General features: G+C 34.5%; 2 protein-coding genes, 1 long non-coding RNA gene and 1 other non-coding gene across 5 annotated transcripts; 1 reads left to right on the forward strand and 3 right to left on the reverse strand.

Annotated features, from left to right (window-relative positions):
• Positions 1-820: 820 nt before the first annotated feature.
• Positions 821-3,008, forward strand: LOC140883899 (putative glutamine amidotransferase GAT1_2.1). Its single transcript, XM_073290517.1, has 4 exons — positions 821-998; positions 1,362-2,092; positions 2,190-2,399; positions 2,489-3,008. Exons 1-4 carry the CDS (start codon positions 911-913, stop codon positions 2,744-2,746), a joined length of 1,287 nt encoding a protein of 428 aa, XP_073146618.1. The 5' UTR covers positions 821-910; the 3' UTR covers positions 2,747-3,008.
• A 20,028-nt stretch (positions 3,009-23,036) lies between these two features.
• On the reverse strand, positions 23,037-23,143 carry LOC140885691 (small nucleolar RNA R71). Its single transcript, XR_012151110.1, has one exon. It is a non-coding gene; the product is annotated as a small nucleolar RNA R71 (small nucleolar RNA).
• A 10,968-nt stretch (positions 23,144-34,111) lies between these two features.
• LOC140885163 (uncharacterized) lies at positions 34,112-37,622 on the reverse strand. 2 transcript variants are annotated; one of them, XR_012150826.1, is made up of 6 exons: positions 37,435-37,622; positions 35,877-35,964; positions 35,609-35,705; positions 35,355-35,512; positions 35,161-35,283; positions 34,112-34,260 (listed from the first exon to the last, which is right to left on the reverse strand). It is a non-coding gene; the product is annotated as an uncharacterized lncRNA (long non-coding RNA). The 2 variants fall into 2 exon arrangements; XR_012150825.1 differs by having other exon boundaries at positions 35,161-35,512.
• Positions 37,623-40,533: 2,911 nt separating this feature from the next.
• Positions 40,534-41,888, reverse strand: LOC140883421 (uncharacterized). The gene is made up of 2 exons (XM_073289868.1): positions 41,342-41,888; positions 40,534-41,081 (listed from the first exon to the last, which is right to left on the reverse strand). Exons 1-2 carry the CDS (start codon positions 41,886-41,888, stop codon positions 40,534-40,536), a joined length of 1,095 nt encoding a protein of 364 aa, XP_073145969.1.
• Between the last annotated feature and the right edge of the window lie 30,201 nt (positions 41,889-72,089).

Below are 72,089 nucleotides of genomic sequence, written 5' to 3' on the forward strand. Positions count from 1 at the left end.
AAAATATTGTATGGATACATTCATCCAAATCAGCAATCACAAAGTTTGACTTCTCAACCAACCAAAGATAATTCCTCTTTTTATTGCGTATATGCGGCTAATAGACTTTGTTTGCAATATCTTCAAAGCCCACCTATGTTGCCCATCCTCCTCCATCAATCATCATTATAATTAATGAAATGTTTTTACAAGGGAAAACTCAATTTTGATCATGCCAGTTGATCCATATCTTCTTTCATCGAAAACCATATTATATGCGTAAAAAAATTTTATTGGTATGAGTATACATAAAAAATAGTGGTCGCGGACTCGCGTATTTCCTCACAAAAATAAAAGTAATTTATTGCACTACGACGTATTCCCTCACAAAAATAAAAGTAATTTATTGCACTACGACAATATTTAATATCAACTTACATATTCACATGAGTTTATCATGTGTTTTAAGTTCTATATAATTTTAAAATTTTATAATTTTGATCCTAACATTTATTTACCGATTACTTATTAAAAAAAAAACACATCCTTTTTTTATGTTATTTTAATAATATAGAGTAAGATAATACGTGGTTTTCCACGTTCCTAACATGATAATAATATATATAAGAATGTAATTTAATATCATTGAGTTGTAATTGAAATACATTTACCTTACAACTCACATACTTCAATAGATAGATACACACAAAATAAATGCGAATATTCTTGGAAGAACACTATAATTAATTATGTTTATGACAATATCATTTACTATAAATTAATTTTTTTTTTCCAAATCTTACTATATATAGGTGGCTTTGAGATGAGCAGCTGAACAAAATTTGGATCAAAGTTTGACCTCTTCAAAATTCTTGTTATTTTCTTCATTTCTCCTCCTCGAGAAAGTTTGCATATCTAACGTACATCAATAATGGTTCCAGATCTTTCAGTGATCCTCCCTAGGGTTCTTATCGTTTCTCGACGAACGGTTCGCAAGAACAAATTCGTAGATTTCGTGGGTACGTTTATGTGTTTTGGTTTTGTTTCGTGACAAATATATTTATGTTTTTGCAACTGTAAGTATCTATAGATTTCATACTACTAAGTACATGTTATAAAAATGACATTCTTGGAGGTTTTGTAGATTTTCAGAATGTTACAATTTTGTGTCTGCACATGTACATGATGGTGACTAAGAGTGGAAACCTATATATTTTCTAGGAAATTTACGGTGAATTCAAAGAATTCATGTAGGCCTAGAGTTTGACATTGTTCTGCATTATGAAATTTCTTGAATATATAATATAATTAGTTTTTTTTTTAAAATCATAGTATAATTAAAATATAGTATTGAATCAAGAATATTGTGTGTTGATAATCAGGTGAGTACCATTTAGATCTGATAGTGAGTTACGGGGCTGCGCCGGTGATCGTTCCGCGAGTCAATGGAGTTCACATGTTGCTGGACAGCTTCGAGCCAATCCATGGTGTGCTCCTCTGTGAAGGAGAAGACATAGATCCGTCCCTCTACGACGCTGAGTTATCCGGTTTTTCCCACGAAGAACTCGAGGAGATCAAGCGACTACACGCGAGTGACACGGCCATTGATCGCGAGAAGGATTCGATCGAGCTAAGACTAGCAAAGCTCTGCCTAGAAAGAAACATACCCTACTTAGGCATATGCAGAGGTTCACAGGTTCTGAACGTGGCATGTGGAGGCACCCTTTATCAAGATATCGAAAGGGAACTGTCGAAAAAGGGCGAAAAAGATCAGGTGGTTGTTCACATGAACTACGAGGATTATGACGGGCACAGGCACGTAGTGAAAGTCGTGGAGAACACGCCGTTGCACAGATGGTTTCAGGGTTCGTTAGACGCGGAGCTAATGGAGGTGTCAGTCAATAGTTATCACCATCAAGGGGTGAAGAGATTGGCTCAGAGATTTGTGCCAATGGCTTTCTCACCAGATGGTTTGATTGAAGGGTTTTATGATCCTGATGCATATAACCCTGAGGAGGGGAAGTTCATAATGGGGCTCCAGTTTCATCCCGAACGGATGCGGAATCAAGAAACCGATGCTTTCGACTATCCAGGATGTGCTGCTGCATACCAAGTTAAAAACTTTCTAACTTCTTGATCATACATGGTTTGATCAGTTTTAGGGGAAAACTTTATATCATTTTTCATCAAGAAAATACTCTGTTTTGTAGGAGTTTGTTAGAGCTGTGGTAGCTTATCAGAAGAAACTAAGTGACTCAACTAGTGTGGCAAAGAACATGAAGCTTGCTCAAGAATTGGAGACGAAAAGGAAGAAGATCATTCGTAGTTTCTCGATCGCGAGAAACATGTACACCGCAGGAAATGGGAAGACTGATTCAAATCAAGATTCTGAACTTGAAGAAGGAGCTCAGTTTCTTGAGGTACATCTATCTATCTACCAATGAAAATTTTGATATTTCATTACTATATATGTCTAGATTTTAAGCATGGAATGTGTTGAATGTTGTAGGCTAATACTGCATTGAGTCTGCAGCAAGAAAACAGACTTAAGCAGATGGGAGCCACAGTGAGGAACTCGAGGGTCTACATAAACAGATTGAAGATGAGCGACGAAAGGGAGAAGAACACGAGGGCCATGGTTGGGAAAATGTCCATCGAGCAATTATCGGACATGGTTTCGTTTTACCGCAGGATGGGGCAGATGTGCTCTGAGGTATTGGAGTGGAAAATTAAAGAAAGGATGGTGCAAGAAGTGTCTCAGCTGTGATTTGTATATAGTTTGGTTTCTGTTGATGTTCTTCTGTGGTAAATTCCACAATAAGTGGCTTATTTAGCAGTGTTTTTGTTTCCAATTTAGGTAAATATTACAAACATGTTTGGTTTACATGATGTGGATTGTAATGTAGATGACAAAACATGTGATTCTAAGATCAAAGTAACTTTGTTTTTCCACATTCAATGCCAACTGTATCTTCAAGTTGATGAAGAAGCTGTCATGTGTAGGAAACTCGTGATTATTCAACAGGGAAATTATAGGACGAAAATTCGACATGACCATTCTACAGTCATTTATTTACTAATATTGCTGCTGATATGTATTAAAGACATCCACCAAAAATCCCTTCGACGCTAAAGTCAAAGATCGTAAGAGTACGAAACACACGAAGATTCGCATATACGAGTTAAAGAAGGAAAATAATTAGCAATGATTACAAGATTTTCACAGTTTTGCAAGGGTCGTCACTTTACACTTGATGTTCTACCTTGCCCCTCCTTCCAAATTGGATTTGACTTTAAGGGACTTGTGAGAATTTATCTTGATCTGTACTGTAATCTACTATCATCTAAATAAGCCAGTTTGAATTGTGAAATTACTTATTTATCCTTCCAACTACCTTGTGAGTTTTCCTTATTTTCTTCTTACATATTCGCGTATTCTCTTTCCACATATTTCCGCTTCTTTTCTTCTTAACAAAAACCGATTCTTTTCTTCTTCTTTTTTTCTTAATACTATCATCTAAATAAGCCAGTTTGAATTGTGAAATTACTTATTTATCCTTCCAACTACCTTGTGAGTTTTCCTTATTTTCTTCTTACATATTCGCGTATTCTCTTTCCACATATTTCCGCTTCTTTTCTTCTTAACAAAAACCGATTCTTTTCTTCTTCTTTTTTTCTTAACAATAATAGCACTTAATTTCATTATTGCCCATTAATACAAGCTCCCATTACTGCCTACCGTTTCTTACCTTCTCATTTCTTTGTGCCTTCGTGCTTAATTATTTTGCATTTGTGGTCTGCTCCTTTTATTTTCCCACTATCGTTCTACTGAATCTCATGACACCGGGTAGGAGCTCGGCTGTCGTCTCGGGCTTTCTCGCAAGGCCTGTGATGCTTTCTCCCACCTGTGTTTTTCTTCATGTTCTTCTTCATGTCATTCTTTCCAAAATTCATGTCGTTATTTTCCTTTGGCTTTGGATGGTTTATAAGGTGCTTTTTAAATATGGCAGCACCATTTCTGAGGCTTCGCACGTTGGTTCCTATGCTTCCCCCGCTTCCAATTGTTAGATACCGTTCTTTGCTCCTTGTTTTATTTGCGTACATATTATCTTTCTCTCGTCCAATGATATTTTTTAATGTTGCAGCACAAATTCGGTTTGTTCCTGTGACATGTCGTCCTAATCGTAAGTGTTAGGTGATGCTTTGTCTCGAAATTTTTCCCTTGGAACTCTGCCTCAAATGTTTGTTTTTATTCCCCAAATGCATCCCTTTTTCTTTTTAATTCCAAACTTTCAATTCAGACAATGAAGGAGACATTTTGCTGATGTGTGGCTTACCGTTGGTGCCTCCGTGTCGTTTTTGTGGCGCACATAGATTTATTTTTGAACCTCCATCTTTTTGTTGCGCTTGTGGTAAGATTAGGTTGTCATCGCATGTTACTCCAGCAGCATTGCTGGAATTATTCACCGACCAGCTGTCCCCTTCGGCTATTTTGTTCTTTCATATCCTTACTGGTTTTCCAAATTAATCCTGCGTAACTATGTTGACTGAATTTTTTAAGCTTCGCAATCCAGTGAAGAAGCAAAGTTTTTGTATTTTAAATTCCCTGAGCATTTTGTTTGGGAACAACCGATTGGAACCTGGAAACCAAGGAAACAAAGACAGGTTATCGGGCATATGTTAACTCAGCAAATCCTGCAGAAGGTGAAAGGTATTATTTGCGTCTATTACTTCTTCATGTTCGAGGCCCTAAGTCCTACTGTGATTTGTTAAATATCGGCGGAAGATTGTGCTTAACTTTCAAGGATGCTGCACAACGTAGGGGTTACTAGAAAGTGACAGGAGTAATTTTAAGTGTTTGAATGAGGCAGCGAGTTTTTAGATAATATAATCCACGCTGAAATCGCTCTTAGCCATCACACAGGAAAAAAGATTCTAATTCCTCAGATACCTTTATCTGCGATTGAGAACGAAGGTTACCCATTTCAATTCAAGCGGAAGCAGTTTCCCATCAGGTTGTATTTTGCAATGACCATTAACAAATCCAAGGTCAGACAATCCCGATAATTGGTGTGAATTTACCCGATCTTGTCTTCTCACATGGGCAGCTGTATGTTGCTATGTCCGGAGGTATTCCATGAAATTTATTAGATTTTTAATTAAACCTGATGTTGGCAACAATTATGATATTCGCTTACCAAAAATGTGGTATATAAACAAGTATTGGAAGAAGGCTTCGTTTAATCCTTTCAAGTTTGACATTTCACCTTCAATATATGATTATGCTGTTTTCATTAGAGTAGCTACGAAAGTTTCTTTCTCTTTTTACAAAAACTACTAAGTAATTTATTACCTAAAATTTCAATTCCACCATAGTTGCTTAAAATATTTAAGATATTTAAATTTTTTTCATATGTTTTTTCCAACCTTCCTATAATGAAATATTCTTTCTTTATTTATTTATTCATTCCTTTTTATTCCAAGAAATCCATTAATAAATACTTCTTGAAATTATACCTACTTTTTCAAAACAGCGATTACTCATAGAATATTTATTAGCAAGTTTCGTTGTAAAAAATAAAATCAATAAATATTTTTTGTTATTACTTTGCATAATCTTAGTTTGACCGTATTAATCTAAAAATTTTGAGATTCATAAATTTTAAAAAACATTAATATTATATAACACAATACATTTTTCCTTTTAAAAAAAAATTAATTAACTATCTATTTTTATCAAAAGTTTTGTTTTTCGTTCAACAGCAATACCTTACTGACACTTGTATAAATAATGTTAAGAAAACTCAAAAATACTTTGTTACATGACAAATTACAAATACATCTAATTTACTAAAAATAATTTAAAAAGTTTTGATATTTTCGAATTTTTTTGAAATAAAATTCTAAAAATATGATTTTCTAAATAAAACCACTTTTTCCGTCTTTTATAAGTTATTGAGCTTCCATTAGTGTATAATGAACACACTTTATTCTATTAATATTATCTTACAACTCATGACTTCGAAATGTATCATGGAATATTTATAAGCAAGTTTCGTTGTTAAAAAAAAAAACAAACAAACAAATCGATAAAAAAAATTTGTTTATTACTTTGAATAATCATAGTCTGATCATATTAATGTAAAAATTTTTAGATTCATAAGTTTAAAATTAAATATATTTTATAACACATTAAATTTTTTCTTAAAAAGAGATAATTAATTAACGATCTATTTTATCAAAAGTTATTTTTTCTTCCAACAACATTACTTTACTATCGCATGCATGAACAATGTCCAAAAAACTATTAAATAGTTTGTTACATAACAAATTATAAATACATCTAATTTACTTAAAATAATTTAAAATGTTTTAATATATTATAATATTTTTGAAATAAATTTCTGAACAAATGATTTTCTAAAGACAAAACCAATTATCTTCATTTTTTATATTTAATGAATATTCATTAAACTTGTGGTTACTTTTTCGTAAAATTTTGACCGCATTAATTTTAATATTTTAAGATTCATAAGTTTAAAATAAATAAATATTTTATAACACATTTTATTTTTTCGTAAAAAATAATCAATTAACAATATATTTTTATCAAAAGCCTGACTTTTCGTCAAATCGCATTCATTTACTGATCATATATGAACAATTAAAAAAAACTTATATGTAGTTTGTTAAACAACAAATTACGAATACGTCTAATTAACTTAAAATAATTTAATATATATTTTCTAATGTTTTAGTAATAAATTTCTAAAAATGTGATTTTTTTTAAAAAATATACCACTTCTCTTCATCTTTTATATGTATGGGTGAATACTCAGCACACTATATTCTATTAATCTAATCTTACAAGATAGTGTACGTATCATGACTTCGAAATATATTATGGAATATTTAAAAGCAAGGTTAGTCGTAAAAAAATTCAAATTGATGAAAAATCGTAGTCTGATCGTATAAATTTTAAAATGTTAAGATTCATATAAGTTTAAATAAATGAATATTTATAACACACTACATTTTTTTAAAAAATAATAATTAATTAACGAACTATTTGTTGGAAATTGTTATTGAATGAATTGTGGAAGAAATGGGCTTGAAAAGCTTGTCCCAAATGGCTTGAAAAGTTTGTCCCAAGTGTTACAAATAATTTGAATTTGGTGAAATAAATTGGAGGGAAATGGGGAATTGGTTGTCTCATGCACATTGGTAAAACTTTAATTTGTTGCTCACCTTATATAATCCAACTTTGGATTATGGAATTCGGCCCTTAGGGCACCGGATGTTTTGTAAAGGGACAAGACGCTAATCGATTCAACAAACACGCGCGCGCGGCCGACCGGCTCGGCGTGGCGAGGCGAGGTCTTATGATCAACTTGCGAGACAGTGGCCTTCAGAAAAATTGGCCGACCGATCGGTAAAAAACTACCGACCGAGCGCACCCTTATTTGAGCGAGACAGAAAGTTTGTCAAAAGTAGGGCGCTCGATCGGTCAAAAATTACCGACCGAGTGCACCTTCTACAGTCCGAAAATTTGCGTCTCTTTTTGGGCTTTTTCTGTCATGGATTGCATCCTTACGCCATAAAACGTGTTTTTTGAAGTCATAGTATATATATATGACTGTTATAATGCAGAGGTATAATCTGAAACATCTGATAACGTAATACATCAGATTTCTTTGTGAATTCTTCCCTCTCTCTCACAAAAGAAAAAGTTAATACATATTTTAGTTCGACGAAGATCGAGATATTTGTTGTGCTGCTATATCTCGATTGTATAGTCGTTGTATCTTAGAGACAATTACCGCCAGCGTTTAAGCACTGTTAATGGGCAATTTCGATTTGCGGATAGAGAGTTTCTCTCGTCTCAACTTTGTTCATCTTTGTTGTTGCTGTTGTTGCTGTTGCTGTAAAAGTTTTCAGAATTCGGAGTGCATCCTAATAACACTATTTTAATCAATAGCCTTACTTTTCGTCCAACACCATTAAAAAGCCACTTATCTTCATCTTTTATACGCTATTGAATATCCATTAATGGATAGTACTCATAAAACTCATGGTTACTTTTATTTCAAAAAAAAAAAAAAAAACTCATGGTTACTTTTATCTTCAAAATATATGATGAAAATTTAAAAATAATGTTGTCGAAAATATTTCAAAGTTATCTATTTCTTTTTTGTTTATTAATTTGACTGCTAATAGCTTGAGCATATATTGCTACTTTTTCAATAAGATAGATTATCAATTTAATTTTTTAACTTCAAAAGATACAATGACATTTCTAAAATAATAGTAGGCCTAAAGTAATTTGAATTGATATATTATCTTATTTTTTTAAATTCATTTCCAACCAAATATATGTGGACAAATATGATTTTCAAACTATGAATTGTGCGTCCTCTATATTTCTAAGCTCAAACTTTATTTTTCATTTCATCATTGCGAAAAATAATATATGGTTCACTCTATCTTATCCATATAAAAATTTATATATCATACTCCAATTTTTTTATTCAAAGACATTATTACATTTACAATCAATTTTTTTTTTTTAAAAAAAAGTTTCATAAAAAATTACGAATATAATTTTATGTCTTCAAAATATCACAAATATTTAAAAAATATTTTAGTTATAAAGCAATTCAAAATTATATATATATATATATATATATATATATATATATATATATATATAATCTTAGTGTCATATAATAATTTTTAAAATATTATTCTTAAAAAACTAATACATGTTTTTTTAAACACTATTTATTGTCTACATTTATATTTTTTGAACCTACTATTTAATATTTTCTCATTTTATTTTTTTAAAACATATATTTAATTTATTTAAAGCAAATTATATGTTATTTATCTTATCTTATAAAATACTTCATGCCTTCGAAAGATATTATGGAATATTTAGAAGCAAATTTCGTTGTAACAAAATTCAAATCGATATACCTTTTATATTTATTACTTTGAATAATCAAATTCTGACCGCATTGATTTCAAAATTTTAAAATTTATGTGTTTAAAATCAAAAAATATTTTATAACACATTCTATTTTTTCGTAAAAAATAGTAATCTATTAACGATATTCATTATATCAAAAACCTAACTTTCCGTCCAATATCATTCCTTTACTAGCACATGTATGAATAATTTTTTTTTTTAAAAAAAACTAATATGTAGTTTGTTACATAACAGATTACGAATACATCTAATTTACTTAAAATAATTAAACATATTTTAATATTTTCTAACGATTTAGAAATAAGTTTCTAAAAATATGATTTTCTAAAATATATCACTTCTCTTCGTATTTTATATATATAAGTGAATACTCAGCACTCTATATTCTATAAATCTTATCTTACATGATACTTCATGACTTTGAAATATATTATGGAATATTTATAAGCAAGGTTCATCATACAAAAATTCAAATGGATGAATAATCATGTCTGACCATATAAATTTTAAAATTTTATAATTAACAATTTATTTTTACCAAAAGTTATTTTTCGTCCAACAACATTATTTTACTGACACATGTATGAATAATGCCCAAAAAACTATTAAATAGTTGTTACATGAAAAATTTTAAATACACCTAATTTACTTTCAAATAATTTAAAACGTTTTAATATTTTATAATATTTTTGAATTTTTTTTGAACAAATGATTTTCTAAAAACAAAACCACTTATCTTCATTTTTTATATTTAATGAATATTCATTAAATTTATGGTTACTTTTTCGTAAAATTTTGACCGCATTAATTTTAAAATTTCAAAATTCACGTTTAAAATAAATAAATATTTTATAACACAATCTATTTTTCGTAAAAAAATCAATTAACAGTATATTTTTATCAAAAGCCTGATTTTTCGTCAAATAGCATTTATTTACTGACACATATATAAATAAATAAATAAAACTAATATGTATTTTGTTAAATAACAAATTAAAAATACATTAATTAACTTAAAAGGAATGGGAAATCTTTCAACTGTTACATGTATCCAATTTTCATTTCATCCGGGAAAAGCCATCTTTTTCTTAACAATGTCTCTCTGTTTTATGATACCTACAACAATTGTTGTACGACTGCTACAAAACAACTAATGGAATGTCTTGTCCAAACTGTACAGATATATCCATCGAGATAGTTCCAAGGTTTCTTATTACTTCTACTTCCAATTTTTCTTTTGCAGATCATTATACCCACAAATGATTATGTACTTATTGACTACACTCTCAGGTATAAACTTAATGTCTTGATTGAAGATGAAACTGTAGTTGCAAGAGTAACTATGTTTGGTAAAACTATCACATTATTCATTAGTATTCCGGTCGAAAAATACATACTGAATTGTGACCAGGTAAGATCAACATATATGATCATTAAGAAATTAAAAAAAATTTTCCTCATCATATTGTTTCAAACTATATGATCTAATATAATAAGTCTAACATATAATGCATAAAAACAATGACATAATTAGCTATCACAAAGAAAACCACAGGTTTTGGTCAAGTTAGATCACACTGACAAAAACTATAAAGACAAGGTTTTGATGATTGTTGAGATCATTCAAAAACCACATTCAAAAAAAAAAAATCATTGATCAAAGGAGACAAAGTGTGCCGTCAACGAAGGATCAACATATCCGCATCCACATCTGCAAAGAAAAACATTCCCGTGAAAAGTGAAGCAAGTCACACTGCAATGGACATACAAGATGACGAGTTTCTTGAAGAATATACAAAACGCATCAAGACACGTGTTGCATGTAACAAAAAAAACTTACTTCATAAAGGGGGAAAAAATAAAAACGTTAACGGATTATTCTATCAAAACTTGATTACCTGCTTTTATAAGGACTTTGTTTCGCTTTTTACCATTACTACCTCTTTTTTTAAAAAAACATAAATAGACATTAATTGACTAATTTATTTCTTATGAAATATATTAACTATAAGTTTTTTCGTTTCATTGCACTCACACAATTAGATTGTTTTGCTCAACCGATTTCATACAACATGTCTTCAATTATGTTAACATCATCACTATGTGTTTCCACGTGCAACGCACGTGCCACCTTCCTAATACACTAGAAATATATAAGTGTGTTTTAAAGTTAATAAGATGCGATCCTTGAGACATTGCTACGTAACGGTGAACAACTAAATATTTATCAATAAATATGAGGTTCACATTTTTTTAGTGTGCATATAAGGATATATATGCTATCATATTAGAATTTGTGAAGGAGTAGAAGGTTAAAACCCGTATATTGATTTTCTAGAACCAAGAAATGATGTCAATGACTAGAGGTAAATTATCGATGTATCCGCTGCGCATACACTGTGATTTTCAGAGGGCAGATCGATAATTTACCTACAGTCTTTGACACCTTTTCTTGGTCCTAGAAAATCTAGATAAGAGTTAAAAATCTTCTACTCCTCCACAATTTCAAATATGATGGTGTATATTCTTTATAAGGATACAAAATATATTCTATTTTAAAATATTATACTCCTTCATTAAGAGTGTTGACCTAAGGAAAATATTTATGGATATAGTGGTGAATTAATTGACCACTAGATGAAGTTTGTAATATTATTATTATTATTATTATTATTATTATTATTATTATTATTATTATTATTTCATGATTTTTATTATTATTATTATTATTTCATGATTTTTATTATTATTATTATAAAAAAATTGATATTTACACTCTATTTTGTGTTATCTACACTCTACTTCATGTGTAAATTTATTCACAAATGGAGTGCAAACAACAAAAATGGAGTATAAAATATCACCATAATTACCGCCGCCACCATCGTCGCTATCCTCGTCATCATCGTCCTTGTCATCGCCATCATCTTCGTCTTCGTCGTCGTCCTCCTCCTCCTCCTCATCATCATCTTCGCCATCATCATCATCACCACCACCGCCACCACCACCGGTCCACCACCACCACCATCTCCATCATCATCGTCGTCGTCGTCGTCATCATCATCATCATCATCATATTTTTCTTCTTCTTCTTCTTTTATCAAAATAATATGTTTCATTAATCACAATGACAAGTCATTAGATAAAACTTGCTTCAGAAACTAAGGTATCACATCTGATAGTACTAAGCTATTTTCGTTAACTAGCAGTGTGTACGTGCATTGCACGTAGATGACGAATGTGTGTTCATATGAATCGTCATAAATTTTGCAAATAAATATAGGCATGAAATTTATTTCACTTATTCAATATAAAATATTGTTCCATAGTCTATTTATCATTTTAAACAACAAACAATTTGTTCAATCCTTTAATTTATTGATTTATTTTCAACACATTCAATTGTTTTTAATTTTCTATACTTCTTTCTTCAATTAATTTCAACAATGCTTTCATAATCTCTAAACTCTTATGTTCATGTTTCTTTGTCATGATCTGATTTAATGTTGATTCTTCTTTTTGATACTTGAGCCTGTTTTTGTATGTGGTCTTCTTCTTCTTGAGTTGTTCAAACTTTGGGTATTATTCTTTTCTATTTCCTCTTTGTTTGAGAGTCACTCGATTTTTCACATTTTTCATGTAGCGATCTTATCCGAATCACCTACGATGATGTTCATGTTTCTTTGTCATGATCTAATTTAATGTTGATTCTTTTTTTGATACTTGATCCTGTTTTTGTATGTGGTATTCTTCTTCTTCCTCTTCTTCTTCTTTTAATTGAGTTGTTCAAACTTTGGGTATTATTCTTTTCTATTTTCTTTTTGTTTGAAAGTCACTTGGTTTTCCACATTTTTTATGTAACGATTTGATCCGAATCACCTACGCACCAAAGCACGTAAGAATGCAATTAACTTAAAATCATAAAACCATAAATATAGTGGAAACTTAACTGGAAAACTGGAAATAAATTTATACAACCCAACCGAATAAAATAAAAGATACTCAATAAACTAAAACTAAGCTACGGTAACCTTCTCTCCAGGATCTGTTCACCGACCGATCACTGATTTAACTCCCGAAAAACATGTAGCTACACGCTAAATGGGGTGTCTGAGATAAAAACAGGGACGTGAACACTAACGCTCAGTAGGTAAATATGAGTATATATGTCTATGCAATGCATGCGACATGAAACATGAATTATCTTCTAAATATGGATAGAACTCTGAAAAATCATGCTGGTGCCAACCTAACTCCGATCTTGAACTGCCACCATCTTGGGTAACCGCACATGTTGTCCTGTTGATACAGTTTGTGTCACACGTTACTCGATCGTGCAAGGAAGACTAGGGATGAGCGACCCTAGACAACTGGCTATCTCCAAAAGATAACAGGCTCAACACGGTATGCAAATACCTCATACATAATCATGATAATATAAACATGCATCATATGATAGGTAATAATACAACAAATAATAATGCAGCACACATAAACATGCATACTCAGCTAGGTATCTTAGCATGTATTTACGTACATCAACTCACTGGTTTAGAAGTATAACAGACTAAAGTTTAGGCCTACAAGTCAAGTGAAGACCACATCACTATACTTATTTGAAAGCCTTAACTAGATCACTATCTACTCCCAAAAGCTACTAGGAGTCTTGACTTATACTTGCATCCGTCGCTAACCTTTTGCTGTCGAAGGCCACAAAAGCTCCACTACAAGCCCTGTAGCACCTCGTTAGTGTCCAAACCTCAATACTATGGCTCAAAGCACTCGATATAAATAGTTGACTAAAAATCACACCTAAAACATTTACCTACTATGAGAACTCTAAGCCCTATTTATAGACCATGACCAGACGATCCGATCCAAATTCCGAATTTTCGATCTCCTGCATGAGTGGACGTGTCAACATCGTCTTGACGCCTCAGTGGACAGCTGTTTTGGGACTATCTAAACCCTCGAGATCTGATCCCCCACATGTCTATGCACTTTTGATAACTCATTAATCTGCATGGCCTAACTTATGATCGGACGTTCTGGTTCATGTTTGGATGATCCGATCTCGTTCGGTGCTTCCGAACTCAACATTGGTGGATCCAAACTCTTCGGAGGTTCCGAACTTATTTAATCACTTGATTTACTTAAATAACAATGCTTTAATATTTCTTAAGATTTTAATCACATAAAAGATATTTAGGTCACTATATTCTCTACCTCTTAAGAGATTTCGTCCTCCAAATCATAACTATGGTAAAAAACTGAAAAGATACTCAAATAAACCAAGAGTCACGATAGTTTGAACACTAACCAACTAAAATTCAAATAATGAGATCATTAAACCATGAGCATCCACTATTACCCAGATTTATTACAATCCCAAGAAACAAAACTAAATACAAATATGAGGTTAAACGTCGAATCAGTTCCAAAATCATCCATAACATCTTATTCCATCCCAGTCTTTGCATGCTCTTTCTAACGTGCACACAACTAACCCTGCACTCAAGAATGTTGGCTTCCTCCAAATTGAGAAGCTTGGTTCCTCTGTTGAACTGATGCTTCAGGCTTTTTGCCGCCCTGTCCACTCCGTTTAGGGAAATCTCTCTGAAGTATCCACACGTTCACAAATGAAACAAACTCCAGTAATTGAATAACAATTCTCAATGGGATGCTCTCTCTCATAGTGATCATAGTACAATTTCCTCTTGCCATTGAAATAAGCCTCCCCAGAACCAACAGATGAAGAAGATCTTGACTTCTTGAATTATTGACCTTTCGGTGCCAAAGCACTAGGTGTCTTACTAGCCTGCAAAGATTTCCTCCTTGCAATAATTATCTTGGCTTGCCTACACTGATTCATTAAACCCTCATAGAAATTTGGATTATCGCAAAATAACACGCGATAAAAACAATCCCATGATTCAAACCTTTTCGAAAATAGTATCCACCAGTTGCATTCACGTCCCTCCAACAAAAATTAGTAGCCTCCATATTTTTATCCTCAGAGCAATGGAAAGATCAGAAAAAACACTCCATTCTCTCCAACAAATCTTAAGCTACATCAGGAGTCTCACTACCTACCAACGACCTAGGTCCTAGCCGGATGAACATATGTAGATCAAACTTACCATCCTCTTGACGATGAATGTCCTTGATCATCACCACCCCAATGCCAATGAATTACATGACTGTTGCCATCGTCATAACCGGCCATCTAAAAAGAGATAACACACGTTAACCCAAATATGCAACAATTATGTCTCAAATATTTTTATGCATGTTCTGATACTATAAATGTAGTGACCCGATCTGGATCACCTACTAACGAAAGCACTTGAGCATGCAATAAACTTAAAATCATAAAAAAAAAATACAATGTAAACTTAACTAGAATAATAGAAATAATTTATACAATCCAATCGAATAAAATACACGATACTCAATAAAATTAAACTAAGTCACTGGTAACCTTCGGTCCCAGGCCTTGGTCACTGACCGCTCACTGATTTAACACCCAAACGACTTGCAACTGCTTCTCAAATGGGGTCTCTAATATAAAAGCAGGGATGTGAGTACTAACGAACAATATATAAATATTAGTGCACAGGTCTATGTAATGCATGCAACATGAAAAATGAATGATCTGGTAAACATGGATTAAACTCTGGAAAATCATGCTCAGAATGTGGGTACTACCAGTATGATCATGCTTTCCTCAAGGATACAGTTGTGCCAAAATATACCGACTATGATCTTGAACTATCACTATCTTGAGTAACCGCACATGTTGTCCTGTTGATATAGTTGGTGTCACACGATACCCGATAGTGCAAGTAAGACTAGGGATGAGAGACCCTAGATAAATGATTATCTCCAAAGGATAACAGTCTCAACATGATATGAAAATGTCACATATATATTCATGATAATAAAAACATACATCATATGATAGGTAATAATTAAACAGAGAATAATGCATCACATAAACATGCATACTCAGCTGGCTATCTCTGCTTGTACTTACATATCTCAAATCAATGGTCTAGAAGTACAACAACGGAAAGTCCAGGCTTACAAGTCATGTGAACACTACACCACTATACTTATTTGAAAGCCTTAACTAGATCACTAGTTACTCTCAAAAGTTACTAAGAGTCCAAAATTATACATGCATCCATCTCTAGCCCTTTGCTTTCAAAGGCCACAACAGCTCCGTTACAAGCCCCGTAGCAGCTTGTTATTGTCTGACCCTCGATAATATGCCTAGAAGCACTCAATATAAACAGTACTAGACTAAAAATCACACCTAAAACACACACATGTTATGAGAAATCGAGCCTTATTTATAGACCACTATCGAACGATCTGATCCTAGTTCAGATTCCGATCCCATGCATGCATAAACGTTGTCAATGTCGTCTTGACGCCTAAGTGGACAACTGTGTCCTGACGGTTTGAACCTTCGATCCGTAGATCTGATCCCCACCACATGTATGTGCACTTTAGACACCTCACTAATTTGCATAGCCTAACTTATGATTGGACGTCCCGATACATGTTCGGAGGATCTGATCTCGTTCGGTGCTTCCGAACTCAACATCGGTGGATCCAAACTCTTCGCAGGTTCTGTACTCCGTTCATTTGGTTCCAAACTTATTTAATCACTTGATTTACTTAAATACTAACCTTTAATCTTACTTAATATTAATCACATAAAACAATACTTGGATCACTACATTCTACCACCATTGCTCTCTATAAATAATTTTCTAATTTGAAAAGAAACTTGTGTTCCTCATTTCTTGGTCATTATCACAAATCATTAATCCAACCTTAGGCCGACCATATTCTCATTTATTTCATATATCATCTTCCACATATAAATATGTTTTTTTTTACATTATCATTCTTTCTCGCCTTAGTATTTGTTAATTAATATACCAAAACTTAATTAATCCAACAATTTTTGTATCTTTCGATCCTTCTCTCATAAACTTTTTGAAGGCCTTCTTTCTCATCGGTCTAATGGTTTTTCTCACTTCCTGCACATCATCTCCTTCCTCGGCGGTTTGTTTATCAGATGATATGGAGAAAAAATATGGAGAGGAATCACCATCAATATCCTTTAGCTTCTTCGTAGCATTTGTCGAACATCTTATGAAATTTGTTACACTATTACGAGGGAAATTTTTTTCTTAAAGTTACTATTTAATTTACAGCAGCATAGAAGAACAATTTGCAAAATTTTTGTATATTGTTGGGAAAAATGAAATTACTCGCTCAATGGTATTTATATTTTTACGATCTGAAGAAACCATCATATTTTTACAATATCTTGAAGGCAATCGTATCTCTTCAAGATCAATTTATGATCCAACCCAATGAAAATGAGGTCCCACCTAAAATCCTTCATAATCCTAGGCTCTATCCATATTTAAGGTAAAAATATATAGATAAAACTTTATTACTATTCTATTAGAAGATTTAAGTCATATCTAATTAAAAAATAATTTAATTTTGATACATACGATAAGATTGCCTCGATCCAATCGATATATATAACATATTTTTGTGTTAATTATCTAAAGAACATGTTGCAAGATATATAAGAAGAAAAAAATTTCTCACACAAAATGTGTTGGCTGCATATACTAATATATGTATATATATATATAGAGTTATTTGCACCAAACACCCCTATGAAATATTGAAAATGCACACTTCTTTCCTGTGAAATTTTAATAGGCATCTTCCACCTTGACCTTTTAAAAAATTAGCACACTCGCCCCTACAGATGAGTGATTGTTGCGCACGCGCTCCTCATGCAACTAGGCAAAGATTTTGATATTTTGTTTTGCACCAAATACCCTTGTGAAATATTAAAAATGCATATTTGACCCCTGTAAAAATAATTTTTAAATCTATTCAACCCATAATACATAATTTTTATTAAAATATAATTATAAAATATTTATCAAACACTTTTCGTTTTATTAATTTTATTTTTAATTTTAAATTTATTATGATTATATAATTATTTTCTAAAAAATATTATTATTTTCTATTATTATCATTATTTTATTAAACTTTCTTCTTGTTTCCAACATCTCAGTTAAAAATGCATTCATAAACGAGATTTAAATACCTAAAAGTACCAAAATATTAAATCAAAATGATAATTTCATGCATATTACTTTTCAATTTAGGATTATAGATTTTTGAACCAAAATCTAAAATTTTTAAAATGCATTGCAGAATTTGCATTAAATAATAATACACAATATTTATTAAGATCTAAATATAAAATATTTTTCAAAAATTTAATTTTATTTAATTTTATTTTTTATTTTAAATTTATAATTTTTAATTAATTTATTTCTAAAAAAAATTATTATTTTATCTCGTTATCATTATTTTATCAAATCACTTCGTGTTTTCAATTTCTCCATTAAACATGATTCATAAATAAGGATTTAAATATCTAAAAATACCAAATTATTGAACCAAATAATAAGTTCATGAATGTTACTTTTTCGATTTTGAATTATATAAGCATGTTATTTTTTTATTATTTATTACAAATTGTGCAATGAATATTCTCGAAAAATGTAAATTTTGGTTAAATAATATATAGTCCTAAATCAAAAAAGCAATATGTTTGAACTTATCGATTTAGTTCAATATTTTGCTACTTGAAATTATTTAAATAATTGTTTATGAATGCATGTTTAATGGAAAAGTTGGAAACAAGAAGAAAGTTTAATAAAATAATGATTACAAGATAAAATAATAATATTTTTTAGAAAATAATTATATAATCATAATAAATTTAAAATTAAAAATAAAATTAATAAAACAAAAAGTGTTTGCTAAATATTTTATAATTAGATTTTAATAAAAATTATGTATTATGGGTTGAATAGATTTAAAAATTATTTCCACATGGGTCAAATATGTATTTTTAATATTTTACATGGGTATTTGGTGCAAAAAAATATCAATATATTTTCTCAGTTGCATGAGGGGCGCGTGTGCAACAATCACTCATCTAAAGGGGCGAGTGTGCTAATTTTTTAAAAGGTTAGGTTGAAGATGCCTATTAAAATTTTGCAGGGAAAAAATGTGCATTTTCAATATTTCACAGGGGTTTTTCGTGCAAATAACTCTATATATATATATATTCCTCAATTAATTTTTTTAGGTAAATTTTATCTTGTCGATGTTGTATTTATGCAAGATGGTTTTATCGCCCGTTTTAGAGAAAGTCGATATCATCTAAAAGAATATAGTAATCATATACTAGAATCCCAAAAAAATATATTTAGGCCCCGTTTGGATTTGGTAGACATTTTTTTAAAAAAGCACTTTTTTAAGCTATAATTTTTGGCTTTTGAAAAAGCTCTAATTTTGACTTTAAAAAGTGCTTATTTAAGCACATTTTTGGTCAACCAAACACTTTATTAAATGAAAAGCACTTAAAAAAGTGCTTTTTTGGCCTAGCTTTTGAAACCAAACGGGGCCTTAGTCACAGACATGCATATTTGAGAAATGTCTAACTATAATGTAGAGACATATTCAAAAATTATATTAACACGGTGCATTTTTCATAATTTTCTCATAGGAGTGGATCCCGATGAAAGATTAATTGTTGAAGTCGATAGTGAACTTACAAAATGAAGATAGTGTGAATGAAGAAAATACAGCTTCTCGAGGAAGCTCTGAAATTATCAGGTGTAACGCCCCAGATTCGACGACTGTCTCTACTGTACCAAGACGAGTCTTTTCAGCGTGCTTATGTCCTCACTCACACACACCCTGAGAAACTTTCCAGGGGGTCACCCATTCTATAATTGCCCCAAAAAAGCACGCTTAACTTAGGATTTCTTATGTGATGAGCTCCCGAAAAGAAGATGCACCTTCGTGATATGAGTAATACCTATCAAATCTTTTAAGTCCTCATCAACTGTACAGTCCCATACCTACACAGTCTCAGAATCCCTCTCATTTCGGAATTGGATCGGTCATTCATGAGTCCCTTCGCCTAGAAGCCTGCCAGGAGTCGCTCATTGTCCGTGCAACCTCTTGGCACCGGTGATCATTCCCCGTACTATTATCAGACCCGGACATCACATGCCCACCAGCTTCCGTCTAGTTCATCCCCAAACCATACCGTACTAAGAGAGGTCGTCTCTGATACCAACTGTAATTCTATCATATAATTGACTCAAGTCAAGCACGCTTAACTTTGGAGTTCTTATGTGATGAGCTCTCGAAAAGAAGATGAGTTCCCAGATTTGACGATTGTCTCCACTGTACCAAGACTAGTATTTTCAGCGTGCTTATGTCCTCACTCACACGCACCCAAACTTCCCAGGGAGTCACCCATCCTATAATATCCCCAATTCAAGCACACTTAGCTTTGGAGTTCTTATGTGATGAGCTCCCAAAAAGAAGACGCACCTTCATGATATGAGTAGTATGTATAAAATCTTTTAAGTTCTTCTCAACTGTCCAGTCTCATACCTACGCAGTCTCAGAATCTCTCTCATTTCGGCACGGGATCGGTTCATTCATGTCTTCCTTCGCCTAGAAGCCTGCCAGTAGCCGTTCATTGTCCATGCAACCTCTTGACACCGGCGATCACTCCCCGCCTATCAACCCTGGGTGTCACATCATGCGTGGAATGATGACAAGAAATAAAATAGCAGAAGAAATGTTGGAATGCATGTGGTCCTTCTTAGAATATTTTGGATGTCATTTAGTTTAATTTAATAGTGTTAAGCTTGTTTGTTTTCCATGTAAAATTTCTTGTTTTATTTTATTATATTTTTGTGATTATTTATTCTTTATTAGTTTACATAAAAAACTAATTCACTTATCATTATATATTTTAATATTTTATTTTTTGATATGATTTGAGCTTTATAATGTTTATTACACCTTAGAAAATGGGTACTGATAGAACCCAAAAATGCATGCTAAGTTAGATTATTTTGGGTTCCATTGACCATGTGATTTGTGGTTTGTTTCGTGTTTCCGTTTAAAATTCGAGTTTTCAAGCTTTATAGTATGCACTCATGCGTTTAAGTTGTTTTGTAGGAAAAAGACGGAAGACGGAGCTCGAAAAGTGCTGTGTTAAAGCTGGAGGCAGAGATTTTCACGGTATAGCGTGCCATATCCTGCGCCATGGCGTAAACCGCGAATTATGAAAAAAAGAGAACAGAACTTTTCTCGCTATGGCGTGATGTTTCCTGCGCCATAGCGTGAAATGGGAATTATGAAAAAAAGAGGACAGAACTTTTCACGCTATGGCGTGATGTTTCCTGCGCCATAACGTGAACTGGGAAAAAGTGAAGAATGGAGACAGAACTTTTCGCGCCATAGAGTGACATTCTTAGGCCATGGCGCAGGTCGTTGAGTAAAAAAAGGAAAATTGCAAAGCAAGGACTCTTGGAGATAAATAGGGATTGATTTTTAGATTTAGGGGATCTTTTTGGCACATCTCTTGGCGGCTGAAGTATCAGAAACTGGAGAAATGGAGCGGGATGAGTGAAGAACAATCGTGAAGCAATTTTTCCTCTTCTTCTAAAATTATTTTCTGTTATTTTTGTTTGGAAAAAAACATTTTGATGTTAGTTATGAGTTTTATTTGTAGCTAAACCTCTTGTGTTGAGATTTAGGGGATCCGACCCCAGTTGTCGACTCACGAATATTGGTTTTTGACTTCTAATGAATGTTTAATTATGCTATTGATTTGTTTTGCATTGTTGGAGCGTAGCTAACTCTCTCAATATTTCTATATCATGTTTTATTTCGAAAGAAAATTTCATGATAGGAACAAATAGCATGATTCATGGATCTACAATTTACATAGACAATGAAATTGGGTACATGTTGATAGTGATAGTCCAGTAGGTCGAAAGTTAAGGGATTCCACAAGTTGTGAATGCAATCATCTATGATAAATAATTGAAGACATTTGATTATTTCATAGCATCGAATTAGTTTAGCATAACTTGAAAGAGTATGTTAATGAATTAGAGAATCTTGTCAAAAACGTGAATTGGTTGTTGGAAGCAATTTTCAGAGTCGACTAGGGGAAGGTGACCTGACAATCTCAACATTATCTCCATCATTTGAATTTAATTCACTAAGATTGATTCAATTCTAGATTTTTATTTATTTCTGAGTTTATTAATTCTCTTGTCATTAAGTAGTTAATAAAAACAATACTCATTTTTCGTAAAAGTGAAATAAGGATTAGTATTTAGGTAGAAATTATGCACTAGTTCCTGTGGACGATACTCATATTCACATATTATATTATAATTTGCATCATGCACTTGCGATTATCTTGAGCTTGTGAGATACAATTATTTTCTGAGATTCATAGTGCAAGTAAAGCTCGATCAAGTTTTTGGCGCCGTTGCCGGGGACTTTTGATTTACAATTTTCTGCTTAGATATCTTCTTTAATTTCACTTCATATTCTCACGAATTATCCATTTTACCTTTGCAGGATTTTCTAGTGGTGCATGCTACCATCCTTGCGCTCAGAACTTGTACCCTTTGATCCAGAAATTGAGAGAACCTTTTGAAAGAGACGAAGACAACAACGAGCTGAGATGGCAGAAAACGAACTACCACGCATCAATAACGGTGATGGCGAAGCTAATAATCCACCTGTGTATAGATCCATGATGGGATATGGTATACCCAATATTGAGGATGTTCGACCGAGTATCGTTAGACCAACAGTGATAGCAAATCAGTATGAGATAAAGCCGGCAATCATCCAGATGATCCAGAACACAGTCCAATTCGGTGGATCTACCATTGATGATCCTAATGCTCATATTGAAAACTTCTTGGAAATCTGTGATACTTTCAAACAACAGGGAGTTTCTGATGACGCTATTCGTCTACGTTTATTTCCTTTTTCATTAAGAGACAAAGCTAAATCGTGGTTGAATAGTTTACCTGCAGGTTCTATCATAACATGGGGAGATTTGGCTAAAGCGTTCCTTACTAAGTACTTTCCTCCCTCGAAGTCCATGAAGCTAAGAACCGACATCACTATGTTTGCTCAAGGGGAACAAGAGTCGTTGTATGAAGCATGGGAGCGCTACAAAGATATGCTAAGGCGATGCCCACATCATCAGTTGCCTGATTGGCTTGTGGTACAAACTTTCTATTATGGTTTACTATCTGCAAATCGTACTATGTTGGATGCAGCTGCAGGTAGGAATCTTTTGCGGAAATCGCCGGAAGATGGTTATGAACTATTTGAGGAAATGGCCTCTAGTAGCTATCAACCTCAATCTGAGAGGAGCATGATGCGAAAATCAGCAGGAATTCATCAAGTGGACGCATTCACTTCGATGACAGCACAACTGGAGGCTATGAATAAGAAGATTGATGGATTGAGCCTAGGAAATTCTGCGATTCGTATTCAGGAGGTGTTCTGCGATAGGTGCCAAGGTGAGCATTTCACTAAAGATTGTCAAGATGGTAATCCTTTTTATGTGCAGGATGAGGCACCAGTGAATCACGTGGGAAGCCAAAATCGGCCCAGGTTTGACCCGTATTCAAATACATATAATCCGGGGTGGAGGAAACATCCGAATTTTTCTTGGGGTGGTCACAACAATCAGTCTAGGACATATCAGAATCAAAATCCTGTGAAGCAACCTCAAGATGAGAAGTCCAGTTTAGAGAAAATGATGCAAAATTTTATATCATCCACTGAGACTCGAATGCAGAACCAAGACGCAACTATAAGAAGTTTGGAAAATCAAATAGGGCAGTTGGCAAAGAGGATGTCAAATCGAGAGCCAGGAACTTTGCCAAGTGACACTGAGACTAATCCAAAGGAGCAAGTAAAGGCCGTAGAGTTGCGAAGTGGGAAGAAACTGGAAACCAAGGAGTTGGAGCATGAAGAGAAAAAGAAGGAGGGTGAGAAAGAGCCATCTACAGGTAAGTCATCTGACTCTACACAATCACCCACATCAAAATCTAATATTGTTATTCCACCTCCGTTTCCTGCAGCACTGAAGAAAGCAAAACTTGATTCGCAATTTTCAAAATTTCTTGAGGTGTTTAAGAATTTACATATTAATATACCTTTTGCTGATGCATTGTTGCAAATTCCTAGTTATGCAAAATTTTTGAAGGAAATCTTAGCAAGCAAGAGAAAAATAGAGGAGCATGCCATGGTCAACTTAACTGAGAATTGTTCTGCATTAGTGCAAAACAAAATTCCACCGAAGTTGAAAGATCCAGGGAGTTTTTCTATCCCTTGCATGATTGGTGATGTGGTTTTTCATAAGGCTCTTTGTGATTTGGGTGCCAGCATTAACTTGATGCTATTTTCTGTGTTTAGGAAGCTTGGAATGGGAGAACCAAAGCCTACAAGAGTTTCTCTGCAACTGGCAGATAGATCCATAAAGTATCCACGAGGAATAATTGAAGATGTGCTGGTTAAAGTGGACAAATTTATTTTCCCAGTAGATTTTGTGGTGCTTGACATGGAGGAGGACCTGGATATGCCATTGATCTTGGGCAGACCTTTTTTGGCGATTGGAAAAGCCCTAATTGACGTGCAAAAAGGGAAGTTGTTATTGAGAGTAGGAGAGGAGGAAATCACTTTTGATGTTTTTAATTCACTACAGCACACACTGCACAATAATGATTGTTTTAGAATTGATGCATTAGATTCACTTGTTCATAATTTTGTGCAGGATGAGTTAAAAGACCCTTTAGAAGTTGCACTTATAAATGATGGATGTGAGGATGACTTTGATGAAGAGAGGAAAAATATCATTGCATATTTTACTGCTAATCCTCAATTGAAGAAGCAAGTGCGATTCAGACTCGAAAAATTGGGAGATAGGCAGGATTTAGTCCTTCAACAACCAAGCATAGATGCACCACCTACTCTAGAACTCAAACTTTTACCTTCACATCTAAAATATGTTTATTTGGGTGATGATAATAATTTACCTGTTATTATTTCTTCTTGTCTTACAGGTGTGATGGAGGAAAAGTTGGTACACATCTTAAAGGAGCATAAGAGAGCCTTCGCATGGAAAGTGGCTGACATTAAGGGAATCAATCCATCGATTTGCATGCACAAAATTTTGATGGAGGATAAGTACTCTTCTGTGGTTCAACCTCAGCGGAGGCTGAACCCGAAAATGCAAGAGGTAGTAAAAGCTGAAACCATTAAACTCTTGGACGCAGGTATCATCTATCCTATTTCTGACAGCGCATGGGTGAGTCCTATACAGTGTGTTCCTAAGAAAGGTGGTATAACTGTGATAAAAAATGACAAAAATGAGTTGATACCCACTAGAACGGTTATGGGTTGGCGTGTGTGCATTGATTATAGGAAGTTGAATGACGCCACCCGTAAGGACCATTTTCCCCTCCCCTTCATTGATCAAATGCTTGAGCGATTGTCGGGTCATGAATTTTATTTCTTTCTAGATGGGTATTCGGGATATAATCAAATCATGATTGCACCAGAGGACCAAGAGAAAACAACTTTCACTTGACCTTATGGTACCTTTGCGTATAGGCGGATGCCGTTTGGATTGTGTAATGCACCTGCCACTTTTCAAAGATGTATGACTGCTATTTTTCATGACATGACAGAGAATTTCCTAGAGATATTTATGGATGACTTTTCTATTTTTGGATCTTATTTTGATGATTGTCTGAAAAATTTGCATTTGGTGCTATTACGATATGAGGAAACTAACTTGGTTTTGAATTGGGAAAAGTGTCATTTTATGGTACAGGAAGGCATTGTGCTTGGGCACAAAATTTCTGAACAGGGAATGGAGGTGGATAAAGCAAAAGTGGAAGTTATAAAAAATCTACCTCCACCAACATCTATTAAGGGAGTGAGAAGTTTCTTAGGGCACGCTAGTTTCTACCGGCGTTTTATCAAGGATTTTTCTAAAATTGCTAAGCCCCTATCCTCTTTACTAATGAAAGATGTACCGTTTGACTTTAATTATAATTGTGTGCAGGCATTTGAGATCTTGAAGGAGCGACTGGTGACAGTTCCTGTGTTGGTAGCTCCTGATTGGGATCTTCCATTCGAGATAATGTGCGATGCTAGTGATACGGCGGTAGGTGCTGTTTTGGGTCAGAGGAAAAACAAGGTATTCCATACTATATATACTATGCGAGTAAGACTTTAGATGAAGCTCAATTGAATTATGCAACAACTGAAAAAGAATTACTCGCTATAGTATTCGCGTTTGATAAGTTTCACTACTACCTTGTTTTATCTAAAGTTGTTGTGTACATCGATCACTCGGCACTGAAATATTTACTTGCCAAAAAGGATGCTAAGACTAGATTGATTAGGTGGATATTACTGTTGTAAGAATTTGATCTGGAAATAAAAGATAAGAAGGGGGTAGAGAACGTAGTGGCGGATCACCTTTCTAGGCTTGAGTGTGTCAGTGAGGACACGGGGGAAAAAAATGGTGATATTGATGATTGGTTTCCGGATGAACAATTGTTTTCATTAAAAGATTGCCCATGGTATGCGAATTTTGATAATTATCTGGTGACAGGCACACTTCCACCAAATTTGACATTTCACCAACGAAAGAAATTTTTATCTGATGTGAAATATTATTTTTGGGAGGAACCATTTTTGTTTAAGATCTGTGCAGATTCCATGATACGGCGATGTGTGCCAGAAGAAGAGATGCAACCAATCTTGAGCCACTGCCACGATCGAGAGGTTGGCGGTCACTTTGGACCGACAAAAACAGCGGCAAAGCTGCAGGTGAAAAAAGACTATTAGAGTTGGCCCATGGAAGAATTCCGTGATAAAGCATATGATCTGGCGCTATCCTATAAAGAACGCACGAAAAGAAGTCATGACAAGCGCATCATGCAAAGAGAATTCAAAGAGGGAGACGCGGTGTTGCTTTTTAACTCAAGGTTGAGGTTGTTTCCAGGCAAGCTAAAATCGCGATGGTCTGGACCATTTGTCATTAAAAAAACCTACCCTTCCGGAGCAATTATGCTGACCGACTCCAAAGAGAAGAAGTTCACTGTCAATGCTCAACGCCTGAAGCACTACATGGGCGAGCACTTTGAGCCGAAAGTTGGAACAACTGTGTTCCAGTCAGAGACCGCATAAATCTAATTCTGAGAAAGTCAAGCTCTAGACTATAAATTGATAACTATCTCTTCATCCCCTGTTTGTTATTTCAGTTGAACCTTTTATTACCGTTTCATGTCGTTTTTTTTTTATTTTGAAAAAAAAAAAATTTGAAGGGCCCGGAGCACGCCTAGGCGGGATACTTCATCCGCCAGGGCGTGAATTTCACTGGTTTGAGTTTTTTTCATTCACGCTATAGCGTGATGTTTCCTGCGCTATAGCGTGAAAAGTTCGGGATTCTATTTTTTTTAAGTCACGCTATAGCGTGAACTTCGTCACGCCGCGGCGCGACAGATCTGCGGATTAAAAAACGCAGACCCCCTTTTCATTTTTCACTCACCCCTCTCTTAATTTCTCCCTTTTGTTCGAACCCTAAGCCCCTCCCCATCTTAAAAATCCGTCAATTCACGCCCAAATCTCTCAAATTCTCAGGTTTCGATCGGTGAGGAAGCTCCAAGCGTCATTCCCTAACACCTCGTCTCACTCCTAGAAGTCTAGAACGGTGCGGAAGGTCAAATTTCGAGACTCCAAGCTTCAATTTCTTCATGGGACCAAAAAGAGCTAAGGTTGGGGGTTCTTCATCATCTTCTTCATCAGTTATCGCGGGTAAGTTTGTTTCCCAAGAGGCCAAGAACCGGTATGATCATTCTAAGATTAATCGTAATCTATGGCCCGAGAGGGGCTTTCATTTGTCTACAAATTCTGGGATAGGGTGTTATATTCATGATATCATACAAGATAGAAACTGGAACTTGTTTTGTGCTCAACCAAAAGCGGGAGTTATACCATTGGTGCGGGAGTTCTATGCCAATGCTAAAGAGGGCAAGGAACGAACGGTGTTTGTGAGAGGAAAGTGGGTGAATTATGGAGAGGCAAAGATTAACGAGTTGTTTGGATTGCCCTCAGTTGATACGATTGAGTATGACGTACTTTGTGCGGAACCGGATTATATGGCGATTATGCGGGATTTAGCTCATGATGGGGTAATGTGGAGTGATCCCGTCAAATTTTTGAATTTTAAGGCCATGTATCTTAAGATTAAGCCGTCATTGTGGTATGTTTTTTTGGTTCGCCGGTTGATGCCCGTGTCCCATGTTAGCGAAGTTCATATGGACCGGGCAGTTCTGTTGTTCGCAATTATGAAGGGAATTCCAATCAATGTTGGCCGCATTATCTCAAGCCAGATTCTACAATGCGCCAACAACCCAAAATCGAAGCTATTTTTCCCGACTATCATTACAGAGTTGTGCGCTTTGGCCAATGTTGAGACGGGTGTGGATGATGAATGGATCCAACTGCTATAGGCCATCGACGAGAAGATATATGAGGGGATGAAGGACAATCGAACCAAGCTTAGAACTGGAGCGAGCTCCAGTTCCGAGCCACCTTAACCTCCGAAGAAGAAGACGAACAATGAGAAGGTGGATGATATTTGTGCATGGATTGCACGTCAGGATGCATATCAGGAATATCAGAATGAATATGATCGGGTCAATTCCCAGTATATGATATCCACTGAGTCTATGACGCGTGACATTGTCACCCACTTTGGTTTTGATGCTTCACGGTACCCGCATCCACCACCGTACCCGCCGCCATTTGCTCACCCATCTGCATTGGGAGCACCACACACTGAGGAAGAAGGCGTCCCACCACCAGAACACGAAGAAGAGGAGGAGGATTGATCCACCGCCAGGGGAGTTTTGCTTTTATTTTCTTTCTGTTTTTATTTTTTGGTTTCTCGTTCTTGTGTTTTAGTTCAGTCGCAGTGAGGACACTGCAGAATCTTAGTATGAGGGGGACTCATCGTGCATTTGTGTTAGTTGTTTGTGTTGTTTATTTTTCTGCGTTTAGTTCATTTTGTTTAGTTGTCTCTGTTGCTTAGTTTGTTTTGTGTTTAGTTGAGAAAAAAAAAGAGAAGCCAGTGATGATGTTGGGTTGATGCGAATTTATTTTGAAAGTGTTGGTAATTGACAGACTAGCATCCTTGAAATTTTGAATCATGAAACCCATGAGTAGAGAGTGCACCTCCTTTTGCACGAATTGTTGTGAATAATGAAGTGTGTGGAGTGTGATGAACTGTTAAACTGGAGAAGCTCTTGTGACATTAGATACTTGCAGAAATCAAGCATGCATTCTCGGAACTTAGCTGACTGATATTGCCAAATAAATGTGTTGAAGCCGTTTAAACTCCTGAGTCTTTCATGAAAAAAAAATATAAAAAAGAGCCATCCTTGAGTTTCTTGGTTAGCTTAGTTGAAAAATAATGGAGTGTACCCTGCATAATCATTAAACTCCATTTGATAAATGTCTTTGGCTATTTTCTCTTTTACTCCTGTCCAAAACCAAATCTATATCCGATGAAGTACAGTGATGGTTTCTTGCAAAAAGAAATAGAGGATGGAGAAAGTAAGGTGAGGGGCGGCCTAATGAAATTAATGAATTCGGAATTGAATTCGAGGCAAAAAGGTGGGAATGTAAGGTGTAGAGGATATCGGATGAAAAATCTGATTGTGTTAAATAATGGATGTTGTACCCTCTTCATTGTGCATATTCTTCCAATCTTTTATATCCCATACCCCAAGCCAAATAATCACTTGTGTTCAGTCAGTGACGGTTGAAGAGATGCGTGTGGAAACTATACTTGTGTTGACATGTCACTTTAGACATCTGGGGCAACTGGATTAGCACGAATTAGGATCAATATCACACACACACGTCTACTTCTCTCTCAAGGGTGTAATGTGAGAACTTTGTAGGGATGCATTGCTTGAGTTTAATTTGAAAAGAAAAAGAAAATGTTCGCTGTCACTCTCTGAGGCTTTTCGGAAAACAATTATGTATTTTTGAACTGCAAGTTTGTGTTTTGGCTTTAACCTATTTTGCTCGGGGCGAGCAAAAGGCTAGTATGAGGGGGTTGATAGAACCCAAAAATGCATGCTAAGTTAGATTATTTTGGGTTCCATTGACCATGTGATTTGTGGTTTGTTTCGTGTTTCCGTTTAAAATTCGAGTTTTCAAGCTTTATAGTATGCACTCATGCGTTTAAGTTGTTTTGTAGGAAAAAGACGGAAGACGGAGCTCGAAAAGTGCTGTGTTAAAGTTAGAGGCAGAGATTTTCACGCTATAGCCTGCCATATCCTGCGCCATGGCGTAAACCGTGAATTATGAAAAAAAGAGAACAGAACTTTTCACGCTATGGCGTGATGTTTCCTGCGCCATAGCGTGAACTGGGAATTATGAAAAAAAGAGGACAGAACTTTTCACGCTATGGCGTGATGTTTCCTGCGCCATAGCGTGAACTGGGAAAAAGTGAAGAATGTAGGCAGAACTTTTCGCGCCATAGCGGGACATTCTTAGGCCATGGCGCAGGTCGTTGAGTAAAAAAAGGAAAATTGCAAAGCAAGGACTCTTGGAGATAAATAGGGATTGATTTTTAGATTTAGGGGATCTTTTTGGCACATCTCTTGGCGGCTGAAGTATCAGAAACTGGAGAAACGGAGCGGGATGAGTGAAGAACAATCGTGAAGCAATTTCTCCTCTTCTTCTAAAATTCTTTTCTGTTATTTTTGTTTGGAAAAAAACATTTTGATGTTAGTTATGAGTTTTATTTGTAGCTAAACCTCTTGTGTTGAGATTTAGGGGATCCGACCCCAGTTGTCGACTCACGAATATTGGTTTTTGACTTATAATGAATGTTTAATTATGCTATTGATTTGTTTTGCATTGTTGGAGCGTAGCTAACTCTCTCAATATTTCTATATCATGTTTTATTTCGAAAAAAAATTTCATGATAGGAACAAATAGCATGATTCATGGATCTACAATTTACATAGACATATGAAATTGGGTACATGTTGATAATGATAGTCCAGTAGGTCGAAAGCTAAGGGATTCCACAAGTTGTGAATGCAATCATCTATGATAAATAATTGAAGACATTTGATTATTTCATAGCATCAAATTAGTTTAGCATAACTTGAAAGAGTATGCTAATGAATTAGGGAATCTTGTCAAAAACGTGAATTGGTTGTTGAAAGCAATTTTCAGAGTCGACTAGGGGAAGGTGACCATACAATCTCAACATTATCTCCATCATTTGAATTTAATTCACTAAGATTGATTCAATTCTAGATTTTTATTTATTTCTGAGTTTATTAATTCTCTTGTCATTAAGTAGTTAATAAAAACAATACTCATTTTTCATAAAAGTGAAATAAGGATTAGTATTTAGGTAGAAATTATGCACTAGTCCCTGTGGACGATACTCATATTTACATATTATATTATAATTTGCATCGTGCACTTGCGATTATCTCGAGCTTGCGAGATACAATTATTTTCTGAGATTCATAGTGCAAGTAAAGCTCGATCAGGTACCCATGCTCGAGTTGTTGAAGTTGTCCACTACAAAATTTGGAATTAACATATGGATGAGTTTTTGCTTGATTTTTTTACTAGATCAAAAGAATCAAGGACAAAACCATACATAATTGTTTTTCAAGATGCTTACAATGCTGCTATCAAAATTCAAATCTATTAACTCCAATTTACTATGAAATTAAATAAATATAACGTGCAAAATAGATTGAAAGCTTTGAAAAGAAATATGATTATTGCTTTGGAAGTTTTCAAACGCGGTAGTGGATTTTACTGAATGATATAACAAAACAAATTTAAGCACCAGATGAGGTTTGGGACGTATTAATCAAGGTATGTATTGTTATTTTGTTCATGTTCGATTGTTTGTATCTTTTTCAGTTGTTATCTTCTTAATAAATATAATGTAATTAGATATATCATGATGCTAAACTTGTCCGAATTCTTTATTTTTCCGTGCTTCGAGAAATATTTGAAAAGAATAGAGCTACTAGAAAAGGAGCATAAACTGGAAAGGAGAAGACACGTCGTTGGGCAAGAGAAGGAAAAGAGCCGAGCGGTGGAGAATCTTCAAGGATAGAAGACATTGATTGTTCAATTGATAGCCAATAAGCATATATATTTAGAAATTTTGGATGATTTTGAAGAGGAGAACTTTTAGCCAACCTCTATTCCTCATTCATCGTCCACAAATAATATTTCTGAAGTGGGAAATAAAAACATGTCAAAATTTGATGAAATGAATGAGAGATTTGATACTTTGAATAACACAATCTCACAAAATGGCCAAGGCGATATATGCCAACGAACAAAGCAAGCGCCGTTGTGAAGATGTATACACTGAACTAACAAAACTCAATGGAGTAGATGAAGATTTCATTTTTGGAGCAAGTGGTTTTCTTGTGTCAAATCCAACTATGACTGATTTTTTATTGGGGATTCCACATCATACTCGATGTCGTTGGTTGAATTGGAGTAAATTTTCATATTTTGAATTTGTTCGATGAATTTTTTTATTTTATGTGCATTATGATCAAGTACTTAAATACCAGTTAACTTTTGAATTTACGTACACAAATAATGGAAAGGCACTATTAATTCTACATTTCTTTGGGTTATTTGGTTTTGAAAATTATTTCTAAATGGTAGCTTAGTAAAATTTTAAAATTTCCAAACAAGAAATGGATTTCTAAATATCATTTTTAAAATTTAAAAAAACACCAAATGAAATTTCAAATCGATTTTAAAATCCAATTCTAAATTCAAATCCAAATCCAATTTTTCGAAGGATCAAATACATTATGACGAGATTTGAACCAATAAAATAAAAGAGTTTTTTTGCACCAACCTCCCGTGCAATATTAAAAACACACTTCTTACATGTGAAATTTTAATGGACATCCCAACCCTTAATCTTTTTCTAATAGTTGCACGTTTTACCTTTATCATAGCGAGTTGTTGAACACGCGCTGTTTTTACGCTTGAGTAACCATTTTTTGACAATATTATGACCATGATACGAAAATATCCTTCTATTATTACTATTATAATAATTTTCATATCTACTCAAATACATCACCTACATCAAAATACACAATTTTTCTTCACAAGTACATATATTTGAATAAATATGACAAACACTACAATAATAAAATGACATTTTCGTAACATAGACATCATATAGTCAAAACAATTGTTGTTTAGGTGTCGTAACAACGCGTACTCAATAACACAATATGACGAGAGTTAAATATGAAACTATTACAAAATGTTAAGGGTGAAGTACTTGTTAAAATTTCACAAGTAAAATATATTTTCACATAGGGGTTTGGTAGAAACAATTATATATATACTTCATCTGTCCCATTGTGTTAGGTAAGTGTGTGTTTTCACACAGATTAAGAAAGTATTTGAGAAAGTAAATTTTATAAGGTATTTCCGATTTTGCACTTATTTAATAAAGTTTTAATTAGGAAGGTGTTATATATTATTAAAAAGAGCTTATAAGTTCCGAGAGCTTAAAAGATGTTTTATGAGCTTATAAGCTATTAGGATTTATTTTAAAATAAGTTGTTTAAGTGTTTGAGTAAACTTATTTTAAATAACTTAAAGATGTTGCACTACAAGAAAAACTCCTAAAAACAACATTTTTTTTCAGTTGTCGTAGGAGTTTTAAAACTGTTGTTGAAGGCCATGTTGTTAAAAGCCACGCTCAAAGACAACAGTTAAATTGAGAAAAAAACAACAATTTTACGCTGTTGTAAAATTGTTGTCTTTTCCTTCAAAGACAACAGTTTTTAACTGTTGTCTTTGAGCGTGACTTTTTAAAACATAGTCTTCAACAACAGTTTTAATCTCTTACCACAAATGAAAAAAAATGTTGTCTTTTTTCAAATAAAAAACAAAAAAAAAGAAAATTTAATACATAAATTTTTAGTGTTATAAATCACTCAAAATTCAAAATTTTGAAAAAAAAAAATTAATTTACAATCTTGTCGTATTATAAATAATTCAAATATAAAAAACAATTGAATTCTAACGCAATGAACACCATGAAAAAAAAACTATGCATTTATCTTGATAAACTTGAAATCCTCCCTTCAGCACATGTTAACATCCCGAAATACTGTTGATTTCACAACACATTTTCTTCACTCGAGACTTTCATAAAAGCCGCAACAATCTATTTTTCTTTAATTTGCATCTCCAAACTGTAAATTATTAATAAGAAACAAAACCATAAACACAATTCAAATATGAAAAGACCAAGATGCCACTAATATGAATAAAATGTTTCTTTTTTAAACTTCATAGAACTGTGATTGCGTGATCAACAATTACATCCATAAATTACCCATTCTTCATAATTTACTCTCTATGATGCCCGAAATACATTAGAAATTATATCCAAATTACGAAAACAAAAGCAAACATAAAAAGAATCAGAAACAAGAAGAAAATTATCAGTGCCTGCAGACGGTGATAATTTAAAAAGAGATATGATACAAGATGAATATATTCCATATCAGAAAGGTGTATTGTTAGAGTGATTTCCTTCAAGAATAAAAATTACATGAGAGGCATCAATATCACACGTAGATTATAAGAAAAAACCAACCTTAAAAAATTGTAGTTAACACAATCGTGGTCCAATTTAAAAATGAATCAAACTTAAGACTAATGTATCCCACTTGTCATGAGGAAAAAGAAAATAAAAAACCAGCAAATGTAAAGGGGAGGAGAAAGAGGGCACTTTAGGAGGATTTATTCAACTCATTCAGCATTTGTGATCAACAATATATCATTCGCCATAGCTGTAGCTCGAATGCATCACAACATTTTTTCTAATTAGTTGTATTTACAATCTCGAATATAAGACATTGGTGAGAAAACAACATTTGATTTCTCAAAGGAAAAGAAGCAATTACAAGAATGTGAAAAAGACATAGAAACAAGAATTCTCACATCCAGGTTCCTCTCATCAATATCGCAAAGTGAACTAGTTAATAACGAAACAAAGTCACTTTTGTAAGAACTAAGTGAACCAGCGGAAGCATATATTATGCGACAATTACATGAAATGGAAAATGAAAATCAGAACAAGTGTGCACCTCTCAAGAGTTTCAATCAAGCCTCTCAGCTGAATCAATCAATCTACGACTACTTTGTACTTTGAGACCCCAACAGCAAGCATCTATTCTTCTTGCAACGTTGTGATACACATACCTCGTAATCTGAACAATTCAAACACATCTAAATCTACAATTCTGTACATGTAATCAAATTCAAAAATACAAAAGACAACCAGAAAACTCAAATATGGTGAAGTGCAGGCAACAAAGTGAGTAGGATTAGTCGACTTGGCCTTCTTGCTGCTCCTCTGGCTCCCAGTCGGAGTCTAGGAGCCCCGGAAGGACGACCCAGATTCATACCTGGTTCATCCCCTGACCCTTTTCTCTTCTTCTGCAAATAAAAGAGAATTAAGAAGGAAAAAATTAAATAACTAAACAAACAAAAAAACCCATGCATGCATGCAGAGATTTAGTAGCTAGTACTGACATTGGATTTAGGCAATGTTGTTGAAGAAAGTGAAGTAAAATCCATGCAAATGGGACAAAAGGGCCAAAATCCACCGAGGAACTTCCCAAGTATCCAGCTGCAAGAATTAAAATTCAAGAACCAATCAAAACAAAATTAAAAAAAAACCAAAAAAGAAAGAAAGAAAACATCAATTCTCCATACATGAAGTAAGTTGATACACAGTGCATTGAAAAATAATAAATAAATAAAAAATTAGGGAGATGGAGAGAAGAGATAGAGACCCCACCATGTTGAGTAATTTCTTCTGATTTGAAATCTGAACAGTATGTATGGTATAAATACAGAGATTGGGAAGCAAGAAAATAGAACAGCGCCTGCAAATGTAAGGGAAATGGGTAGTGGGCGTTTGTGTTACTGATGAACAAACAAATTTTCAAGAACTTGATGATAAAATTATAACATTTTGGATTGAGATGAAATGGATTTCTAAGCTGAAAATACTGTATTTCCTGATCTTAGAAACATCATGTGTCTCAAACATAAGACTGAGGATTAAATCTGATCTCCAAAATCCATTTTGCAAGTGTAATATTATTGCTTTATGGATTTCATAATTTTAATCAAATCAGATTCCATTCCTCGCACTCCCCTCAAGTTTAACCTCTGAACAATTGAAAGTGTTAAACTATGGTACAAGAATCCAAGTTTTCTTCAACTTCTTTGGTAGCCAAATTTTTCCCTCAGGGGTTCAAGAGAAGCAGAGGAAAATAGACATAAATGATGAAAACGGGTTAAACGTTTTCAATTGAAAAGAAACTTGACAGTATGAAGAAAAACATCTAATTATTGTAAGGATTATGCGGTTTATACATAACGAGAATTATGTATGAATATATAAAAAAATAAAATAAAAATATTTGACCATGCTCTATTACCTATTTAAATTACTAAATCATTTAAGAGATGAAGACTTAAATCGATAAAGGTGGGAGGTATTGAATATTGACCGCCTTTAACGAGCAGAGTTCAATGCCCTCAAAAAAAATTGTAATTTTCATCATGCGATTATCAGATAAGAATGAAGAGGACAAACCCATAATTGAATCCTAAGTTTGTTTCTCATTCACGTAGAGAAAAGATAAGGAAACAAACATGAAGTCCACTGATATATTGATCATAATTTTTTGGATTATTTAATTACTAAATCAAAATTTTAATATAACTGTCCAGACTAAACACAATTTTTTTTGACGGGAAGACTAAACACAATTACTATTACAAAAACGTCAATAGGTGAGTGCCAGATAAAGAATTGCAGTTACAGCAGTTTTAAGACCATCAAGAAGACTAAACAAGCACTCCAAGCAACAATGAACTCAAAAAAACAATGAACTTGATACATTCTCTACTAAGTTACGAACTCAGATACCAAGCCTGGTATACGTGCTGGGAAAAAAATTATTTACCAGAAAATAGCAGCACAAAAAAAAATTCAAATTTTTTTTGAAAATATTTGAGGTTGAAACCATCAAGTACCTGCGGTACTTAGTTCTTCCAATTTAGTTCTTGCCTTGTCAGCCACATGTACAAAATTTTAAAACCTAATGAAAAAATTACGGCTACTTATTTTTAATTAATCCGTAAGTCCAATATATTGACATTTTTTTAAAGGGAAAAGAAAGGTTCGATCCACTGTTTATAGTAATATTTCCTGTGAATTATTCTTGTGTCCTTAACGCATTGAGGTAACAACAACAAGCATTTCATATAAAAAGAAAAAAATTGCAGATTAATTCGAGCAATTATTAAAGAACTAGGTACACCATAAATTTTCGTAGCAAAACCTCTTAGTTTTCGTCCGTTTATCTCTGCGGCCACGCCCCTCCTCCTCCTCCACCTCTTCTCTCACCTCCTCTTATTTATTCTCGTTTCCTACCTCGATCTGGATCAGACCTAAATTCTCAGCTTCCTTGACTGAGATCTCTTTGTGAGGAAAGAGCGTGGATTGAGGGTTTGAATTTTGAGGAGGCAAGAATCAGATTTGGGGAAAGTTTTCTCTTCCTTGCCTTTTCTTCGACAAGTATATAGTAAATTGATTTAAAATAATAATAAAGAATTAAAAGAAAACAATTTTAAAAAAATTATTGTAAAATCTGTTGTCGTATCCTCGAAAATCCGCTCACAAACAACATTTTTTTTAAAACTGTTGTCTTATACCGCTAAATGACAAGTAGTTTTTAAAAAATGTTGTCTTTTAAATTATAAAAACACCAGAAGACAACAATTTTAATTAAAAATGTTGTTATAGGGTAAAAAAAAAACAGTTTTGGGATAAAACTGTTGTCGTTTTAGTGTTGTTGATGAGAGTTTTTCTTGTTGTGTTGATATGTTTAGTATTATAAGATCATTTTATTGTCAAAATTATCAAAATGAATATAATGTTATAAATACAATGTTTAGATTTATACATATACGAAAATAGTTTTATAATAAACCTATAATAAAAAAATAAAAATATTTTAGTCTAGAAAAAATTTATGTTATTTTGAATTTTTTAAAATAATATTTAATATTTAATGAGTGGAAGATATGATAGAGATTTATGAAAATATACAATGATATTTTGGAGAGATAAAATGTTAAAATAAGATCTTTTTCAAAAAAAGAGTAAGAAGGTGTTTGGGAGAGCTTATAAGCTCTTGAAAACAGCTTATAAGATGTTTCAGTGCTTATAAGCTCTTTAAATTTGTTTGACAAATTTTTTGTCAAATAAGCTCTTTAAGTTTGTTTGACAAATTTTTTGTCAAACAACTTAAAAGCTGTCAAAATAAACTGGTTTTAAAAAAAATAAGGGGAAGGGTAATTTTTTAAAAAAAGATCTTATTTTGATATTTTATTTCACCATATTATCCTTATATATTTTATTAAATTCTCACAACGCCCTCTGTCCATTTTTTATACATAACTTATCAAATTTTTTTTTAAATTAAAATTAAAAATAGTTTTATTTTTTTTAATATATGTTTAATATTTATAATAAATTTAAAACTATTTTTAAATCTATGTTACTATTTAAATTATTTTTATAGTATGTTACCCTTTTTGATAATTTCAACAATAAAAAGATCTTATAATACCAAACGCATCAACATCTTTAAGGCTCGGTTTGGTTCGAGTGACATGATTGATAATATATAGACAAGTAATATAACATAATAAATAATAAATAAGAAATGATAGTTAATACAGTATTTGATTTGATTGATATATTATATTTTTTGATTTGATTGATTAAATTTTATATAAAAATGATAAATTACCATTTTGTCCTTTTAACATTAAATAAAATATGAATAATATTATTTATAAGAGGTAATATAGTAATTTGAATTCAATGATTTGATTGATGTAAGATAATTAATTAATAATTTGATTGATATAAAATAAATAATTAAGATTGGATAAATAATATGTCAAGAAGAACGTAAAATTGGATAAGATAAGTTATACTGAGATTAATAATACTTGTGCCAAACGCAGACTAAGTTGTTTAAAATAAATTCATCCAAACACTTTAACAACTTATTTTTAAAATAAGACATGACAGCTTATAAGCTTCCAAATCAACTTATAAGCTCCTAGAACTTATAAGTTATTTTTAATAAGTTTAGCCAAACACCCTTTAAGATCACAATTATTTTTTAAAAAACAACTTAAAAGTTGTCAAACCCCTTCAGGATCAACTCTTCTTTTTAAGCTGTTTGAAAAAATTTTTATGATCTTAAACTCAGCCAAATATTCTCTCGATAAAAAATAGTTAACCATAAAACAGAAATGTAGCCTGAAGTAGGGGTGTCAATTCGGATGAATTGCTCAACCCAAACCCGAACCCACCCAAAAATAGCCAACTCGATCCCGGCTAACCCGACTGACCCGAACCAACCCGATTTTTTTTTATTTTTTTAACAAAATAATTAAATCAAAAATCTAAACACACAATAATAATAGTAATATTTAATTTAATCACATAATAACAAAATCTAAGATTATATATAATTTAAATTTGAAAGTCTAGTTTTAGAAAATTTAAAATATACTCACTACAAAAAATAAAAAATTATTTAAAAAAATAAAAATTATACAAAATAAACATTAAATGACAAAAATCTATTATATCAATATACAATTTTTGTTTTCAAACATATAATGTTTAAAAATGTAGCAAATCTTTCTTAATTTATATAAAAATAATAATTAAAAAAAATTTCGGGTCATCTCAAGTTAGCCCGGGTTGATCCGAACCCAACTCAAACCCGATTGATTTTTTCGGTTAGCTTTCGGGTCAACCGATTCGACCCAAACCCAAAAAACTCAAATCCTAATCCAATATTTTTTGAGTCCACTGATTGTTGGATATGCGGGTTGAATTGAGTTTTGACTGAAGGAGTTCCGTTGGAATTCCTCAAAATCCACTGTTTTTTAAATCCCATGAAAGCAAACAGTCCCACCGGATTCATGCTTCCAAACAGTGTGTTATATCTTTCTTGACAAATATAATTTTAATCGCCAACACTCTCTATACGCCGTACGTGTTCTTCTGGTGATTTCGAATTACTCTCATGTTTGCTATGATTCCACTGTTTTATGTCGTTCATGTTCGCCTTTTGTGAAATGTATGTATTGAACTGATGATTGCTTATTTGTTGGGATTTTTTTGAATGTAGATTGTTCAGTAATTAGTCTTTTCTTTGTTCAATTTGGCTTCGTGTGATAGTGAGTTTTTTTAATGAGAAAGCCCAAGTTTTTGTTGCATTTGATTGTGTTGTTTTCGGGAATAAGAAATCAACTCATCCATTAAAGCGTATTGGGAAAATTGTTCGAATAGCCAAAAATCCATGTCGTTTCATTTGGATGTGAAAATTTCTAAAAAAGAATTTTGCTTATCACAGTTTCAACTCTTTCTCCATTGGAGGGCTGTTCCCTCCTGAATAACTGCCTATACGATCACTTGCAGTGGGTTCAACATTGAACTTCACATTTTCTTTCTTTATCTGGACCACTTCTACTGCCATGTCACTGGTCGACTGGGGCTGATTCGGCTTCTTTTTCTTTCCAGTCGGTACTAGCGGAAGCTTGAACTGCTCTGGTGAATAATCTTCGGAAAGGTTCTTCTCCTTTTTGATGTTTGTTTCTTGAAAGCCATTCGTCAATTTCATGTAGACCTGGCCTGAATCCGTAACTTCATGGTTTGCATCCTTTTCCAGGCTTTGACCTAGCTGTTTATGCGAATCAGGCCGACTATGCTTAGTTTCCGAAATGGAGGGGATGCCTGGGTGGCAATTGGCTGATTTTTCTCCCACTCTAGATGCTTCATTTCCAACATCACTTCGAGTCTGAAAAGAAATTAGTTTCCCTTCAAATTGGTCGTTTACTTCCTCAATTTTTGGCGCTCTTGTCATATGTACTAGTCTTTCAGCCTCAATACATAGTCCTGAAAAGTGTACACAGGAGTGAGACAGATTTATAATGGGAGATGCGATTCGCTGATTCGGTTATAAAATGATTGTGAAGTTTGTTAAATGTCCCACGGCGGCTGGATTAAGTACTTAGGACTTATATACATGGATTTGGACAATCCTCCTCCCTTGAGTTAGCTTTTGACGTGGAGTTAGGCGTAAATCCATGATCTTAACACAGTTTCGAGAAGCGTCTAAATGTTCAGACTTAGACAACCCAAGTTAAAACACATACCTTTCTTGTCTGGTGTATTGATAACTTCCTCGAACTTGAGTCGAAGATCTGGATATCTCCGCAAATTATAATTCTCTTCAAGGGTTCCTTCTTCGGTTTTTATTTCCTTTCCTTTACCTTCAAAAGGCTTTACTTTGCTTGAAGTTTCTTTATCTGAAATGCTGGTAGCCTCACTTGTTCTTTTTCTTTTGAGTTCTTGTTTGTCATTTTCCTTTAACAGAGGCATTTTCTCGATATCATTGTGAATATGATCACTTTCTCGAACCTGTTTGCTCTTCGGTTCGATCAGGGTGCTTCTCCTCGCAATCTCAACTCTTTTGTTCTCCTTACTTAGATTAGAAACTTGGCATCGTATTTCTAGTAAATCAGCATTTGTACTATTGATGTTCTCATTTTTGTTTCTTATATTTTGAAGCCTTTTTTTGTACAAGTACACATGTTGCCATACATTCTTGAGTCCCTCCGAAGAAACTGGTTTCCTAAGAACAAAGCACACCCCCTTAGCAATCGCTTTTGTCACCATATCCTTCTTTGGATCCGAAGACATCACTAAATGGAATGATCATAAATATAAGTATGAAAGTTGTTTGCAATGATGAGAAAACACACCATCCTGTGAGGAAGCCAATACACATATCTTACAAATAATCGGAATGTTCTTGATATGCTGCACGTTTGAAACAAACTCGAAGCAGTTCATATCTGGCATGTCAGTATCAGCAATGACAAGATCAAACCGATCTTTTCTTTCATGGAGAATACACAGGGCAACTGCTGCCGATATATTGGTTGTAACTGGAACAACAAACCAAGATGAGGAAAAACTAGTTTTATATAGGGCTTTTTTTGGTTTCATTGGTTGATCTAAAGGTTCGAGACTCATTGTAACGATTTGGTAAACCTGCAATTGTGTTAGGCGACATGTATAACGTATAGACCGCATTAATCCAGTTTATGAATTTGACAAAACAACATAAGTCCACAAAAACTTTATGATACCTTCTTGAAGGTGGGGAGTTTGGATCGGCCTCGAGAGACAACTTCTATACAGGTATTTGAAATAAAATTGGACTCTATGATACAGTTTATTCTCCATTTTCCTGTTTTATTTGTTGTTTCTAATACGCATCACACCTTCGATCTAGTCATACATCTACATTAAATTTATATTTAAAACGTACCGGAAAATACAGAGGACCAAATGGAAACAAAACAAAGTAACAAAAGTTCACAGAAACAGTTAGGAAAAACACAATTTTTATAATGCTGAATCTCCCATAGGAGTCAAGAATTTTCGGCTCGTTTGCGTACCAAATTTCGTTTCATAAGAGGTTGAAATCAGGATTAGGGACCTCGAAGCTGTAGGATAGACATGAATGATTTCCTTTGAATAATGAATAAATAATAAAGAATTGCATGCAAACTTTATGTACCTTTGTAGGAATGCCACTGCAGAACCAATTGTATGTCTATCAAAGATTCCAGATCATTGTCAACCAGTAGAACTCGAAGATCACGAAACAAAGTAGGGATAGCATTAGGTTTTGTTCTACTGATTGTTGCCCAATTCATTTTGATAATTCACTGTCACATACGTCGATGAAGAAGGTATACAACCATTTATAAACATGTTTAGGGAGCCCTAAAAATGGCTGCAGATTCATATGTGATAAAGTGGAAAGAGACTCATAAATCGCCACACCAGAAAATTTGCCTTTTACCAATGCAAGAAAATCCGTGGTTAGGTGAAAGAAAAAGACGTTAAATGTGGATTTTCGAAAGAATTTTCGGGGGTTAAATGCAGTTGTATAGCATTTCCTTCTCGTTAGATGTATTCTAAATAACTTTCCATTTTTGTTTTCCATTTGTCCAGGATCACGGAAAGTAATGAAAATCCACTGCCGCGTATTTTACTTATATCTTTATTGCATCCATAACATAAATTTAATTTTCTCATTCATGGAAACTACTTGTTTGGCATGTTAAGATGAACACTAGAAATGACATGGCACTTGGACAACAGGAAAAAAACATTTGCGTGATTCGGAAGATTTTGGTAAAGCATCAGCAATTTGAGTAAAATCGTCACTGGATCAACTGGATCTTGCTAAGAGTTTGAACAATCGAAGTAATACATCTCCCTGATAAACTGTTTGGCAGCATAAAAATTTCTGGACTTTTCTAATCATCTGCAGCAATATTACATTCAATTCCCTAGTCCATGGCTTGAAAATATGATATCTTCAAGCAATCCTGAACTGTTACGTTCACTTAAAATGAAGCCCATATCCATGTTTAAATGATTGAGTAAGTCAGAACACTCATTAGGAGCCAGATAATCTTCATAGATATATGGTAAATAAGGGTCAGAAGCAGCTGCACAGTCTGGATTTAATATCATAGCACTGATATTTTCACTGATTTCTCTAAGTCGAAATGTATTTGTTTCACCTTCATTCGGATCTGATGCATGCATAGAACTCCTTTCCTTCGTAAGTTCCTTGTAACATCCAACTTTCATGTATCCCTTAATGTCATTGGTTTTTTTGCCATTTGCCTTATCCAGGAGTTTCTTGATCATATCAATCTGATAGTAAACTGATGAACTTTCGGTATTGTACTGTTGTGTGACATGTTGTCTCATAGGTTGAATCACCGTTCCAGCTACTGGCGATTTCTTGCTGTTCATATCATGTAGATCCCATGGCTTCCCATTTTGGTATTTCCTTTTCATTCCGCTGTCCATATTAGTCAGCTTGGATGGATGAGGTTGAGCAGAAGCACAGTTAATTCCAGCACGCTTCATTTTCTCTCTATACTTCTGTTGGAGAAGAAATCAAATTGGTATCAGAAAGTAACAAATGCAGGGGGGAGTGGGGAAGAGTTTCTACTAGAGTTTCTACTAAACCTGCAAATGGCTAGAAACATGGCGAAGCGTCAAGTTGGATGCACACATAAGCTTTAAAATCTCCTTCGGACGTGCCTCTGGAATACGACCAAAACATATATCAAGAACTACAGAGAACTACGAAAGATCATGCACAACATGGTTAAGGTAAAAGGGAAGAAAATAAGAAAGAATTTGGAGTTTCAAATGTTTGGAAGCAAATAAGATCAGAAAAAGTTGGCCATAGCAGTACTTTCTTCTCCTCCCAATATTATTATGGCTTTCTCGAATTTGAGTCGAAGTTCATGTGTCCAAGACATTCTAGGCTTTTTATTCAGCCTTTCGTCCTCCATGTCATTTTTGTCGTCGTCTTCTTCATCTGTTTTCATCAGGCAGTCTTCCTTTTCTTGGTTCATTACTGATCGACGTGAATTAACATTACTGATGTTTTGCACGTCGATTGCATGAACTACACTGTTTTGCACGTCGGTTGCATGAACTATACTCTGAACTTGAGGGATCTCTCCATTTATCTCAATGTCATTTCCTGCATTAGAGGAAATACTTCCTTTTATCATTAATATATGACGATATTTATATACAATATGGAGACCTTTTGTTCCTGACCAAGCTAGTATCATGAATGTGCATATTTTAGCATCTAAGTACACTTACTAGTTAGGCACACACTCACATATACATGTGAAAAACCAGCAGCTCCACCACAGGTTGTTTGCTGGTCACACGAAATTCGTCTAGTAAGTTCAATTCCTCGTGATTTCGCTCAGATTCTCTTTTCTCATATACGGATCCAGTCGCGGTGAACTAAGAGGCATTAGCCCCTCTCATGAGTAGTTTCAAAACTTTCAGATGTAGGCCTAAAAATATTCTTAAAAAGTTGCACTCAAAATATATCGCTGGATCCGTCGTTAGCCGCCATAGGATTTGTCTAAATTTGACATCATGATTTGTGAAATTTATAGTTATAGAAGTATAACTGCATGGCATGTTTTTCCATTTTTGATAATGTTGTTGGTCAAACTGTCTCTCATATTTAGTATTTTTCATTGGAGTTCTGATGTTGTGAGTCTTGTGACAGGAAACGATGACGTTACATCGGTCATTATTGATGTGTTTGATATCACGTTAACACTCCATCGAAAAATGACTAAAATTGAAAAACATATCACGAGTAGACTAAGACAGTGAACTGACCGATATCATAATCAAAAATGAAAAACGTGCAAACTACAAGATAAGAATCTAAAATTTTTCGTACCTTCCCAAAAGTCATTTTCTTGGAGTATTTGTTTTCCTTGTCCGATCCTTCTTACTCTGAAAACATGTTGCCACACATTTGCAAGAGCTTGTGGGCTAATGGGCTTTCGGAGCAAGAAGCACGCAGCTTGATTTAGTGCTTTCCTCAATACATCATTGTTTTCATCACCACACATCACTGCAAGAAAAATTAAATTATACTATATAAATAATTTAACCCCATAATAACAAAATTCATGTTTTAAGTTTTCTAATATATTGGTTTTGTATTTTCTACTAAATATTTGATTAATATTCATTGCGCAATTCATGACATCAAACACTTTTCGCTTATGATGGATTTCATCGATGTATTTGAAATTCATCCGTCAATTCATCAATGTATTTTGCTTTTAAAAAAACGTTTGAAATAAGAGAATTCAGAGGCTAAAAACAAACCCTTTTTTTTTTCTTTATTTTGTCCAAATACGAAAATTCTGCCATACTATTTCAAGGAATTACACAAATGAAGTGTTTATCCTTTCTAATCCTACGTTCTTCTCATCATATTATTTATCCATCTATTAATTATAATTTTACATCAATCAAATCATTAATTATTTATCATACATCAATGAAATCATTGAATTTAAATTATTATATTACCCCTATAAATAATATTATTTATATTTTATTTATTTTTTAAAAGGATAAAATAGTAATTTATAATTTTTATATAAAATTTAATCAATCAAATCAAATCAACTATAATCTATCAATCAAATCAAATATTTTATCCACTATCATTTCTTATTTATTTTTTATTACAATACATTACTTATCTATATATTATTTATCCCATCATCCGTACCAAACATACCCTTATTATTTTTCATGTGGGGTTGACCGTAGGAGTCACATGATTAGCTAATAATGACAATCTAATTTACGTGACGAATGAATTACTATTTTAGTATAGCATCTCATATAACAAAGTGTCATCAATAACTTTATGATAATATTTTTTTTAAAAAAAACCCCCACTTCATGACTTTTTTTTTAAAAAAATAAATAAATAAATAAAACCACTTCCAGACCTATTGATGAATGGGAATAAAACATTTAATAATAAAAAAAACATATGAATATTAATCAAAATGAATAAATCGAATATTATTTTAGCAAAGAGAATCAAATTTGGAGGCTCACAAATGATAGGCAATTCTGTGTTGAGGATAATGTGATTGAAAAATCTGAAGTCATCCAATTCCATCATGTCCATGTCTGTTATAACCAAATCATAGTATTTGCTTTCTTCTTCGTCTTCTCCCACCAATGACAACGCGACATCTGGAGACTCTTCCCATGTGACTAAACAAAATGAAGAATTAATATAAGTATTATTTACAATACATGATAATTATAATTTTACAGTATATCCTAAGAAAAATTGTACATCGACTTATAAACTTTAGATTTTTTTTTTATGTGGTGCGTGTCTCCTGTTCATTTAGTTTTTGACGCAGAATAAACATCACAAAAAGACAAACATATATACATTAAGTTTTGGACGGATCAATATATTTTAACCGTGCAGATTAAAATTGTAGTTATACTAATAAATATAATTAAAGTTGGAAATAATGTAGAATATTATATTTTGAAATTTTAGTTGATTATATCAACTTATTAATTACGTATAGATTATATCAACTTAACATGAAAACTAACATAAAGGAGAACTGAGAATGTAGACATTTTAATTTAAAAATAATAATAATACTAATAAAGTAGATGTTTAACGATTTCCATTGAATGAGATTTCGGCATTTACTCTTGTGACAATTTTTTATGGGAAAGTATTTATTTTATAGATACGTAAATATTTATTTTCGAAAAGATTTATTGTGAAAATTTCAAATTACCTAAAAATATATATATGAACAATTAATTTATTTATTGTTGAGAAAAACAAAAAAATAAAAATAAAAAATTTATTGCTTCGAAACCACGCTACTGGGATTCTCGACCTTTTTGATAATAATAAAGAAACAAAAACACTAAATTTTAAATTATTTTTAAAACGAAAAAAACCCCTAAATTCCCAACATTTTCTTTTTGTGCAAAAATAGAATTGTAAATCCTACTTCGCTTAAGTTACCGTTTTAGTTAGTGATGCAAGAAATTAATTAGTTTAATGAAATTAATAAATGAAACTACTCAACCCATTCAACAAGCCTTTTCCAGTTTCAAAATAATAATTGTCATTTAATAAAGGAAAAATTCGGTCCTACCCCATGGGTTTTTCTTATATTAATAAACGATTTATTTACATCTATGTTGAATCAAAAATACGCGGGGAAATATCAAATAACATACATTCAAAATAATAGCGGGAAAAACGTTTATATCTTAACAACCAACAAATGCGCAACTTATACAAAATTTGGGGCAAAAAATGAAATCCCCCTGAAGCAATTTGAATGAAGTTAAAAGGACTTGACAAAGTCCCTAATACAATAGAACAAAACAAAACAAACAAAATTCAAAATCAATATCATGCTATTTTGACACACAAAAAAAAAATAGAAAAAGAAAGGAATGATGGTTTAAAATTGAAAAGGACCAGTTTGTATACACCAAAAAATGTGAAAATTAAAGGGAAAATTTTAATCTTTGTAACATGACGAAATATATAATTCGATTTTTTTTCATTTATATTAAAAAAATGCATAAAAAATTAGAAAAATTTAGAAATAAATCAAAATTACCTTTGTATGAGTATTGTTCAAGTGTCGATTTTACGTACTTCAAGGAAGTTGTGTAATTTCCAAGGAGTAGAACTTGTAGGCCTCTATAGGACTTAGGAATGACAATTGTGTTCGAATTTCCAGTAACCATTTTATTTGATTTCTGCAGTGAATTGAAGACGAAAATTGAACAATTTGGTTCAAATTCTTACAAATACTTCAATTTATATAATGAAAATAAGAAGATAATAAGAGGGATATTTGGGCCAAAAAAGGGAAAACTCGAAAAGGGGCAAGAAATATTGAACAAAAGAAGTAAGAAATAAGAATTTTTGACTCAATTTTTATACTAATGTTTGATGTGATTAATAAAAGTTTACACTCAGCAATTGAAGAAAGGAGTCATTTATTTCTTGCCGTTGTACATTAGTTTTTACTTAACTTCTATATTATCGTGGGAGGATTTAAAAAAAAAAACAGCGATATACAAATTAATTTTCGAATGTTCGAACTTCGTATTGAAGTGCAAATTTGGTATTTTATATGGCTTGATCTATGTTTGCCGGCTTCTATTTTTTTTAATCAAAATTTTGAACGTGAGGTTTTTTTTGGATCGAATGATCCACCACAATGAACCTAAAACTAACTCTTTGAGATTTGAAATTCATTATCAAGTGGATTTTCCCAAACAAATCAATGAATTTGTTATTATAAATTTGAAATATCTGGCTTCGAATCTATCCATCCAAATATAACATTAGTTTTAATAAGTACAACTATTAAAGGATCTTAAATTGAATGTACTACTGATATGATACATAAGCATTTAAATGGTCAAATTTTTTTAATAAAGAATTGGGTGTTAAATAACTTGTAATTTTTTTTTATAATTTTCTTATATCTTATAATATCTTATAATTTTTTTCCTTATAATTATATCTTATAATTTTTTTTATTTAATAACATTATCGACTTAGATATGTGACCAAAATAATTATTGTAATATATGTACCTAAAAAAATATGTATATGATAAAAATAATTGTAAGCAAATCGCAAAAGGGTTTAACCATAAAGTGATATCATGTGAAAGATTTTAATTTAATTGAATTTTCCACGTAAAAGCTTTTATTCTATTTGAAACATATAATTTATAATAAAGTGTTTATGCAACAATTTCACTTTATTTAAAAAAAAGTCAACGCAAATAACTTGTGTTGTGTAACATGAAGATGAGTGGCCTTAATCAGGAATTGTGGCAAGGCCCGTCCCTCCATCAATTAGAGTGGGACGGGTTGGTCCACCGTCTTGACGGATTGAGATAACTCTACTCGGGTTGCGGGTTGTACGAGGCAATCCGTCAAATAAAGAAATTTGAAAAAAAAAATAATAATAAAACATATAAAAAAATAAAAAAAGTTTATACATAAACAACTATATATGATATACATATTTCAAAATTCATAAATCATACATAACTCATTAGAAATAATTCAAAATTAATCAATTATACGTAAACTATTATAAATCATATAAATATTTTAATGTTTATCAGTCATGTATAAATCATTTTAAATCATATAAATAGTTCTAAAATTATCGATCATACATAAACAATTAAAAATTTTAAATATAATATAATTTTAAAATTTGTAAAAAAAAATGGCAAGTCAAATGTGCCGCAAAACACAACCCAACACGTCTTTTTTTAGTAGAGGCGCGGGTTGACCTGATAGACCAAACCCGAATTGACGGCTCTAATCATAAAGCAAAATTATTGAGAACCGATGATACTTATAAATTGTCGATTATATTGAAAATTAAGTAGTTAAAACTTTTTTTTAGAGGTAGCTAACACTTATCTTCAACTTTCATGAAAGTAAATTCAACAAATATTTATTATAGCTAATGTTTAAGGGCAGGGAAAATTTATCAGAATCGGGACCTTGCCCGAATCTCATCTCATTATCGTCCCGAAAAAATCTCGATCCGACGTTTTCTCGACCCAATTATCGGGATTTTTCAAGTCCCAATCGATATTGAGAGAAGGATCGGTAATAAAATCTCTTCTCGACGGAATTTTCGAACTGATTCAATCCGAAGTAATATTTTTAATATATTGGGATAAAAGTTATTGGGCTTCATCACATACAAAAATTAATTATGGAATTATTTTTCATTATTATTTATGGTTCAAATGATCGAATATTAGAATAACAAAATAAAATTTATTTTTTAATATTTTTTAAAATTATTATTGATTTGAATAATATAATTAATATTTATAATTATTTAGTTATAACAAATATACAGAATAAGCGATGAAATTTTTTCTTCATTATTTAACATAATTTATCTGTTAATTCGTAATTCGTATGTGATTTGTATCCCGAATATTTTATCAATAATTATTCGATGCACATTTGATGTTCTTTTTGACAAAAATGTGAAAATACATAAATTTTTTTTTTTTTGAGATGAAAAATATATAAATTTCATTTGTTAATAAGTACAACCCTTGATGTGAAATTGTTGTGCATGAACATGAACATATTTCGTGACAAATGTGTCTGATCTTAGTTATTGCGTACAATATTTAAAGTTTTATGATCAAATTTAATCACGAACATATATAATGATTTTGTTTTGCATTTATATGCTTCTAGTTGAATAAATTTTTTTTAATTTAAAAATATACGTTTTTAAATAATTCTTAAAAAATTATTAACAAATATTATGATTTTTTTTTTAGTTTTCAAAAAAAATGTTGAAACATGATATCTAACATTTTAATATTATATGTTTATAATTTAATATTTATTTTTTATTTAGACATATAAGTTTCAAAATAATATTTTTTTTAAAAATATATAAAACAATTTTTTTGGGATTTTTGAACAAAATTTTGAACATGAAAAAATTATTAGGGATCCTCTCTCTACTCAACAGAAATGTTCGAGATCCCCGAATATTCAGATCCCGACATGTGTCAGGCACGTGATCGAGAGAAAAAAAAAATTTCGATTCTTATCGGGAGAATTGGTAAGAATGTTATGGGACAGGTCTCTACCCGATTCCACCCTAATTTTTTTTATGATTAATGAGAGTAAATATTATAACAGAAAAGTGTAATTATCATGTTGCATGTTTAGTATCTTTATAATTATTATCCTCAATATTTTTAAAATTGGTTTTTAATTTTGCATTTTTAAATTTTTTACTATATGCTACGTGATACTGCACAATTGAGAGTCATCATGTCGATTATAGGTGTGTGTGTGTCATACTAAAAAAAAACAAAACTTGTAGAAAGATAAGATGACTAATGATATTGAAATTCGACAAGATAAATGAACGAAACTCACGGAAAAATATTCATGTCCAAAAATATAATTATGTAAGTAAGCAACATTTTAAAAGTTCGAGATAATTATAATTTTTATACCTATTGTCTGGACCTTAGATAGTTTTGGTTCCCCCTTCTTTATTGTGTGCAGAAAATGATATTCGAGTCTAGAATTTCAACTGCTGGATTAAGCGTACATTTGTGAAAGAAGAACTTTGATGCATAACATCCTGACAAGCTCTCGTGTGTTAAGCTGCTAACGCTACACCTACACACTATATGATTTTGTTGGTTAGTTGAGCCGTAAAAGAGAGGAGCAACAAATCTTAATGGGAAAGACTGGTTTCTTTTGGGACAATGTAAGTTGGCAAGAAGATGATAAAACTGATTTCTAAAGTGATATGAAACAATATAACAGTAATACATGCTCTTCCTAGGACGCATTGACACTCAAGTATGTGCAGGGATTGATGGACCTAACAGTCCAACCTGTTGATACCCAAGTAGGTGCAACCTTTCATGTCAATTTGTCCCTTTATGCATGGAGGCTTCGAATAAACAATTGAAAAATAGTGTGAAATGAGCACATGAAAAACAACAAAGTTGTTAAGAAAATGTGACACGATAACATATACAATCTTTGTACGATACTCAAGTGAAGTTTTGAATATCGATAGCGCACTAATTATTTTGAACTAACATTTTGATGTATCTATATGGAAATTAAGAACATGGTGATCTGAGAAATTTTTCTGAAAGAAAAGTTCGAAAGTTATACAAAACAATTCTGAAATCAGTGCAAACAGAGAAGGATCAGAACAACACAGTTTAAAGGGAAGCAATGATATTTCAAAAATGTATTAGAACAACATGGACAACTCAATAATTAATACATCCAAGAGTCTAAGTCTAAGGATTTCGAATCAAAGAAGTTTTTTTAAAAAAATTTATTACAAAGGGGAGGAAAGACTCGAATTCGAGTCTCCGCCAATTAACATATAGATGAGACCAATTGAGCAACAAGCCCGGTCTCGAATCAAAGAAGCTTCAGAATTAACAAAAAAAAAAAAAACCAAAGATCAATCAGACCAAAAATGATGAGCTAGCTAGCATAAGAAGAGCTAAGATCCAGATATAGATTCGAACATGGAAAAGACGTCACATTATCATATGACGTAGCATCGATCCTTCCATTAATTAGCCACATTATCATATGACGTAGCATCGACCCTTCAATTAATTAGCCGTTAAGCTTGTCGCAGTTTCTTCCGAACCAAACTTGTAGTCCAGAGGTATTTTTTGGAGCCGAAAATATTATAGGAGTATTAGGAGATGAGGTGGAAGAACGTAACTTACTATAACAACTTTTACACACATATGAGCTACTTAAAAGTAATATTTTGCTTTTAACAAACCCAACTACGTACTTTTGTTAAATACATATATTTCAAAAAGTTGATAGTGATTTTTATGATAGGTCAACACCTAAAGACAATGGAAGATGAGTAGTTGTATAAATGCAATGGTGGAAGGAGTAATTATGTTTCATTTACTACAAGGATAGTTTAATGCACAAAGCTAGACAACATAAATATGTCATAATTATCGACGACCATTTACCATATGACTTCATTGAATGTTAGATGAAGACTTAAAAGTTATGAATGTACCACTATACATAATGTCAAGCCTTTAAAAATTAATATCTTAACTAGAGGTGGTTTGGTATGGTATCCGATGGTCAATATTTTTACACATGAGCATAATTAATGGGATACTGTTGATGTGGCAAATCATGGGGCATTGAATTTATGATTCAGGTAAAACCCTTAAGGTAGGTTGAACTCTAGCGGTATGGTATACTGATATTTTTCAAGAGAATTATATATCGTACCAAAGATTTTAGTGCAGAAAAAAATATATTGATACCATAATTTTATTTTGTTCATACCAAAAAATTTGGTATATCGATATAAGTTGTTTATACCAAACTTATCTAGATGCAATACAGAATAGCAGAATGTTTGTTCCTCAACCTTAATTATTGATCAAACCATATACCAAAAAAACTACCTATTATTCGGCTTGATTATTAATCAAACACTATGTCTACAATATGCCAACAAAATTACCTATTCCTCGGCCTAATCCTGATAAAACAAATGCCAACAATTCTTGGAATTTTCTTTTACTGCATATAAACTAAAGCCAACATTAATTCAATATTTTGCAAGTGAAGTTCAACGTCTAAAAAAATTCAATATATATAATGATTAATGTCTCGATACAACAACTTTGTTGAAACTCCAACATCGTAAAATACTTACAAAGTTAAAAATTAAATTTAGTCACAGTTATTAGAGTTGAAATAAATAAACATTAATATAGTCTTAATCTTCAAGTTAGACCAAGGTGAAGGTGGAAGAGGAAGTGTTGGAACGATCTTGAGTGGCATCTGCAGTTGCAAAAGGAACCATTATAATTCACATGGGATTAACAATGATAAATATTATTAAACTTAATTAAATAAAAAAAACTCTTAATCTTGTCGTTTCTTCAATTTCGAGTCTTGGTTGAAACTAAATTATATATTAAAATTTTCGAACTTCAATCGAACTCAAGATCAAATAAACTTATTTGACGCGAAATTGAACCTTAAAATTTGATTTTTAGTTAAATGTTCGCTTCAAGAAACAGAGAAAATAATTTTAAGGGCACGAATTTGCATTATCTGATTTCTTATAATTACTGTATGATTAATAGAGCTATCAAGATGTCTTGAGCCCATTGAATCGATCATCTCGTTAAATAGGCGGACTGAATTGATAATTTCTCATCCCATCCAAATGACGGACCGATCAGCTGTGCTCCACCAAATGGCGGATTGTGGTAGATTTCAAATTAACCCATCCCAACCCGTCTAATATAATTTTAAAAATGATAGGCCCGTCAGATTGATCAGCCCTATGTGAAAGCACGAAAAATCAGTGAGCATTTGAAATACAAAAGCAGTCTGAGATGAGCATCTGAACTGGACCAGTCACAAAAGCAGTTTGAGTTGAACAACTGAACTAGACCAGTCGAAGAACAAGAGCAGTCAGACCAGTCCAACTGGCCAGTCCAGTTGGGGCATCCAGATGCAAATCTGTAACAGACAGCAGAACATCTGAGATTTTGTAACCGATGTAATCACTCCAAATCAAGTCAAACAAGGAAATTAAATGGTGCGTAACAACCGAATTTGAACCTATAAATAGCACTCAAAATTCTGATTAAGAATTGCACAAAATTCTGAGCAAATACACAGAAATTCGAGTGAGAGAATTCAGTATACCGTCCAGTAGAGCATCCAGTCGAGTTTCACCCCAAGAACAACAAATATTTATGTTAGCAATCTACCGTAAGTGGGCTTATTATTTTGAAATATGATATTATGCTTTAAACGATTTCAACATATATGTTTTGCATTTAAAGTATGAATTTCGAAATATGATCTCTGACGCACTGATGCTTGTGAATTAGTGGTAGTAATATATATTTTGAATATTCTGCTATATTTCTGTTTATGTTCTGATTCCTCACCATTTAGAGGATAACCATATAAGGGGCTGATATCATATAGTAGCCCAATTTTATTTTACAAGATTAATTTGCTAATTATGTTTAGATTTAATAAAACATAATTAAGAGATTTTTATATGATCAAACGGATCAAGGAATCAGGTCCAAAACGTTCGAAAAAATGATTAATGGGCTTAATTGAGATCGGGTGGTTCGGAGGGTCCGAACTCAATTCTTAGGGGGATCGGATGGTCCGAACCGATCGAAGCCTCCGAAGTGGAGATCGGAGCGTCCGATCGTAGTGCCATGCACGTGACAATGAAGTTTGAACACGTAGCTGCATGCATGAGTTCGGAGCGTCCGAAGTGTAGATCGGAGCGTCAGATCTGGGCCGATCGGAACGTGACGCAGATCGGAGCCTCCGATCTGGGGTTCAGAGTGTCTGGTCGTGCTCTATAAATGGGGTCGTGGGGGCTCATTTCTAAATCGCTCAAAACCTATCCTTTCCCATGATGGCTCGATTTGAAGGGCTTTGGTACTCTTTTATAAAGAGTTGAAGTAGATTCTAGTATATTTTTATATATAACAAACATTGTCCGTAGTAGTGGCCAAGCAGCGGAGCTTTGGCGAGGTGTCCAGGGGTCGTAGCAAGGCTGTGCCCAAGCTCTGGGGCATTCAACATGAGCGAGCTGACGACGGATGAAAGATATAGCTCTAGCTTCTTATGGAAAATAGGGAGTATACCATAATTTAATTAAGGCTTTTAGAGAATGTTAGATGATGCATGGTTATTATGAATTCTAGTGTTGTATGGTAGGCTTGGAACCTAGATGGATGCTTCTAGGACTACCTGGTAGAATTAAGGTACGTAAGTACTGACTGAGATTGTCAGCGGGTATGCATGCTTATGTGTTGCATTTATGTGTCATGATTATTATGGATGCATGATCCATGTTTTACTGCTTTGAGATATTATGTTACATGTGCATTTCATATTGAGCTTGGATATCCTTCGAGATAAGCCTGTGTTATAGGGTGCTCAGCCCTTGTTAGGACGTTTTGGGGCACAGGGAGTCACTCGACAGACGGGTCGTTTCATCTCTAGTGTTTTCGGGGGACATCCTAGGTCCACTTTCGGTTAGGAGTGAGTGGTTGGGTCCAGTGGTCTGTGTGAGACCTCGTTTCTAATCAACTAAACTCGGACAAAACAACCGAGAAGTAAACGAGAAACCAAGATTAGAAAGCAACCAATGATTTTTTTTTTTTTAAAGAAGGCTCGCGCGCCCGCGCCGAAGCTTTGCTAAAACCAGCGCGCCCGCGCTCTAAGGAAGCGCACCCGCGCCGATGCTTTGCAAAAAAAACCAGCGTGCCCGCGCTCTAAGGAAGAGTGCCCGTGCCCTTTCCTCGCAAAGAGGCCGCGCGCCCGCGCCGCCCTCTCGCCCAGAAATATTAAGGCACCGAAATAAACTCAACAAAACCTAAACACTTGCATTAAAAGTATTTGACAAGCCAATAACAATACAAGAAAGGTTTAGGGAAGAGAAACATTCAATTCGGTAGTACCTACATCGATTCTTGCTTACAAAACAAATACGAGAAGTTCGAATGACTAAACATGTTCACAAAACATAACTAGATTGACATGCTGATTCGACTTCTAAACGAGTCTCACTTCTATCTCTTACTTTTGACGCTAACCAGGTCTATGCTAACTTGATCCTGCCCCTCCTGTTGCCAAACACACATACAAAACAAAGCAACAGCCGGATAAACCGGTGAGAATGATAATCCCAATAAAAGCAACATATCAAGTAATACAACAATAAACATTCTTTCAAGACAACAACAAAATCAATAACAATGTAATGAAATGCATGTCTTTAAACCGGGATATCAAATCTGATAAACGAGGGATTGCTGCTGTGCTTTTGGGATCCCGAGGATGAGATCATGTGACGACTCACCGACTCTCCCAATCGAGGTGGTGCCACATATCTCACTCCTCTAGACTTTGAGCAACCATAATGAGTATGCTAGCACTAGGCGATACAATTACGACCTAGGCCACTCAATCATAGTTCCCAAATGTCCAAACAAAAAGGGCGGTTCTGCCCGCTGAAATCAACGTAGGCTCAAGATGAATGCATAGCAGAAACATAAAACATAAGCCACATAGTCAAAAGCAAAATCAATCAACAAGACACAAGTTCCTCATGCTAGAACAAGTGTAGATGCAATATGTGATTTGAAAGGGAAACTCGAGAACCAACTGTCCCGAGTATGCTATCCCGCTACGATGACTGCTTTTACCTTTCAATGTCGTAGATCCAACTCCGGACAAGTTACAACAAAAGATTGTATCAACAACTATACAACCTACATAACAAACAACGGTTCAAGGAAATCTCTTTACCGTTCTTCGTCCAAAACTCGATGATCAAATGTTGCTAGCACAGGACTCGACAACTCCAACGAATCTGTACGAAGATAAGAGATGATCAACTACAACGATCACTCACAAGCTAATGCTTCAACAATACAAAAATGGTTCGAAATCTCCAAAACTCAAACCGACGGCATAACGGCTATAAACTGAACAAACCGGAAACGCAGACAGCAGTTCAATACCGATATAACCTCATATCAATGCCCAAAACAACAATAACAAAGAAAACCCATCAATCTCAAAATCCACATTTTCAAAAATGGCTTCCAAAAATCATAACAAATCCGAACGTCGCTCTAATTCAAAATCGACAGATAATAAACGATCAGAACTCTGTCAAGAACAACATACTCGAATCTCAAACGATTCTAACAACATCCAAAAACTAGAATGCATCTGATCGTAGAAAAACTTACGATATAACGGAGCTCTCGCTGCAGTGATAGCTAAACTGCCTTCAGAAATAAATTTCAACGGCCGGATCGTGCTCGGACTGAAATCCCAAAGCTTGGAAAAGCTTGGAGGCGTGAGAATGGAGGGAGACGGCTTGGAGGGGATGAAGTGAAGGCTTCTCAACATAAATCTAAGTGTAGATAATATATAAAATCCAATATTTGTGTTTTGGTCCCTGAAATTTCCAAAATTTGCAAAAAGGACCCTGATCAAAATCAAGTCGGCTCTTGAACTCTATAATCTCCGATTAACTCAAATTAACTCATTTAAGATAAAAATGGGGCGTTACAGTCTGGCTCCCCGAGGCTACAGCTCATGTTCTAGGCGCTAGTCTGAGCAGATTCTGATTTGTCTACCCAGATATTATTTCCCAGTCATTACATTGCATGCATCATATACGTATGTTTACCCGTACTAGCGTCCTGAAAATTTTATGCTCACATCCAGTTATTTTCTGTTGTCTGGACACCTCATTCGACGGGGTAGTTGCAGGTAGTTTTCTAGAGATCTGGAGATTGGGTGGTGACCAAGGCAGGATTGCAGGGTCATCCACTAGATTTTACCATGCTGGTATTTTAGTTATTTGAGTTTCCGCAGTATATCTTTGATTATTATTAATTATTGTTTAATTGCATTCCTAAGTTTCTGATTAGTAGATGATCACGGTGTGGGTCACTCCATATCAGTTAGCCACGATAATCATGAGTAAACTGTTGCATAATTTGATTCTGTAATTAGATGAATATATATGATTTCATTTCGGATCTGATACTGTATATGTATAAATTTTTTGTTAAAAATTTATTTTAAAAGCTGAGATATTTTCCTAATTTTCTGAGTGACACCGATATCACTCAACCACCCAAAACCATATCAGATAGAAACGAAGAGGAGATTGAAGAAGATGAACAAAACCAATTTTGAGGTTGGTGAAGAATGATCAAGAATTTGATGTTTTTTAGTTATGTTTATTTCAGCCGTTGCATTTAGACCCTGTAATTTTCATTTTGAACTGTAAAGGAAATTCTATTTCCAGTTTATGGAAAAACTTTGTAATCTCATTTTATGAATGAAAAGACTGGTTATTCTTGAAATCTATATTTCTAGGCTTGTTGTTTAATGTAAAAACGTTAAGTAGCGCCGATGTCAACCAGGTTCATTTACGGGATGTGGCATTGAAGTGGTACCAGAGCCAAACTAGGTTTCATAAACTGAGAGGAGCCAAGTTTCAAAAACCGGTAGAAACATATGAAAAAAATGAACATGTCAAACTGATAGAGGAAATGAACCAGTCGAACTGGTAGAGGCAGTTGGAAATGAACAAGTTGAACTGGTAGAAAAAGCGAACCATCCGAACTGGTAGGGACAATTCGGAAAATAGATCAGTCGAATTGGTAAAAATCAGTTGAGTTGGTAGAAATCAGTCAAGTTGGGGAAACTGGACCAGTCAAACTGGCAGACCAGTTGGGTACTCTGTAGTTAGGAGAATAAGGAAGTAGTTACCTAAATGTGATGCAATTAGAGGAGTTTGTCGCGCAAACTTTAAACGACCATAACATTTGATTCAGGAGGAATTTTTCCTATTGTTATATATCTACGAAAACTTCTTTTCGATATTGTAACGTCCCAATTTCACAATCGAAACGTTACTCAAACATACATACTTAAATTTGGTAAAAATAAAAATTTTGCGGAAGCTTCACCTTCTTTATTAAAAGGAGCATATAAAAATTTCACATAATAAAATAGTATCTAAAAATCTTTGCCAAACATGGCCAACAACTAAAGAAAATTAAACTTGTTTGCCTCTCATCAAATAAAAAAAATAAAAAAAATGTTTTTAAAACATCTCCCAAGCTAAAGCGTTCACACTCATGCATTGCCCGTTAGACCGACCCCGGCCTCTTCTTCATGATCGGTCACATAATCATCAATGTAAGCATCCACATCATCGTTACATGCACCATTCAAGTATAGTGAGTCGAAAGACTCAGCAAGAATAGGCAGAAAAAGAATTTTCTACTTTAAAAGAAAAACATTAACTTAAACTTTCATGCAATAAACATAACTTTGATGTATCCATAACATAAAAATATTTGAGGTGATGAAGTATGAGTAGTGTGGTAACCGTCATAACGAGCCATTCATGGTTTCCTGTTGATCAACAAGCATATGACATTATGCCCGTAAACTTTCATTCTTTGGATAGCCGCTTCGGCGCTCATCCCGAAGTGCATACCCCATATAACCATCCCGTGAGCCATGTTTGGATAGCCGCTCCGGAGCTTATCCTGAAGTGTATACCCCATATAATCACCACAAGACGCATAATTCATCAAAATATTTTTCATGTATCATATCATTCATCTTATCAAATCATATCATATCATTTTCATAAACCTCGTAACATGCTCATAAAATTTCTCGTGATGCTACATGTTTAAATTCCTTCAAAACATTTCATGAGAAATTAGCTTTCATGAGAAAATCACATAATCATGCAATACATAATTTGCCCGATCCACGTGAGGTATTCCGTCCGTTTCAGACCCTGAAAACTTTAACATTCTTCATGAACATTCTTAAAAATAATTAAAATACCTCAAAATATCAAAATCATGATTTTTAGGACTCAAAAACTCGTAAAATGGGGTGGGAAGTTCGAGCCTATGGCGCGGCCGCGCTACCCCTGTAGCGCGGGTGCGCCATCTCGGCGCTGCCACCGGCGCGGGCGCGCCGCCCGCTCGCAAAAGTGCGGGCGCTCGGCGCGGGAGCACTGCTTGGCAGCGCAGGCGCGCCTCCTGTGCGCAGACCTGCGCGACTCAGGCACGGGCGCGCCGTTGTGACTCCTTTTTCCGAAAACTGATCTTTTCTGCACTTTTTCAATACCACATTGCTTAGGGACGATTTTCCATCAAAAATACCATTCAACAACATCAAAATTTCGAAATAACTTGTATCAATACATCAAACATTCAAAGATTTTGAGTCAAAAACCTTCATAACTACTTTTACCCAAAATCTGATATAATGCATTCAAATCTTTCAAAACTCAATAAACATGAACCGAACACATCAGGAATACTTCACGTATCACAATCAAGCAACATACTCATAAAATTTTCAAGAAACATGCATAGATCATCAATCAAATACCTAGGATTTTACCTAAAAAAAATACATATATTCTTGAATGGGTTTAAAAACAGTAAAAACTTGTCTGAATCGTCTGATTGGGATTAACCTGGACGGCGGAACGATCTAGCCTTGAGAAGTCGAAGAACCCTAGCTTTGATGCAGCGTTCGAGTGAGAGAGATTTGAAAGAAAAGAGAGCGTTCAAAAATGAGAGTTCAGAAGAAAAGAAATCTGAAAGTTTATTTCTTTTGTGACTAATGGGCTCCAACACGGCCCATTAGTTACATTTAAAATCCTTTAAAATTTGTACTCTCCCAATAAAAATACACTGCATACCTTTAAACTTAATTAAAAAAAATATTTTCTTACTCGCTTCAAGGCTAAACTCGTTCCTGCGACCCAAGATTAATTCCAACATGAAAACTTTAAAATCATACATATTGCATAAAATTTTAGGCATTTAATTTAATCACATAATTAAACATAGCAATTAAACATTATAAATAACATGCATTAAATCATATAATTTAACCAATTAACCGTGATTAAGCTAGTGGACTTTTTGGACCTTACAACTCTACCCTCCTTAAAAGAATTTCGTCCTCGAAATTCGACTTACCAAACAGTTCAGGATAGCGTGCTCGCATATCCTGCTCGGTTTCCCAGGTAGCTTCCTCAACCAACTGGTTGCGCCATAAGACTTTCACCATTGGAACCTCTCTGTTTCTCAACCTACGAACTTGTCTGTCTAAGATTTGAACAGGCATCTCCTCGTAGGACAAGTCTGGCGTCCAATCCACTGGCTCATGGCGGATAACATGAGAGGGATTTGCCACATACTTCCTTAGCATTGAGATATGGAAGACATTGTGAACACCCTCCAAGTTGGGTGGTAGTGCCACTCGGTAAGCTCGAGCCCCAAACTTTTCTAGGATCTCAAAAGGTCCTATATATCTTGGACTCAATTTACCATTTTTCCCGAATCTCATAATACCTTTCCATGGTGACACCTTTAAAAATACATGGTCACCTACTTCAAACTCCAAATCTCTACGTCGCTGGTCGGCGTAACTTTTCTGTCGACTTTGAGCTGTCAACATTCTGTCTCTGATCTTGGCTATCACATCTACTGTTTGGGTCACTATTTCCGGTTCCAAAACAGCTCTTTCTCCAACTTCATCCGAGTGTAGGGGAGTTCTATACCTTCTCCCATACAACGCCTCATAAGGAGTCATGCCAGTAGTTGCTTGATAACTATTTTTGTAAGTAAACTACACTAAAGGCAATTTCGATTCCCAATTACCTCCAAAGTCGATCATACAAGCTCTCAACATGTCTTCAAGTATTTGGATCACTCGTTCTGACTGACCATCTGTCTGAGGGTGGAAAGCTGTACTGAAAGCTAGCTTCGTTTCCAATCCTCTATGTAAACTTCCCCAAAAGTTTGAAGTGAATTTAGGGTCTCTGTCAGATACTATCCTAGCTGGTACTCCATGCAATCTGACAATTTCTCGAATGTACAGCTCTGCATGATTCATCGAGAAGTTATTCCTGACTGGAATAAATTGAGCTGACTTCGTTAACCTGTCAACTATCACCCAAATCGAGTTCATCCTTCGCCTTGAAACTGGAAATCCTACCACGAAATACATGGTGACATCTTCCCACTTCCATGTGGGTATTGGCAATGGTTTCAGGAGTCCTGCCGGTCTCTGATGCTCGATCTTCACGTGATGGCAAGTCAAACATTCATTCACAAATTTAACAACATCCCTCTTCATTCCTGGCCACCAATATAAGGATTGCAGATCCTTATACATTTTCGTACTTCCTGGATGATTGGAATACGGAACAGTATGGGCTTCAGTCATCACTTCAACTCTCAGTGAGTCTACTACTGGCACCCACATTCTACCTTGGTGATGAAAAATTCCATCTTTGACAGTGTACAATGTACCATCCTTAGCTTCATCTCTATTCCTCCACAACGTCAACTGTTCATCAGAAGCTTGGCTTGCACGAATTCTCTCAAGCAAACTAGGTACTACTGTTAAGGTTGCTAAAGTGCATACCTCCATTGGTTCGAATACCTCCAACCTCATCCGTTCAATTTCAGCAATCAATTCTTGCTGGACTGTCAATTGGTTCAATGTCGCAGACTTGCGACTCAATACATCTGCTACAACATTAGCCTTACCTGGATGATAGCTAATGTCACAGTCGTAGTCCTTCACCAATTCCAGCCATCGCCTCTGCCTCATATTCAACTCCTTCTGAGTGAAGAAATATTTTAGGCTTTTGTGATCAGTGAAAATCTGACACCTTTTGCCGTACAAGTAGTGTCTCCAAATCTTCAAAGCAAAAACCACTGCCGCCAATTCAAGATCATGAGTCGGGTAGTTCCTCTCATGAACCTTCAGCTGTCGAGATTCATGTGCTATTACTTTATTATTCTGCATCAAAACAGCTCCTAATCCACTCTTAGAAGCATTGGTATAAACCACAAAACGACCTGTGCCTTCGGGAATTGCTGGCACTGGCGCTGACATCAGTCTTTCTTTCAATTCGGCAAAGCTCTTCTCACATTGATCTGACCACACAAACTTCACACCTTTTCGAGTTAAGGAAGTCAGTGGTAGAGCTATCTTAGAGAAGTCTTGAATAAATCTCCTGTAGTAGCCTGCTAAACCCAAGAAACTTCGTATTTCTGTAGCATTCTTCGGAGCAACCCAATTCCAAACCGCTTCCACCTTAGACGGATCGACCTCAATCCCTTTAACTGAAACTATATGACCCAAAAATGAAATCTGCTCCAGCCAAAATTCATACTTACTGAATTTAGCATACATCTGTTTTTCTTTCAAAATCTGCAACACTGTAGTCAAGTGCTGACGATGTTTCTCTCTACTGCGAGAATAGATCAATATGTCATCTATGAAGACTGTGACAAACTGATCTAAGAAAGGTTGAAACACCCTGTTCATCAAATCCATGAACACAGCGGGTGCATTGGTCAACCCAAACGGCATTACCAAGAACTCGTAGTGGTCATAGCGAGTCCTGAATGCTATCTTCTGCACATCTGCATCTTTTACCTTCAGTTGATAGTAACCTGATCGTAGATCGATTTTTGAGAACACCTCTGCCCCTTGCAATTGGTCGAATAAGTCGTCTATTCTGGGCAAGGGATATCTGTTCTTCACTGTAACTCGGTTCAGCTCTCTGAAGTCAATGCACAATCTCATTGACCCATCTTTCTTCTTGACGAACAACGCCGGTGCACCCCAAGGCGATACATTCGGTCTGATGAACCCCTTATCTAGCAACTCTTGCAACTGATCCTTTAATTCTTTCATCTCGGTCGGTGCCAATCTGTACGGTGCCTTAGAAGCTGGCTTAGTTTCAGGCAACAATTCTATCTCAAATTCGACTTCCCTGACTAGATGCAATCCCGCAAAATCATCGGGAAAGACTTCCGAAAAGTCTTTCACTACCTCCACTTCCCCAAGTTTCGGTCGCTGTACCTCCAGATCACCAATTAGACTCGCAAGAAATCCTGTACACCCATTACTCAATAATTGTCAGGCTGTTCCTGCAGAAATCATACCTGGTGCACTCTTCTTAGATGTAGTGCGGAACACCAACGATTTCTCGTTCTGATCTATCACAAAGACAGTTTTCCATTTGCAGTCAATAATAGCCTCATGCCGAGTCAACCAGTCCATCCCAAGAATTGCATCAAAATCCACCATTTTCAAAACAATAAAATCTGCACACAAAACTAGACTCTACATCTGAACCTTGCAATTTCTTACCACACTACTACTTTTCAGTTCTTCTCCTGAGGGTAACGACATACAAAATTCCGAAATAGATTCATCCGGCAAGACCCTCAATTTCATCATAAAACTAACAGACATAAAAGAGTGTGTAGCTCCTGTATCTATCAACACGAATGCAGGTAAATCAGCAATACGAATCATACCTGAGACAATTGCAGAATCTGGGTCAACTTGATCGTGAGTCATAGCAAACACTCTTCCCTTGACAGGCTCCTTTGACTGCGGGCAGTCTTTGGCAAAATGCCCTGGCCTCTTGCAGAGAAAACAAGTATTGGTCTCAAGCATGCATTGACCGAAGTGTGACTTCCCACACTTTTGACAGATAGGTGCATTCGCCGGCCTTGGAGCGTTGGCGTTCGGTTGATTCTGTCCCTGAGGTCGCGCCTGATTTGGGTTTTGGCGCTGCTGCTGTTGCGGTCTCCTTTGAGCTGGAGCTTGATATGGCCTCTTCTGACTAGCCCTTGCTGCTCTCTCCTTTGGTAACTAATCCTCTTCGCTTGCGATTATTTGATAATATCATTCCCATCTTTTTCTGACAACATAGCCTTATCCACTGCTACTCGGTACGTTTGTGCCCCACTCAATCTGACATCTCGTCGAATAGTGGCATTCAGTCCCTCTGTGAAATGCTTCAACTCCTCTGCAGCATTGCCCGAAATCATGGGCACAAAGTACCTCCCTCTCTCAAACTTCTTCACATACTCGGCAATGGACATGCTCCCTTGGCGGAGCTCCAGAAATTCTCTAGCAAGTCTAGTCCTGGTGCTGATAGTGAAAGATTTCCCATAGAACACATCTTTGAATCCATTCCAAGTCAACGTAGTCATATCCACAGCAGAACGGGCTCCCTGCCACCAAACCCGTGCATCATCACGGAACATAAAGATGGCACACCTTACACGGTCTGCATCAGTGAGCTGCATGTAGTCAAAAATAGTCTCCACTGACTGCACCCATTCCTCAACTACAAGGGGATCAGCCCCTCCTTTGAACTCTTGTGGCCCTAGATCCTTAAACTGTTTAAAGATCGGATTAGTTAATAGCGGCTGATTGTTGTTTTGTCCTCCCTCTTGTGCTTGGATTAACTGTTGAATCTGTTCCCCTTGGGCTCTACTCTGCTCTTGCAACAGAGTCGCCAACCCAACCAAAAACTAGTTGTTCTGATTGTCCTCATTGTTCGGATTCCTACAGTTAGCCATGATCCTGATGTCCATACAGTCCACATGCTTAATTACGTTATTTAAAAATAACATCCTACTCAATAGGCATACACTATAAATCAAAAACATTATCATGCATCTTAAACAATCCATAACATAAAACTTACAGACATGAGGACGAAGAATAGGGTCGTGGCGAGAATGCATGTGTGCGATAAACCCAGAGCGAACTGCTCTGATACCAAGCTGTAACGTCCCAATTTCACGATCGAAACGTTACTCAAACATACATACTTAAATTTGGTAAAAATAAAAATTTTGCGGAAGCTTAACCTTCTTTATTAAAAGGAGCATATAAAAATTTCACATAATAAAATAGTATCTAAAAATCTTTGCCAAACATGGCCAACAACTAAAGAAAATTAAACTTGTTTGCCTCTTATCAAATAAAAAAAATAAAACAAATGTTTTTAAAACATCTCCCAATCTAAATCGTTCACATGCATGCATTACCCGTTGGACCGACCCCGGCCTCTTCTTCATGCCTGGTCACATAATCGTCAATGTAAGCATCCACATTATCATTACCTGCACCATTCAAGTATAGTGAGTCGAAAGACTCAGCAAGAACAAGCAGAAAAAGGATTTTCTACTTTAAAAGAAAAACATTAACTTAAACTTTCATGCAATAAACATAACTTTGATGTAGCCATAACATAAAAATATTTGAGCTGATGAAGTATGAGTAGTGTGGTAACCGTCATAACGAGCCATTCATGGTTTCCAGTTGATCAACAAGCATATGGCATTACGCCCGTAAACTTTCATTCTTTGGATAGCCGCTTCGGCACTCATCCCGAAGTGCATATCCCATATAACCATCCCGTGAGCCATGTTTGGATAGCCGCTCCGGAGCTCATCCTGAAGTGCATACCCCATATAATCACCACAAGACGCATAATTCATCAAAATATTTTTCATGTATCATATCATTCATCTTATCAAATCATATCATATCATTTTCATAAACCTCGTAACATGCTCATAAAATTTCTCGTGATGCTACATGTTTAAATTCCTTCGAAACATTTCATGAGAAATTAGCTTTCATGAGAAAATCACATAATCATGCAATACATAACTTGACCGATCCACGTGAGGCATTCCGTCCGTTTCGGACCCTGAAAACTTTAACATTCTTCATAAACATTCTTAAAAATAATTAAAATACCTTAAAATATCAAAATCATGATTTTTTAGGACTCAAAAACTCATAAAATGGGGTGGGAAGTTCGAGCCTGTGGCGCGGCCGCGCTACCCCTGTAGCGCGGTCGCGCCATCTCGGCGCTGCCACCAGCGCGGCCGTGCGCACAACCAGCGCGGGCGCGCCGCCCGCTCGCAAAAGTGCGGGCGCGCTGTTTGGCAGCGCACGCGCGCCTCCTGTTCGCAGACCTGCGCGACTCAGGTACGGGCGCGCTGCTTGGCAGCGAGGGCGCACCGTCGCGACTCCTTTTTCCGAAAATTGATCTTTTCTGCATTTTTTCAAAACCACCTTGCTTAGGGACGATTTTTCATCAAAAATACCATTCAACAACATCAAAATTTCAAAATAACTTGTACCAATACATCAAACATTCAAAGATTTTGAGTCAAAAACCTTCATAACTACTTTTATCCAAAATCTGATATAATGCATTCAAATATTTCAAAACTCAATAAACATGAACCGAACACATCAGGAATGCTTCACGTATCACAATCAAGCAACATACTTATAAAATTTTTAAGAAACATGCATAGATCATCAATCAAACACCTAGGGTTTTACCTAAAAAATACATATATTCTTGAATGGGTTTAAAAACAGTAAAAACTTGCCTGAATCGTCTGATTGGGATTAACCTGGACGGCGTAACGATCTAGCCTTGAGAAGTCAAAGAACCCTAGATTTGATGCAGCGTTCGAGTGAGAGAAATTTGAAAGAAAAGAGAGCGTTCAAAAATGAAAGTTCAAAAGAAAAGAAATCTGAACGCTTATTTCTTTTGTGACTAATGGGCTCCAACACGGCCCATTAGTTATATTTAAAATCCTTTAAAATGTGTACTCTCCCAATAAAAATATACTGCATACCTTTAAACTTAATTAAAAAAAATATTTTCTTACTCGCTTCAAGGCTAAACTCGTTCCTGCGACATAATTCCAACATGAAAACTTTAAAATCATACATATTGCATAAAATTTCAGGCATTTAATTTAATCACATAATTAAACATAGCAATTCAACATTCTAAATAACATGCATTAAATCATATAATTTAACCAATTAATCGTGATTAAGCTAGTGGACTTTTTGGACCTTATAGATATGCATCAACCAACTACCATTTCATCATATAAGCACAACAAACGGACCCGAAATTTAATTGTTTAGATAGAGATATCATCGATTTCGTGAAATGTTCTCATTTTTCCCAAACTTTGAGGATTTTTCATTTTCACACCTCTTGATATTTTTACACGAAATTTGGAACACTCCAGACTCATATGTACAAGAATTTTTAGAAAAAAATTTCAAGTCCTTCTAATGTGGAAATTACATAGTTGATTTTTGCTCGTTTTGATAAACCTTATTGATTAGTCTAGTTTACTTCTATCATTTGTACATAGTACTCCACTTCATTTGATTTGATAATACAGTTGAGTAATTTTTTATGATTCATTCAAATCAAGTTTGTACATGTAAAATGAATTATTTCCTTTTCTTTCTTGAGGATAGGAAATGGCCAACAAGACTGCCTAAATCAAGGAGTCGGAACGAATAGTTCAACAGCTTAGGAGTTTCAATGCAAATTTACAACTCAGCAACCAAAGACTGCATGAGCGAGAGGAACACTCAAAAATAGATGTTGAACTATGAAATTACTACCTACACGAGGAGGAACAGAAACACCAGGAGACCAAAGCTGAGCTAAAGGCACTGAAAGCCGAGAAGGAACAAATGGACGAACGATTGCTTGATCTTCAACTTTCAATTGGGGCACTGGCTGCCTAAAACGAGATACTGGAAGGGCACGCTGAACACTTGCAAGCAATGGTCGATCACTTGAAACCCTTAGTTCCAGCTATGATGGAACAAGAAGAAGACCCGGAGGAAGTACAATGCGAGGAGGACCCCATGGACCTAGGACTAGGCAAATTCATAAACTAGATTTGGACTAGTAGTGGTCTTTAAATATAATTTACAACTATATGTTTCCTTGCACATTTCTAAAATTCAATTGTAATTGCACTTTGTTTGAAATCAATAAAGAATTTGTTTGTTATTCATTGGTTTCATATTTGAATTGTGAAAAATTACTTGATATTTTGTTTCCAAAGCTTTAATATATCAAACCATACCTTTAGCAAACTTGTCCCTTTGTATGAAATGGTAAATTTACCACCAAGGAATAATTGTAACCTACACTACAATCGCAACTGTGGCCGCGACAGTGGAGATGCACCACCACCACATGGTAGAGTTTTCCAAGAGGAAATTGTGGCCATTGAGACTGTTATGTCTACTACACTGCAATGGTTAATAAAATCCAATTTCAACCAGTCGCCGCCATCACCTCTGACACAAAACAATGGGAATAAGCAACACTATGATTCCCTGCATAGGGCAAGAGTTTCGAACTCCCATAGGAGTCCTGATCCAGAGATTGCACAAAACTGGATGTAGGAGATAGAAAACATCTCCGACTGCTCGAAGTTCCACAAAGTTCAAGGTGGAAGTCATTACACATTTCTTGGTGGATAAATCAGCAAAATGGTGGGAAGGAGTCTCACCATCTATGTTAGAAATGAGAACTATCACTTGGCAAATGTTCCGTGAAGCATTTTTGAAGCAATATTTTTTGATAGCTGTTCACGTACAGAAACTGTCCGAGTTTGAAGGTTTGGTCCAAACACCAAACATTTCAGTGATGGAGTACTCATCCAAGTTCCATGACTTGGGAACTTATTCTCCAACTATGATGGCTGATGAAGCGTTAAAAATAAATCGCTTCAATAAAGGATTGAACAATCGGATCCAATATTCTCTTGCTATTATTGAACCCAAAAGCTTGGATGAATTGCTGGGAGCTACCATCAGGGCGAAAAATGACATAAAAAGACGTAAGAGTGAGAATAAGCTCAAGCATCTCGTTCCTAGACCACAATAACCACAAGGGAAACAGTTCAAAAATCCCAAGTACTCAAGCTACCCGACAACCAGCAACCAAACCAAGGGCACCCAGTCCTCACAGCCAAGTAAAGATAGACCGAAGGGTCCAAATTGTGGATTCAATTACTTGGGTGAATGTCGCAAACACACTGGAGCCTGTTTCCATTGTGGGAAGCTAGATCACTGCATTGCTCAGTGTTCTCTCCCTGATCCAAGGATTGGTCCAGAAGGCACAACTCGAAGCAATTAAGCCAAAGGAGAACAAGCCTAGCTAATGCATGAGTCTATGCGTTGACTCAAGAGGAGGCTGACAACTCCAATGATGTGGTAGCAGGTATCATTCTAATCAATAAGATGTCTGTTTCTGTGTTGTTTGATTGTGGTGCTACACATTCATTTTTGGATAAACGATATGCTAATAAATCAGGAGTTAAGTCTGATAATATAGAAGAGTCATATAGAGTAGCAACTCCTACCAATCGAACACTAGAAACTAGTACTTTGTATCAAGATGTCAAGGTCAGTACTGAAACTCACGAGTTTAAGACAGACCTAATTCAACTGAACATGGTAGAATTCGAAGTAATTTTTGGAATGGATTGGTTAGAAAAAACCATGCCATGGTGGACTGTCATGGGAAGACTGTAGTAACCCAGATTTTATTTTAAGATAATAATATGATAAACATGATTAAGGGTTGGTAATTAATCAATTTCGGAGTGTTATTGGACTTCGGAAGAGAATATGGGCTTTTGACTTTGGGCCAGATCGGAAGCTCCGATCCCAGCCACTTCGGAACCTCATCGGAAGCACAGAGATCAGAAGCTCCGATCCTGGAACGGAAGTTCCGATCTCCAGCTGCCAGCAATGCTCGATGACTCAGCCACGAATTTTGACAAGTGTTGAACGTAGAGCAGATCGGAAGCTCCGATCGCCCGATCAGAAGTTCCGATCCCAACGTGTCACACATGCATGCAATGAGCTGGATCGGAAGCTCCGATCCTGAAATCGGAAGTTCCGATCCTGGCCGGGAATTTTGCCTATAAATAGGGCTTCCCAGATTCATTTCTAAATACGAATTCCCGAGTTTCTCTCTTCAGTTATATAGTGTGAGATATACACTTGAGGGCCCTATCGGTTATAATAGAGGTTCTGGAATAACCAAGGTGTGGTTATAGTCATCCGGGACTAGCGACTCCAAAGGGCTAACTATGAACGAAGGCTTGGAACCTAGGATCCTACTATATTTGAACTAGCCTAGAGGTCGCAGGATGGACGGAGCTGGTAGTTCAAGGCAGGACTAAGGAGCAGGAGCCTTGAGGATTTCATTATACAACATGATTCGATATAGCTGTATAATGTTTACTGTTTAAGTTTTCGATTTGGTTGTATCACTACAGATTTAAGCCTGAATTTTATTACTAAGCTGATATGTATTTTATGGTTTTGTTTTCGCATGTTTTACTCTGTTAAGTTATTTTGCTGTATTAAGTTTAATGCATGCTATTAGTTGTCAGTTAGTAGGTGATACCATGCAGGATCACTACAAAGACAGTAACTCTCAAAGCTCCAAGCAAAGAGAAACTTTTATTTCATGGTAAAAGGAAGGAGCATAATACACTTCTCTACTTTGCAAGCATGGAAATCTTTGAAGGGAGGAGAAGAGGTATACCTTGTGATGATCAGTGAAGTTAAGAAGGA

This window comes from Henckelia pumila, chromosome 2, assembly GCF_033568475.1.
Source record: "Henckelia pumila isolate YLH828 chromosome 2, ASM3356847v2, whole genome shotgun sequence".
Lineage (NCBI taxonomy): Eukaryota > Viridiplantae > Streptophyta > Magnoliopsida > Lamiales > Gesneriaceae > Henckelia > Henckelia pumila.

Excerpts from the sequence above, each read along its gene's own strand:
- LOC140883899 (XM_073290517.1), top strand. The coding sequence starts at position 911 with ATGGTTCCAGATCTTTCAGTGATCCTCCCTAGGGTTCTTATCGTTTCT. Across the intron at positions 999-1,361 it reads CAAATTCGTAGATTTCGTGG|GTGAGTACCATTTAGATCTG; the intron begins GTACGTTTATGT and ends GTTGATAATCAG. Across the intron at positions 2,400-2,488 it reads AAGGAGCTCAGTTTCTTGAG|GCTAATACTGCATTGAGTCT; the intron begins GTACATCTATCT and ends TGAATGTTGTAG.
- LOC140883421 (XM_073289868.1), bottom strand. The coding sequence starts at position 41,888 with ATGTCTTCGGATCCAAAGAAGGATATGGTGACAAAAGCGATTGCTAAG. Across the intron at positions 41,082-41,341 it reads CAATACACCAGACAAGAAAG|GACTATGTATTGAGGCTGAA; the intron begins GTATGTGTTTTA and ends TACACTTTTCAG.